Raw genomic sequence first — 72089 nt, forward strand, 5'->3', positions numbered from 1 at the left:
CATGATCCAATCATATTCATGCTCAACGCAAACACTAAATAACATTTATTTTAGGTTTAACACTAATCCCGAATGTATAGGCAGTGTGCGATGATGATCATATCAATCTTGGAACCATTTCCAATACACATCGTCACTTCACCCTTAACTAGTCTCTGTTCATTCTGCAACTCCCGTTTCGAGTTACTATTCTTTAGCAACTGAACTAGTATCAAATACTGAGGGGTTGCTATAAACACTAGTAAAGTACACATCAATAACATGTATATCAAATATACCTATGTTCACTTTGCCATCCTTCTTATCCGCCAATTACTTGGGGTAGTTCCGCTTCCAGTGACCAGTCCCTTTGCAGTAGAAGCACTCAGTTTCAGGCTTAGGTCCAGACTTGGGTTTTTTCACTTGAGCAACAACTTGCTTGCCGTTCTTCTTGAAGTTCCCCTTTCTTCCCTTTGTCCCTTTACTTGAAACTAGTGGTTTTGTTTACCATCAACACTTGATGCTTTTCTTGATTTCTACCTTCGTCGATTTCAGCATCACGAAGAGCTTGGGAATCGTTTCCGTTATCCCTTGCATATTATAGTTCATCACGAAGTTCTACTAACTTGGTGATGGTGAAGAGAATTCTGTCAATCACTATTTTATCTGGAAGATTAACTCCCACTTGATTCAAGCGATTGTAGTACCCAGACAATCTCAGCACATGCTCACTGCTTGAGCTATTCTCCTCCATCTTTTAGCTATAGAACTTGTTGGAGACTTCATATCTCTCAACTTGGGTATTTACTTGAAATATTAACTTCAACTCCTGGAACATCTCATATGGTCCATGACGTTCAAAACGTCTTTGAAGTCCCGATTCTAAGCCGTTTAAGCATGGTGCACTAAACTATCAAGTAGTCATCATATTGAGCTAGCCAATCGTTCATAACATCTGCATCTGCTCCTGCAATAGGTTTGTCACCTAGCAGTGCATCAAGGACATAATTCTTCTATGCAGCAATGAGGATAAACCTCAGATCATGGATCCAATCCGCATCATTGCTACTAACATCTTCAACTTAGTTTTCTCTAGGAACATATCAAAAATAAAACAGGGGAGCTATTGATCTACAACATAGATATGCTAATACTACCATGACTAAGTTCATGATAAATTTAAGTTCAATTAATCATATTACTTAAGAACTCCCACTTAGATAGACATCCCTCTAATCCTCTAAGTGATCATGTGATCCATATCAACTGAACCATGTCCGATCATCACGTGAGATGGAGTAGTTTCAATGGTGAACATCACTATGTTGATCATATCTACTATATGATTCACGCTCGACCTTTCGGTCTCAGTGTTCCGAGGCCATATCTGTTATATGCTAGGCTCGTCAAGTTTAACCTGAGTATTCCGCGTGTGCAACTGTTTTGCACCCGTTGTATTTGAACGTAGAGCCTATCACACCCGATCATCACGTGGTGTCTCAGCACGAAGAACTTTTGCAACGGTGCATACTCAGGGAGAACACTTGTACCTTGATAATTAGTGAGAGATCATCTTATAAAGCTACCATCGAACTAAGCAAAATAAGATGTATAAAAGATAAACATCACATGCAATCAAAATATGTGACATGATATGGCCATCATAATCTTGTGCCTTTGATCTCCATCTCCAAAGCATCGTCATGATTTCCATTGTCACCGGCATGACACCATGATCTCCATCATCTTGATCTATATCAATGTGTCATCACATGGTCGTCTCGCCAACTATTGCTCTTGCAACTATTGCTATCGCATAGCGATAAAGTAAAGCGATTATTTGGCGCTTGCATCTTATGCAATAAAGAGACAACCATAAGGCTTCTGCCAGTTGCCGATAACTTCAACAAAACATGATCATCTTATACAACAACTTATATCTCATCATGTCTTGACCATATCACATCACAACATACCCTGCAAAAACAAGTTAGACGTCCTCTACTTTGTTGTTGCAAGTTTTACGTGGCTGCTACGGGCTGAGCAAGAACCGTTCTTACCTACGCATCAAAACCACAACGATAATTTGTCAAGTTAGTGATGTTTTAACCTTCTCAAGGACCGGGCGTAGCCACACTCGGTTCAACTAAAGTAGGAGAAACTGACACCCGCTAGTCACCTGTGTGCATAGCACGGCGGTAAAACCAGTCTCGCGTAAGCGTACACGTAATGTCGGTCCGGGCCGCTTCATCCAACAATACCGCCGAACCAAAGTGTGACATGCTGGTAAGCAGTATGACTTATATCGCCAACAACTCACTTGTGTTCTACTTGTGCATATTACATCAATGCATAAAACCTGGCTCTGATACCACTGTTGGGGAACGTAGTAATTTCAAAAAATTTCCTACGCACACGCAAGATCATGGTGGTGCATAGCAATGAGAGGGGAGAGTGTGTCCACGTACCCTCATAGAACGAAAGCGGAAGCGTTAGCACAACGCGGTTGATGTAGTCGTACGTCTTCACGATCCGACCAATCCAAGTACCGAACGTACGGCACCTCCGAGTTCAGCACACGTTCAGCTCGATGACGTCCCACGAACTCCGATCCAGCAGAGCTTCGAGTGAGAGTTCCGTCAGCACGACGGCGTGATGACGGTGATGATGATGCTACCGACGCAGGGCTTCGCCTAAGCACCGCTACGATATGATCGAGGTGGATTATGGTGGAGGGGGGCACCGCACACGGCTGGGAGAGATCAACAGATCAACTTGTGTGTCTAGAGGTGCCCCCTGCCCCCGTATATAAAGGAGGGAGGGAGAGGCCGGCCCTAGAGGGGGCGCACCAAGTGTGGGGAGTCCTAGTAGGATTCCCCTTTCCTTTCCGGAGTAGGGAGAGAAGGAAAGAGGGGGAGAGGGAAAAGGAAAAGGGGGCTGCACCCCTTGTCCAATTCGGACCAGAGGGAGGGCGTGCGCCTCCTTCCTTTTGGCCTCTCTCCTCTATTCTTGTATGGCCCAATAAGGCCCAATACTTCTTCCGGTGAATTCCCGTAACTCCCCAGTACTCCAAAAATACCCGAATCACTCGGAACCTTTCCGATGTCCGAATATAGTCGTCCAATATATCGATCTTTATGTCTCGACCATTTCGAGACTCCTAGTCATGTCCCCGATCTCATCTGGGACTCCGAACTACCTTCGGTACATCAAATCACATAAACTCATAATACAATCGTCACCGAAACTTTAAGGGAGCGGACCCTATGGGTTCGAGAACTATGTCGACATGACCGAGACATGTCTCTGGCCAATAACCAATAGCAGAACCTGGATGCTCATATTGGCTCCCACATATTCTACGAAGATCTTTATCAGTCAAACCGCATAACCTACGTTGTTCCCTTTGTCATCGGTATGTTACTTGCCCAAGATTCGATCGTCGGTATCTCAATACCTAGTTCAATCTCGTTACCGGCAAGTATCTTTACTCATTCCGTAACACATCATCCTGCAACTAACTCATTAGTTGCGATGCTTTTTCAAGGCTTATAGTGATGTGCATTACCGAGTGGGCCCAGAGATACCTCTCCGACAATCAGAGTGACAAATCCTAATCTCGAAATACGCCAACCCAACAAGTACCTTCGGAGACACCTATAGAGCACCTTTATAATCACTCAGTTACGTTGTGACGTTTGGTAGCACACAAAGTGTTCCTCCGGTAAACGGGAGTTGCATAATCTCATAGTCATAGGAACATGTATAAGTCATGAAGAAAGCAATAGCAACAAACTAAACGATCAAGTGCTAAGCTAACGGATGGGTCAAGTCAATCACATCATTCTCCTAATGATGTGATCCCGTTAATCAAATGACAACTCATGTCTATGGTTAGGAAACATAACCATCTTTGATCAACGAGCTAGTCAAGTAGAGGAATACTAGTGACACTCTGTTTGTCTATGTATTCACACATGTATTATGTTTCCGGTTAATACAATTCTAGCATGAATAATAAACATTTATCATGATATAAGGAAATAAATAATAACTTTATTATTGTCTCTAGGGCATATTTCCTTCATACACATCCAATCAATGCTCATACAAGGTTTTCCACGCATATGAGAATGACATCTTCTCTGCTACTGAAGCACACATCGATGTCATCCAAATGCACTACCATCGCCCAATATCATCAAGGAAAAGGAGAACTAGGACATAAGACCTCCAACGAATTCATCGATCTTCTTTAGGTTGTGGAAACCACAAACACCTTGTTGTTGAGAAGGAAAGTGTCATATGGTAATGGTTCACCCTTCAAATTGATAGGTGGTTTGTTTGTATATCCTCCTCATAGATGATCATTTGAAGCCTTGAGGCAGCCCAACGTTGTGAAAGAGCTCACTTCCTATGACCTAGGGTCATTTTGGACTTTCAAATATGTGAAGGGGGTGCCATATTGGACTTTGACATGCGATAGTTGCCACCAAAAGGAGTGACATATATGAGGTTAGCCTCTATTGGACAAGAAAAGATAACCAAGAGAGAAAGGGAATGAGAGGAAGGTTGAAGGAAGAAGCTTGCTATCAAGCAAAGGGATCCCATCCATAAGGTTATGAAGTTCAGATCCACCACCTTGTCTCCTTCAAGTTGTGGTTCCACCATCCTTTGTTGACATTATTCCAATCCCTAGCTCTTACAGTCTCAAATCTTGTTGTTCCTATTCAGGATGCAGAAGTTTTCGGTGGCTTCAGCTTGTGGGCCTCTAGTGTATGTATAGAAAATCCTTTCGTATCCTACATCTGATAGTAATACAATACGATTTGGGTGGCTTCAGCTTGTGGTGTTTACCTCAACTTGGGGGTTTTCCATGTAAAAATCGGGTGCCAATGTGTTGATGTTTGATGCTGCAGCTCGGGTTGGTTTTCCTGACCCTAGATATCGCCAATTTCCATCATACATGTTGTTGCATATGTTTTCTTCTGTCCTGAGCAATGACCTTTGAATTAGTACATGATGCTAAAATTACTTTATTTCTGATCGAGTTGTACAATGTAAGTGTGTATTGATTCCTAACGTAGTGGCTTCAAAGCTTTGGTTGCTTAGGTGATTTGATTATCCCCGTTGCTGGATTGTTTTCAGAAGTGTTTCTCACAATGATAATGGAAGAAGGTCGTAACTGAAGGAAATATGCCCTAGAGGCAATAATAAAGTTGTTATTTATATTTCCTTATATCATGATAAATGTTTATTATTCATGCTAGAATTGTATTAACCGGAAACTTAGTACATGTGTGAATACATAGACAAACAGAGTGTCACTAGTTTGTCTCTACTTGACTAGCTCGTTGAATCAATGATGGTTATGTTTCCTAACCATATACATGAGTTGTCATTTGATTAACGGGATCACATCATTAGAGAATGATGTGATTGACTTGACCCATCCATTAGCTTAGCACGTTGATCATTTAGTTTGTTGCTATTGCTTTCTCCATAACTATACATGTTCCTATGACTATGAGATCATGCAACTCCCGAATACCGGAGTAACACTTTGTGTGCTACCAAATGTCACAACGTAACTGGGTGATTATAAAGGTGCTCTACAGGTGTCTCCGATGGTGTTTGTTGAGTTGGCATGGATCAATATTAGGATTTGTCACTCCGAGTGTCGGAGAGGTATCTCTGGGCCCTCTCGGTAATGTACATCACTATAAGCCTTGCAAGCAATGTAGCTAATGAGTTAGTTATGGGATGTAGCTTTACGGAACGAGTAAATAGACTTGCCGGTAACGAGATTGAACTAGGTATTGAGATACCGACGATCGAATCTTGGGAAAGTAACATACCGATGACAAAGGGAACAACGTATATCGCTATGCAGTTTGACCGATAAAGATCTTCGTAGAATATGTAGGAACCAATATGAGCATCCAGGTTCCGCTATTGATTATTGACCGGAGACATGTCTCGGTCATGTCTACATAGTTCTCGAACCCGTAGGGTCCGCATGCTTAACGTTCGGTGACGATCGATATTACGAGTTTATGTGTTTTGATGTACAGAAGGTAGTTCTGAGTCCCGGATATGATCACGGACATGACAAGGAGTCTCAAAATGGTCGAGACGTATAGATCGATATATTGGAAGTCTATGTTTGGACATCAGAATGGTTCCTGGTGAAAACGGGAGTATACCGGAGCACCGAGAGGTTACCGGAACCCCCCAGGAGGTATATGGGCCTTATTGGGCCTTAGTGGAAGAGAGGGGAAAGGAGCAAAGGAGTGGGCGCGCCCCCCAAGCCCAATCCAAATTGGGAAGGCCCTCCCCCCTTTCCTTCCTCCTCCCTCCTCCTTCCTTCTCTCCTAAATCCAACAAGGCAAGGGGGGGGAATCCTACTCCCGGTGGGAGTAGGACTCCCCTTGGGGCGTGCCTAGGAGGCCGGCCCCTCCCCCTCCTCCACTCCTTTATATGCGGGGGAGGGGGCACCCCATAGACACACAAGTTGATCATTGATCTTTAGCCGTGTGCGGTGCCCCTCCTCCATAATCCACCTCGGTAATATCGTAGTGGTGCTTAGGCGAAGCCCTGTTCCGGTAGCAACATCATCACCGTCATCACGCCATCGTGCTGACGAAACTCTCCCTCGAAGCTCTACTGGATCATGAGTTCACGGGACGTCACCGAGCCGAATGTGTGTAGATCGCGAAGGTGCCGTACCTTCGGTGCTAGATCGGTCGATCGTGAAGACGTACGACTACATCAACCGCGTTGTCATAACGCTTCCGCTTACGGTCTACGAGGGTACGTAGACGATACTCTCCCCTCTCGTTGCTATGTGCCACCATGATCTTGCGTGTGCGTAGGATTTTTTTTAAATTACTGCGTTCCCCAACAGTGGTATCCGAGCCAGGTCTACGCGTAGATGGTATATGCATGAGTAGAACACAAAGGAGTTGTGGGCGTGGGTATATACATATTGGTTGCCGTCACTAGTTGATTCTTGATTCAGTGGCATTGTTGGATGAAGCGGCCCAGACCGACATTACGCGTACGCTTACGTGAGACTGGTTCTACCGACGTGCTTCGCACACAGGTGGCTAGTGGGTGTCTGTTTCTCCAACTTTAGTTGAATCAGATTCAATGAACAGGGTTCTTTCTGAAGATCAAAAAGCAATCACTATACCGTGTTGTGGTTTTTGATGCGTAGGTAAGAACGGTTCTTGCTCAGCCCGTAGCAGCCACGCAAAACTTGCAACAACAAAGTAGAGGACGTCAAACTTGTTTTTGCAGGGCATGTTGTGATGTGATATGGTCAAGACATGATGCTAAATTTTATTGTATGAGATGATCATGTTTTGTAACACAGTTATCGGCAACTGGCAGGAGCCATATGGTTGTCGCTTTATTGTATGAAATGCAATCTCCATGTAATTGCTTTACTTTATCACTAAGCGGTAGCGATAGAAGTAGAAGAAATAGTTGGTGAGATGACAATGATGCTTTGATGGAGATCAAGGTGTCAAGACGGTGACGACGGTGATCATGACGGTGCTTTGGAGATGGAGATCAAAGGCACAAGATGATGATGGCCATATCATATCACTTATATTGATTGCATGTGATGTTTATACTTGATGCATCTTATTTTGCTTAGTTCGGCGGTAGCATTATAAGATGATCTCTCACTAAATTTCAAGGTATAAGTGTTCTCCCTGAGTATGCACTGTTGCTACAGTTCGTCGTGCCGAGACACCACGTGATGATCGGGTGTGATAAGCTCTATGTTCACATACAACAGGTGCAAGCCAGTTTTGCACACGCGGAATACTCGGGTTAAACTTGACAAGCCTAGCATATGCAGATATGGCCTCGGAACACTGAAGACCGAAAGGTCGAGCGTGAATCATATAGTAGATATGATCAACATAGTGTTGTTCACCATTGAAAACTACTCCATCCCACGTGATGATCGGACATGGTTTAGTTGATATGGATCACGTGATCACTTAGATGATTATAGAGATGTCTATCTAAGTGGGAGTTCTTAAGTAATTTGATTAATTGAACTTTAATTTATCATGAACTTTGTACATGATAGTATTTTGCATGTCTATGTTGTTGTAGATAGATGGCCCGTGTTGTTGTTCCGTTAAATTTTAATGCATTCCTAGAGAAAGCTAAGTTGAAAGATGATGGTAGCAACTACACGGACTGGGTCCGTAACTTGAGGATTATCCTCATTGTTGCACATAAGAATTACGTCCTGGAAGCACCGCTAGGTAACAAACCTGCTGCAGGAGCAACGCTAGATGTTATGAACACCTGGCAGAGCAAAGCTGATGACTACTCGATAGTTTAGTGTGCCATGCTTTACGGCTTAGAACCGGGACTTCAACGACGTTTTGAACGTCATGGAGCATATGAGATGTTCCAAGAGTTGAAGTTAATATTTCAAGCAAATGCCTGGATTGAGAGATATGAAGTCTCCAATAAGTTCTACAGCTGCAAGATGGAGGAGAATAGTTCTGCCAGTGAACATATACTCAAAATGTCTGGGTACCACAACCACTTGACTCAACTGGGAGTTAATCTTCCTGATGATAGTGTCATTGAGAGAGTTCTTCAATCACTGCCACCAAGCTACAAGAGCTTCGTGATGAACTATAATATGCAAGGGATGGATAAGACGATTCCTGAGCTCTTCGCAATGCTAAATGCTGTGGAGGTAGAAATCAAGAAAGAGTATCAAGTGTTGATGGTCAACAAGGCCACCAGTTTCAAGAAAAAGGGTAAAGGGAAGAAGGGGAACTTCAAGAAGAACAACAAGCCAGTTGCTGCTCAAGTGAAGAAACCCAAGTCTGGACCTAAGCCTGAGACTGAGTGCTTCTACTGCAAAGGAACTGGTCACTGGAAGCGGAACCGCCCCAAGTATTTGGCGGAGAAGAAGGATGGCAAAGTGAAAGGTATATTTGATATACATGTTATTGATGTGTACCTTGCTAATGCCCGCAGTAGTGCCTGGGTATTTGATGCTGGTTCAGTTCCTAACATTTGCAACTCGAAACAGGGGCTATGGATTAAGCGAAGATTGTCTAAGGACGAGGTGACGATGTGCGTGGAAAATGGTTCTGAAGTCGATGTGATTGCTGCTACGTCTCGAGCTAGCGTTGGTTTTCCCCGAAGAGGAGGGGGTGATGCAGCACAGTAGCGTAAGTATTTCCCTCAGTTTTTGAGAACCAAGGTATCAATCCAGTAGGAGGTCACGCGCAAGTCCCTCGTAACTGCACAAAACGGTAGCAACTCGCAACCAACGCTCAGGGGTTGTCAATCCCTTCACGGTCACTTACGAGAGTGAGATCTGATAGAGATAATATTTTTGGTATTTTTGGTATAAAGATGCAAAGTAAAAAGTAAAAGCAAAACAAGTAAAATAAAGTAATGGAGATTGATATGATGAGAATAGACCGGGGGCCATAGGTTTCACTAGTGGCTTCTCTCAAGAGCATAGATATTCTACGATGGGTGAACAAATTACTGTTGAGCAATTGATAGAATTGAGCATAGTTATGAGGTTATCTAGGTATGATCATGTATATAGGCATCATGTCCATGACAAGTGGACCGACTCCTGCCTGCATCTACTACTATTACTCCACTCATCGACCGCTATCCAGCATGCATCTAGAGTATTAAGTTAAAAACAGAGTAACGCCTTAAGCAAGATGACATGATGTAGAGGAATAAATTCATGCAATATGATAAATACCCCATCTTGTTATCCTCGATGGCAACAATACAATACGTGCCTTGCAACTCTTTCTGTCATTGAGTAAGGACACCGCAAGATTGAACCCAAAGCTAAGCACTTCTCCCATTGCAAGAACTACCAATCTAGTTGGCCAAACCAAACGGATAATTCGAAGAGACTTGCAAAGATAACTCAATCATACATAAAAGAATTCAGAGAAGATTCAAATATTATTCATAGATAAGTTGGATCATAAACCCACAATTCATCGGTCTCAACAAACACACCGCAAAAAGAAGATTACATCGAATAGATATCCACGAGAGAGGGGGAGAACATTGTATTGAGATCCAAAAAGAGAGAAGAAGCCATCTAGCTACTAGCTATGGACCCGAAGGTCTGAAGTAAACTACTCACACTTCATCGGAAGGGCTATGGTGTTGATGTAGAAGCCCTCCGTGATGGATGATGCCCTCTCCGGCGGAGCTCCAGAACAGGCCCCAAGATGGGATCTCGTGGATACAGGAAGTTGCGGCGGTGGAATTAGGTTTTTGGCTCCCTCTTTGGTCTAATGGGGGTACGCAGGTATATAGAGGAGGAAGGAGCACGTCGGTGGAGCTCAGAGGGGCCCACGAGGCAGGGGGCGCGCCTAGGGGCGCCCTCCACCCTCGTGACCTCCCCGGAAACTTCTTGGAGTAGGGTCCAAGTCTCCTGGATCACGTTCGGTGAGAAGATCACGTTCCCGAAGGTTTCATTCCGTTTGGACTCCGTTTGATATTCTGTTTCCTCGAAATACTGAAATAGGCAAAAAACAGCAATTCTGGGCTGGGCCTCCGGTTAATAGGTTAGTCCCAAAAATATAATAAAAGTGGAAAATAAAGCCCAATATAGTCCAAAACAGTAGATAAAGTAGCATGGAGCAATCAAAAATTATAGATACACGTTGGAGACGTATCAGGCATCCCCAAGCTTAATTCCTGCTCATCCTCGAGTAGGTAAATGATAAAAAGAGAATTTTTGATGCAGAGTGATACTTTGGCATAATTTCAATGTAAATCTTCTTAATCATGGTATGAATATTCAGATCCGAAAGGTTCAAGACAAAAGTTCATATTGACATAAAAATGATAATACTTCAAGCATACTAATCAAACAATTATGTCATCTCAAAATAACATGGCCAAAGGAAGTTCATCCCTACAAAATCATATAGTTAGGCTATGCTTCATTTTCGTCACACAAAGATGTTCCCAACTTCTATACCCCCAATGACAAGCCAAGCAATTGTTTCATACTCAAATAATCTCAAACTTTTTCAACCTTCACGCAATACATGAGCGCGAGCCATGGACATAGCACTATGGGTGGTATAGAATATGATGATGGGGATTGTGTGGAGAAGACAAAAAAGGAGAAAGTCTCACATCAACGAGGCTAATAAATGAGCTATGGAGATGCCCATCAATTGATGTTAATGCAAGGAGTAGGGATTGCCATGCAACGGATGCACTAGAGCTAAGAATGCTCAACAAAAGAAAACTAGTGGGTGTGCATCCAACTTGCTTGCTCATGAAGACCTAGGGCATTTTGAGGAAGCCCATCGTTGGAATATACAAGCCAAGTTCTATAATGAAAAATCCCACTAGTATGAACAAGACAACTTATGAGACTCACTATATGAAAATCATGGTGCTACTTTGAAGCACAATATATGAGACTCACTACATGAAGAACAAGGTGCTACTTTGAAGCACAAGTGTGGAAAAAGAGATAGTAGCATTGCCCTTTTTATTTTCTCTTTTTTTGGGCCTTTCTTTTTTTCTTTTTGGCCTTTCTCTCTCTTTTTTTTTGATTGGGCAATGCTCTAATAATGATGATCATCACACTTCTATTGATTACGACATAATGATTACAACTCGATACTAGAACAAGATATGACTCTATATGAATGCCTCCGGCGGTGTACCGGGATGGTGCAATGAATCAAGAGTGACATGTATGAAAAATAATGCATGGTGGCTTTGCCACAAATACGATGTCAACTACAAGATCATGCAATGGCAATATGACAAAAGTAAAGCATGTCATGATGATGATGATGATGATGATGGAAGTTGCATGGCAATATATCTCGGAATGGCTATGGAAATGCCATGATAGGTAGGTATGGTGGCTGTTTTGAGGAAGATATAGGGAGGTTTATGTGTGAAAGAGCGTATCATATCACGGGGTTTGGATGCAGCGACGAAGTTTGCACCAACTCTCAATGTGAGAAAGGGCAATGCACGGTACCGAAGAGGCTAGCAAATGGCGGAAAGGTAAAAGTGTGTATAATCCATGGACTCAACATTAGTCAAAAGAACTCATATACTTATTGCAAAAATTTAGAAGTCATCAAAAATCAAGTACTACGCGCATGCTCCTAGGGGGATAGATTGGTAGGAAAAGACCATCGCTCGTCCCCGACCGCCACTCATAAGGATGCACAAGCCAGGTACACTTCATGCTTCAAATTTGTTACACAAATTTAACCATACGTGCATGCTACGGGACTTGCTAACTTCAAAACAAGTATTTCTCAAATTCACAACTACTGAACTAGCACGACTATGATATTATCACCTCCATATCTCAAAACAATTATCAAGCATCAAACTTATCTTAGTATTCAACCCACTAAAAAGAAAGTTTCACATATCTTGAATACCAAGTATATTAACATTAAGCAAATTACCATGCTATTAACGACTCTCAAAATAATCTAAGTGAAGCATGAGAGATCAAGTTTCTTTAAAACAAACCACCACCGTGCTCTAAAAGATCTAAGTGAAGCACTAGAGCAAAAATTATCACGCTCAAAAAGATATAAGTGAAGCACATAGAGTAAACTATCAAGCTCAAAAGATATAAGTGAAGCACATAGAGTATTCTAACAAATTTTAATTCATGCAAGGCTCTCTCAAAAGGTGTGTACAGCAAGGATGATTGTGGTAGACTAACAAGCAAAGACACAAATAATACAAGACTCTCCAAGCAAAACACATATCATGTGGTGAATAAAAATATAGCTCCAAGTAAATTACCGATGGAAGTGGACGAAAGAGGGGATGCCTTCCGGGGCATCCCCAAGCTTTGACTTTTTGGTGTACTTGGATTATCTTGGGGGTGCCATGGGCATCCCCAAGCTTAGGCTCTTGCCACTCCTTGTTCCATAATCCATCAAAAGAATTCACCCAAAACTTGAAAACTTCACAACACAAAACTCAATAGAAATCTCGTGAGCTCCGTTAGAGAAAGAAAACAAAAGACTACTTTAAGGTACTGTAGTGAACTTGTTCTTTATTTGTATTGGTGTTAAACCTACTGTATTCCAACTTCTCTATGGTTTATAAACTATTTTACTAGCCATAGATTCATCAAAATAAGCAAACAACACACGCAAAATAGAATCTGTCAAAAACAGAACAGTCTGTAGTAATCTGTTACTAACACAAACTTATGGAACCCAAAAAATTCTACCAAAATTAGACGACCTGGGTAATTTGTTTATTGATAAGAATCAATTGGAATCACTATTTTATCACGTTCTGGTGATTTTTGAAAATTCGGGCACTGAGCGCAAAGATTCTGGAAATTACAGCAAGATCAAATAACTATCTTCCAAGAAGATCTAATGGGTTTAACTTGGCACAAACACTAATTAAAAGATAAAACCACATCTAAACAGAATCTAGATGGATTATTTATTCCTAAACATAACCAAAAACAAAAAACACAAAATAAAATTGGGTTGCCTCCCAACAAGCGCTATCGTTTAACGCCCCTAGCTAGGCATAAAAGCAAGGATAGATCTAGGTATTGCCATCTTTGGTAGGCAATTCTTCAATGAGGCATCCACCTCCTTTAGAATTTTCTTTATTTCTAGTGATTATCAAACTTTTAGGCATAAGATCGAAAAATTCATTCGTGGCAAATGGTTCCTTAATGATTGTAAAAAGATCGGGGTGAATACTTATAGATTTAAGATCCGCATTTTCCTTACTAGATGATTCACCCTTATTTTTAGGAACATACATAAACTTGGCAATTTTAGTGGGAGGACTAGGAGTACTTTTTACGAAAGAAAAAGCAGTTCCCAAGTTGTTAATGATACCCTCAAGTTTATCGATTCGAGTAGAGTCTAGATTTATTTTTTCATTAACCATGGGTTCCTTCTCCTTAATATTTTTCAAAGTCATTCCTACCTTAGATCCATATTGAGTAATTTGATTATGAATCTTTTTATCTAGATTTTCAATGGATTCAATGGTAGCAACTTTGTTTTCAACAATTTCAAGCCTTTGCAACATAGTTCCATTAACCAAAAGGGGAGGTGAGCCAAATAAATCTATTAAAACATTATAGGAATCAAAAGTATGGCTACCCAAAAAATTCCCTCCGGTAATGGTATCAAGGATATATCTATACCAAGGATTAGCACCTACATAAAAATTGCGAAGAAGGACTGAAGTAGATTGCTTTCTGGTAGATCTATTTTGAGCATTGCAAATTCTATACCAAGCATCTTTTATATTTTCTCCCTCCCTTTGTTTAAAATTTAGCACTTCATTCTCGGGAGATAACGGAGAAGATAAGGAATTCGACATAGCGACAGGTAAGCAAACTAACACACGAGCAAACAAAAGGCAAGGGGAAAAAGAGGAGGGCGAATAAAACGGCAAGGGTGAAGTGGGGAGAGGAAAACTAGAGGCAAAGGCAAATAATGTAATGCGAGAGATAGAGATTGTGATGGGTACTTGGTATGTTGACTTTTGCGTAGGCTTCCCCAGCAACGGTGCCAAAAATGGCTCGTTGACGGGAGAGTAAATCTTGACTTGACTTGGCGTAGGCCTCCCCGGCAACGGCGCCAGAAATGGCTCATTGACGGGAGAGTAAATCTTGACTTGACTTGGCGTAGGCCTCCCCGGCAACGGCGCCAGAAATCCTTCTTGCTACGTCTCGAGCTAGCGTTGGTTTTCCCCGAAGAGGAGGGGGTGATGCAGCATAGTAGCGTAAGTATTTCCCTCAGTTTTTGAGAACCAAGGTATCAATCCAGTAGGAGGTCACGCGCAAGTCCCTCGTACCTGCACAAAACGGTAGCAACTCGCAACCAACGCTTAGGGGTTGTCAATCCCTTCACGGTCACTTACGAGAGTGAGATCTGATAGAGATAATATTTTTGGTATTTTTGGTATAAAGATGCAAAGTAAAAAGTAAAAGCAAAACAAGTAAAATAAAGTAATGGAGATTGATATGATGAGAATAGACCCGGGGGCCATAGGTTTCACTAGTGGCTTCTCTCAAGAGCATAGATATTCTACGGTGGGTGAACAAATTACTGTTGAGCAATTGATAGAATTGAGCATAGTTATGAGGTTATCTAGGTATGATCATGTATATAGGAATCACGTCCATGACAAGTAGACCGACTCCTGCCTGCATCTACTACTATTACTCCACTCATCGACCGCTATCCAGCATGCATCTAGAGTATTAAGTTAAAAAACAGAGTAACGCCTTAAGCAAGATGACATGATGTAGAGGAATAAATTCATGCAATATGATAAATACCCCATCTTGTTATCCTCGATGGCAACAATACAATACGTGCCTTGCAACTCTTTCTGTCACTGAGTAAGGACACCGCAAGATTGAACCCAAAGCTAACACTTCTCCCATTGCAAGAACTACCAATCTAGTTGGCCAAACCAAACGGATAATTCGAAGAGACTTGCAAAGATAACTCAATCATACATAAAAGAATTCAGAGAAGATTCAAATATTATTCATAGATAAGTTGGATCATAAACCCACAATTCATCGGTCTCAACAAACACACCGCAAAAAGAAGATTACATCGAATAGATCTCCACGAGAGAGGGGGAGAATGTATTGAGATCCAAAAAGAGAGAAGAAGCCATCTAGCTACTACTATGGACCCGAAGGTCTGAAGTAAACTACTCACACTTCATCGGAAGGCTATGGTGTTGATGTAGAAGCCCTCCGTGATGGATGCCCTCTCCGGCGGAGCTCCGGAACAGGCCCCAAGATGGGATCTCGTGGATACAGGAAGTTGCGGCGGTGGAATTAGGTTTTTGGCTCCCCCTCTGGTCTAATGGGGGTACGTAGGTATATATAGGAGGAAGGAGCACGTCGGTGGAGCTCCGAGGGGCCCACGAGGCAGGGGGCGCGCCCAGGGGGGGCGCCCTCCACCCTCGTGACCTCCCCGGAAACTTCTTGGAGTAGGGTCCAAGTCTCCTGGATCACGTTCGGTGAGAAGATCACGTTCCCGAAGGTTTCATTCCGTTTGGACTCCGTTTGATATTCTTTCTTCGAAACACTGAAATAGGCAAAAAACAGCAATTCTGGGCTGGGCCTCCGGTTAATAGGTTAGTCCCAAAAATAATATAAAAGTGGAAAATAAAGCCCAATATAGTCCAAAACAGTAGATAATATAGCATGGAGCAATCAAAAATTATAGATACGTTGGAGACGTATCATGCCCGCATCACCTTGGGATTTATTTAGACCTAAATAATTGTTATTGGTGCCAGCGTTGAGCATGACATTATATCTGGATCTTGTTTGATTGCGAGACGGTTATTCATTTAAATCAGAGAATAATGGTTGTTCTATTTATATGAGTAATATCTTTTATGGTCATGCACCCTGATGAGTGGTCTATTTTTACTAAATCTTGATAGTAGTGATACACATGTTCATAGTATTGAAGCCAAAAGATGCAGAGTTGATAATGATAGTGCAACTTATTTGTGGCACTGCCGTTTAGGTCATATTGGTGTAAAGCGCATGAAGAAACTCCATTCTGATGGACTTTTGGAATCACTTGATTTTGAATCACTTGGTACTTGCGAACCATGTCTCATGGGCAAGATGACTAAAACTCCGTTCTCCGGAACAATGGAGCGAGCAACAGAGTTATTGGAAATCATACATACTGATGTATGTGGTCCAATGAACACTGAAGCTCACGGCGGATATCGTTATTTTCTCACCTTCACAGATGATTTGAGCAGATATGGGTATATCTACTTAATGAAACATAAATCTGAAACATTTGAAAAGTTCAAAGAATTTCAGAGTGAAGTGGAAAATCATCGTAACAAGAAAATCAAGTTTCTACGATCTGACGTGGAGGCGAATATTTGAGTTATGAGTTTGGACTTCATTTGAAACAATGCGGAATAGTTTCGCAACTCATGCCACCTGGAACACCAAAGCGTAATGGTGTGTCCAAACGTCGTAATCGTACTTTACTAGATATGGTGTGATCTATGATGTCTCTCACTGATTTACCGCTATCGTTTTGGGGTTATGCTTTAGAGACAGCTGCATTCACGTTAAATAGGGCACCATCTAAATCCGTTGAGACGACACCTTATGAACTGTGGTTTGGCAAGAAACCCAAGTTGTCGTTTCTTAAAGTTTGGGGCTGCGATACTTATGTGAAAAAGCTTCAACCTGATAAGCTCGAACCCAAATCGGAGAAATGTGTCTTCATAGGATACCCAAAGGAGACCATTGGGTACACCTTCTATCACAGATCCGAAGGCAAGATATTCGTTGCTAAGAATGGATCCTTTCTAGAGAAGGAGTTTCTCTCGAAAGAAGTGAGTGGGAGGAAAGTAGAACTTGACGAGGTAATTGTACCTTCTCACTTATTGGAAAGTAGTTCATCACTGAAATCAGTTCCAGTGATTCCTACACCAGTAAGTGAGGAAGCTAATGATGATGATCATGAAACTTCTAATCAAGTTACTACCGAACCTCGTAGGTCAACCAAAGTAAGATCCGCACCAGAGTGGTACGGTAATCCTGTTCTGGAAGTCATGTTACTTGACCATGACGAACCTACGAACTATGAGGAAGTGATGATGAGCCCAAATTCCGCAAAATGGCTTGAAGCCATGAAATCTGAGATGGGATCCATGTATCAGAACAAAGTGTGGACTTTGGTTGACTTGCCTGATGATCCATAGGCCATAGAGAATAAATGGATTTTCAAGAAGAAGACTGACGCTGACGGTAATGTTACTGTCTACAAAGCTCGACTTGTTGCAAAAGGTTTTCGACAAGTTCAAGGAGTTGACTACGATGAGACCTTCTCACCTGTAGCGATGCTTAAGTCCGTCCGAATCATGTTAGCAATTGCCGCATTTTATGATTTTGAAATTTGGCAAATGGATGTCAAAACTGCATTCCTTAATGGATACCTTAAAGAAGAGTTGTATATGATGCAACCAGAAGGTTTTGTCGATCCAAAAGTTGCTAACAAAGTATGCAAGCTCTAGCGATCCATTTATGGACTGGTGCAAGCCTCTCGGAGTTGGAATGTACGCTTTGATAGTGTGATCAAAGCATATGGTTTTATACAGACTTTTGGAGAAGCCTGTATTTACAAGAAAGTGAGTGGGAGCTCCGTAGCATTTCTGATCTTATATGTAGATGACATATTGTTGATCGAAAATGATACTGAATTTCTAAATAGCATAAAAGGATACTTGAATAAGAATTTTTCAATGAAAGACCTCAGTGAAGCTTCTTATATATTGGGCATCAAGATCTATAGAGATAGATCAAGACGCTTCATTGGACTTTCACAAAGCACATACCTTGATAAAGTTTTGAAGAAGTTCAAAATGGATCAGGCAAAGAAAGGGTTCTTGGTTGTATTACAAGGTGTGAAGTTGAGTCAGACTCAATACCCGACCACTTTAGATGATAGAGAGAAAATGAAAGGTGTTCCCTATGCTTAAGCCATAGGCTCTATCATGTATGCAATGTTGTGTACCAGACCTGATATGTGCCTTGCTATAAGTTTAGCAGGGAGGTACCAAAGTAATCCAGGAGTGGATCACTGGACAACGGTCAAGAACATCCTGAAATACCTGAAAAGGACTAAGGATATGTTTCTCGTATATGGAGGTGACAAAGAGCTTGTCGTAAACGGTTACGTCGATGCAAGCTTTGACACTGATCCGGATGACTCTAAGTCACAAACCGGATACATGTTTTTATTAAACGGTGGAGCTGTCAGTTGGTGCGGTTCCAAGCAGAGCGTCATGGCGGGATCTACGTGTGAAGCGGGATACATAGCTGCTTCGGAAGCATCAAATGAAGGAGTCTGGATGAAGGAGTTCATATCCGATCTAGGTGTCATACCTAGTGCAACCGGTCCAATGAAAATCTTTTGCGACAATACTCGTGCAATTGCCTTGGCAATGGAATCCAGATTTCACAAAAGAACCAAGCACATCAAGAGACGTTCAATTTCATCCGTGATCAAGTCAAGGAGGGAGACATAGAGATTTGCAAGATACATACGGATCTGAATGTTGCTGACCCGTTGACTAAGCCTCTCTCATGAGCAAAACATGATCATCACCAAGACTCCATGGGTGTTAGAATCATTACAATGTAATCTAGATTATTGACTCTAGTGCAAGTGGGAGACTGAAGGAAATATGCCCTAGAGGCACTAATAAAGTTGTTATTTATATTTGATTATATCATGATAAATGTTTATTATTCATGCTAGAATTGTATTAACCGGAAACTTAGTACATGTGTGAATACATAGACAAAAAGAGTGTCACTAGTTTGCCTCTACTTGACTAGCTCGTTGAATCAATGATGGTTACGTTTCCTAACCATAGACATGAGTTGTCATTTGATTAACGGGATCACATCATTAGAGAATGATGTGATTGACTTGACCCATCCGTTAGCTTAACAAGTTGATCGTTTAGTTTGTTGCTATTGCTTTCTCCATAACTATACATGTTCCTATGACTATGAGATCATGCAACTCCCGAATACCGGAGGAACACTTTGTGTGCTACCAAACGTCACAACATAACTGGGTGATTATAAAGGTGCTCTACAGGTGTCTCCGATGGTGTTTGTTGAGTTGGCATGGATCAAGATTAGGATTTGTCACTCCGATTGTCGGAGAGGTATCTCTGGGTCCTCTCGGTAATGTACATCACTATACGCCTTGCAAACAATGTAGCTAATGAGTTAGTACGGGATGTAGCATTACGGAACGAGTAAAGAGACTTGCCGGTAACGAGATTGAACTAGGTATTGATATACCGATGATCGAATCTTGGGCAAGTAACATACCGATGACAAAGGCAACAACGTATATTGTTATGTGGTTTGACCGATAAAGATCTTCGTAGAATATGTAGGAACCAATATGAGCATCCAGGTTCCACTATTGGTTATTGACCGGAGACATGTCTCGGTCATGTCTACATAGTTGTCAAATCCGTAGGGTCCGCACGCTTAACCTTCGATGACGATTGTTATTACGAGTTTATGTGTTTTGATGTACCAAAGGTAGTTCGCAGTCCCGGATTTGATCACGGACATGACGAGGAGTCTCGAAATGGTCGAGACGTAAAGATCATATATTGGAAGCCTATGTTTGGACATCGAAATGGTTCCGGATGAAAACGGGAGTATACTGGAGCACCGAGAGGTTACCGGAACCCCCCGGGAGGTATATGGGCCTTATTGAGCCTTAGTGGGAGAGAGGGGAAAGGAGCAAAGGAGGGGGCGCCCCCCAAGCCCAATCCAAATTGGGAAGGTCCCCCCTTTCCTTCCTCCTCCCTCCTCCTTCCTTCTCTCCTAAACCCAACAAGGCAAGGGGGGAATCCTACTCCCGGTGGGAGTAGGACTCCCCTTGGGGCGCGCCAAGGAGGTCGGCCCCTCCCCCTCCTCCACTCCTTTATATACGGGGGAGGGGGCACCCCATAGACACACAAGTTGATCATTGATCTTTAGCCGTGTGCGGTGCCCCCCCTCCACCATAATTCACCTCGGTAATATCATAGAGATGCTTAGGCGAAGCCCTGTTCCGGTAGCAACATCATCACCGTCATCACGCCGTCGTGCTGATGAAACTCTCCCTCGAAGCTATACTGGATCGTGAGTTCGTGGGACGTCACCGAGCCGAACGTGTGCAGATCGCGGAGGTGCCATACCTACGGTGCTAGATCGGTCGATCGTGAAGACGTATGACTACATGAACCGCATTGTCATAACGCTTCCGCTTACGGTGTACGAGGGTACGTAGACAATACTCTCCCCTCTCGTTGCTATGCATCACCATGATCTTGCGTGTGCGTAGGAATTTTTTTTGACATTACTGCGTTCCCCAACAATAACGCCCGGGCAAACCCATCGGTTCCTGGATGTCGGTTCCTATGATCTAGACTGGCTCCATAGACTGACACTAGTATTTCGTGCGCACTTTGTCTGAGGTTCCTTTCGATGGGCTCCTGGAAAAGAAGGTGCACCTTGTTGTATGAGTAGTCTATCATTTCTATTAATTCGGATCTTTGCATACACCCCCACTCAATGGAACCGACGTCATCATCAGCCCAATAGGAACGTTTCCTCTTGGCACACGTATGTGCATCCAATTCGACACATGTATCATGTCGTGGCGTGCCACGACAGGCCACACACACCATGCGCTAGATGCCCACGCACCTAACCTGCATACGCCCGTGTAACCATGAGGGTTGGCTCCTATACCAATTGTAACGTCCCTGCCAAACCCACCAGTTCCTGGTCATTGAGTTTGGCTACCACTTATGATCTAGACTGGCCCACAGACCAACACTAGTCTTTTCTACACACTTTGTCCTCACTCCTGTGCACCTGAGATCAAGTTCACAGTCAGCAACCCATCTTCAAATTTCTCCAAGCCAAGCATGCTTAACTTTGAGGTTTCTTTCGGATGGGCTCCCAGAAAAGAAGATGCATCTTGTTGATATGAGTAGTCTATCATTCCTATTAAATCGGGATGTCACAAAGGCGCTACAACAAGTGGCATGATAAAACTTGTTTCTTCCTGTTACTCCAAAAGAAAGCCCATGATAGAAGACATCCTTTATTGCAAGGGTTTTATGAGCCAATTGTGAAAGACAAGATACCTTACTAGTGTCATGGAAGATGAATGGGGAGTGATGCACACAAAGGGAGTAGTTGTGATTCATATGTACACCAACCACAATATATTTCACCATGTTGAAATGACACAAATGTGTATGAGATGTGGCGAAAATTGCAATCTATGTATGAGAGGAAGACATCGATGAACTAAGTCCTGGTAATCAGAAGACTAGCAAAGCTTAAGTACCCGAGATGGTAGCAATGTGACTCGGCACTTGAATGTCTTCCGATGTTATATAAATCAATTCTCATCTATGAACAATGATGAGTGTATTTCTGCACTCACTTTCACCCGTGTTTAAATTGAATAATCCCATATTTTCTAAGATGATCACTTTGATTTGATTTACTAAAGACTAATTAATGCAAAATTTCAAATATCTTTGTCTATTTTGTTCCCCGCAAGAATGAGTCATTTTAGGTGCAGAATCAAGCTATAAATGGAAGATAATAAGCACAACGATCAATCCCACCAACATAAGACGCACGACACAGTCCAGATGAGAAGACATCGTCTATTACAATTGTGAGCACTCATGCCAACGGTCGTACTAGGTGCCACCACCTCTGTGACGTCATCCCTGACGACTTTCGTGCTGACACATAGGGTCAATTCACATAAGAGGCTCACTGAGACCCTATTCTGCCCGCTTAAAACATATAAAGAAGTGAAAACCCCTATGGCAAGAGGAGTCGCTCACCCATCAAGTCAACCCTTCAGAGCCGCCTCTGTCATTCCCATCTACAACAACCATCATCATCTCCATGGTCCCCACCTTCATAGCCATTACACTTGTAATCGATAGAACATCACAATATGAAAATATTTTAAGACTATAATCATCTATCTTCAAGTATCAATCTCTACAATGTCTTGCATTTGTGATTCATTTGCGATGTGCGAGTATCCCCTCGGGCAAAGGGTTGAGGCCTAGCCTCGCAGCCCTATGTATGAATTCTAAGGGATTGTATGTTTACTTTAATATCAATGTTATTCGATGGGTTACGCAAGATTAATTGTCTCGATAATGCTTCTTCCATCCTGGTATTGGTATATCGTGATGAACCTTTGTTTGTTGGATGCTTCGTTGCGCTGACTTTATTTATAAAATCGGGCTTAAACATTTTCTCTTAAAAAAAGTCTAGGTGCACCATCTCTCGAACTTGTAAGCATCCAACAAATAAAGGTTGCTTGCATATTGTGGTTGATGTATTGACGTTGTACATCAAACAAAGAATGGGGAGTGCTGCAGGTAGGTACTTGGGGCTCCACGAGTTGCTTGCATGTCAACACTGATTCGTACAATTCACAAGACCTTTTCCTTTTTGATTTATCAGTTGTCACATCGCCTTTTGGCTTTATGTGTACTTGGGTTCATGATCATGACCATACAACACAAATCATATGCAAGAATGATGTTTCAATCCTGGATCCAAACACTCCTGCTCATCGTCAACAGTATTCTGTTTGGTTACAAGGTTTGCTAGCCGATCTAATAATGCAATTCCTTTTCAAAAAAAATATCTAAGAGCAACTCCAATGAGACGACCCATTTCGTCCGCCGCCGTCCGTTTGGGTCTGTGCCGACAGAAAAGTCGGCCCAACGCGTCGATCCAAACGGACACGCGTCCGCTTTTCGTCCACGAGCGACCCATTCCCGACCCATTTTTGAGCCGGATTTGCGTCGACGCAGACACAAGATGGACGCGTGCGCGCTCGCCCTCTCTCCTCCCCGGGCCCGCTGGTCGGTGGCACATTGGCCTTTTCACATTCAACAGCACACCCTCGCCCGCCTCCTTCCTCGCCGACGTCGCCGGCTATTTTTTCCGATAGAAAAATTATACATAGATAGTTCTAGCGTACACAGATAAAAGAAAAGAACAACTACTTGTCGCTTTCCGACTCCGACTCGGTAATGTCCTCCTCCGACGCCTGAATATATGCGTCAGCATACCGCTCGTCCTCGAAGTCCCACCCCGATGTTTCTCGTAGCTTCAGTTTCAATTGAGCGGCCTGCTTCCACGCACGCTTGTCCTCCCGATAGGCGGCTCGCTCCGTCCTCCTCGCGTCCCTCTCCGTCCTCCTTTGCTTGTACAACCGGCGCTCGTCGACGATGTCCTGCGGGAAGCGTTCGCACCACACCATCATGGCTTCCACGTACATCTCGGCGATGGCGAGGCGACGCCGCCGCCTCCGGTGGACATGACAATCCTCATTGGTGAAAAGCCGCGGGAGAGGCGCGAGATCCTGTGCCCGCTGGCTCGACACGTCGGGAAAATTCATCTCCCGACGAGGCCTTAGGAGGCGCCACGCCGTCGCGTCGTGCGCGCGAGCCGCCTCCTCTGCGGTGTCGAAAGTACCGAGGATGAGGCGTTTCTCGCCAAACCAGATCTCAGAGGAGAAGGCACCGGAGCGGCGCTTGCGGACTCCGCAAAAATTCGAAGCGCTCAGGCGACACATCGACATGGTGGCGCAGAGGGCGGCTAGGCTAGTGAGAGGGGCGAGACGAGTGGGCGGCGGATAGAGTGTGGAGGAAGCGCCTTCTTATAACGAGCGCCGGCCTCGACGCGCCAAAACCAGCGCGCGCTAGGCCGATTTTCTCCCGCGCGTGCGAACCTTTCCCGCGCGCTGGAGCGCCAAAATCAGGATGACAACATGGCCGCTGGCATGATCTAAAGCGCGCGCGGTCATGAAATGGGTCAACGCGTTAGGCGCACTGTCGACCCAAATTAAAAAAAAAAGACAGACGCCGGGCGGGCGGCCGACCATCCATTTGGGTCGGCCCGTTGGAGTTGCTCTAATCTAATAATGCAACTAATTAGATATGCGTATACATATATCACCGATCAGAGACTGGAGAACTCTCAGAGAGCCGACTGGTTCTCGTGTCATGGAGTATTTAACCAAAAACTACCACATTTGCCGGAGACGTGACGAAAAACTACCACTCTATGATTTTGTGCGAAAAACTACCAAATTTTTCCTAAACCGTGGCAAAAAACTACCAACTCGCGAAAGGGCTCGCTTCGCCCGCACTAACCCCGTTTCTGACCGGTTGGGCCCACGAATAGTTGCCACGCTGGCTAACGGACGGCCGGCGCGCGTTGACGGTCGTTAACAGCCCGTCCGCTGTCGGGACATCGGCTGTCAGTCGGGTGCGGTGCGGGTCAAGATCTGATTTGTTCCCCTCTCGCTGCACTCTCTCCGTCCTCTCCCTCTCTCTGAACTAGGTGGCGGCGGCGACGACGACGCTGGCGGCGGTGGTTCCGGAGTGGGGCGTCGGCGATATGGGTGGTGGCGGCGGCGACGACGCTGGCGGCGGTGGCACAAGTTTGGACGCTGCGGGCTCAGTCGACAATTGGTTGGGGAGCAGCAGTTTCTCGACGCAGGCCGGCTCGCAGCAGCAGGAGGCACAGCTCGCCCAGTCATCGCCAATGGGTTGCAGGTATGGAAATATCATCTGCTAGGTTAGCTGCTTCAATCTGTCAAATTGGTTAGCTGCTCATGAATTGGTTAGCTGCTTCAATCTGGCAAATTAGTAAGATGTGTTTGTTAGAGATTGTTGTGTAGTAAACTGTATTACACTTGTAGCTCTGTCATTTTCAATTCACTTCATGATCACCTATTTCTGTAGTTTTGCTGACAAGAAGTGGGAGATATGGTTTCATTTAGAAGGAAGAAACCCTGTGAAAAGGGGTATATATGAGTCAGATATATCTTTTGTTACTCTACAATCACTCATTGCTAGTGAAGGGTATGGGCAGAGTGATTACATGTACTATGTGAAGGAGGAGGAAATTGGATCTGAAAAAGTAAAGTATTTAGGTAATGAAGCTAGTGTTCATGAAATATTGGAGTTTTTTAATCATGTCAATGTTGTGAACATAAAGGTTGTGAGAGATGTTGAACCTGGAATAAGCACACAGGCTATTCAGAATTACATGAACACTCAAAAGAGTTGTTGTGTGCAAAAGGTTGTGGAGCAATCTGAGCTTCAGAATGAGATAGATGATAGGAAGGCTCAGCTTGAGAGGAGCAGGATTCAAAGAGAGACAGATTTGAACCACTTTGAAGGAGACACTGAAGTGTCTGAATTTTGTTCTGATGATTCAGTTCATTCAGATGGGAGTGCTGAAGCTGTTTAACAAATGAAAATAGAGTGTGCCTCTAAAGAGGAAACAACATTGCAAAGTACTGCTATTGTGAAACATGTGAAGAACCCTGGGCCGACTAGCAGATGTCACAATGAGGTAGAGAAAAAACGTTTTGAAGATTGGTTTCCTGGATCATATGAGTTTTGTTTTGCTGGTGATGCAGGCATAAGTGATGAGGAAGAAGATGATGAAGTTGAACTGCCATACCTCATGAAGAAGCCAAAGACAAAGAGTAGTAATAAAAAGATGAAGGAAAGGGTATATTTTGACCCTTCAATTCCCAATTCACATTTACTCTTGTGCAAGAGTTTGTGTTTTGATTCTGTTTACCAGTTCAGAGAAGCATTAAGAGATTTTCATATAAGGACTTTGAGGTCTTTTCACTACCACAGGAACGCTCCAACAAGAATTATTGTTTGGTGTTCACAGAGAGAGCATGGATGTGAATTTTACATGTGTGCCTCCAGGATAGCTCATGAAAGAACATTTTGCATTAAGATGTGTAACATGGAGCACACTTGTCCAGCATCAGCAGAGAATACAAAGGTTACTACTAAGTGGCTTTCCAAAGCAGTTGAGCCTTCTCTTAGAGCAGATCCTAGAGCACCTGTGGATTCACTTATTAAAAACAACAAAGTCAAGTTTTCAGTTAATGTATCAAAGAGTGTGGCCTATAGGGCAAGGAGGAAGGCTATTAAGGTTGTACAAGGTGACCAGAAGGAGCAGTACTATAGACTGAGGGACTACCTACAAGCAGTTCTTGACACAAACCCTGGTAGCACATGTGTAGTTACAACATTTGAGGACCCAGAAAACCCTGCCCCAACTCCTAGATTTAAGTACATGTTCTACTGCTTGCATGCATCAAAGCAAGGATTTCTTAATGGTTGCAGGCCCTTTATAGGTAAATCTATAACTGCATTTTGTTTAAAATATCTTGTTGTAATTTTTTGGTAGCTAATTTGGGTATGGATGCAGGGCTTGATGGTTGCTTCATCAAGCTAACCACTGGACAGCAAATTCTTGCAGCCACAGGAAGAGATGGCAACAACAACATCTACCCCATAGCCTTTGGTGTGGTTGATAAGGAAGATTCAGAGAGTTGGACATGGTTCTTAACCCAGCTAAGATGTTGCATTGAAAGTGGAAGCAAATTTGGAACCTACACCATTATTTCTGACATGCAAAAGGTATGCAACCTATCATAGCCAGTAGTTCAGATAAATGTAGTTATTACTGGCTTTATTTCTTTTTGTTCATGACTATGGTTATTAATTTACAATAAGGGTCTTCTTAAGGCTATAAATGAGTGTTCCCTAATTCCCCTCAGAGATACTGCCTCAGGCACATCTATGCAAATTTTCAGTCGGCTGGTTTTAGAGGAGCAGAACTAAAAAAGCTAGTAGATAAGGCTAGCTACTCATTCACCAAACATGACCATGAATTAGCAATGGCGGAGCTTAAAGCAGAGTGTGAGAATGCCTGAAAGTGGCTTACAAAAATTCCAAAGGAGACTTGGTGTAGGTCTTCAATGGATTACAATTGCAAAACTGATCTTGTTGTGAACAACCTTAGTGAGGTTTTCAACAAAATGATCCTTGATGTTAGGGCCAAACCAATTAGGACTATGTTTGAAGGAATAAGGACTAAGAAGATGATCAAAAGGCAGAAGACTAGGAAAAAACAGAGAACAACAGGTGGATGATCACACCCAACTATTCAGAGAAACTAGAGGAGAATAAGAAGTATGCCAAATTTTGTGAGGCACATAAGGCTGGTCCTGACATTTGGCAAGTGTCTAGTAAGGAAAATCAATACTGTGTCAACCTAGCTACTAACTCATGTGACTGCAGGAGGTGGGACATGACAGGTGTGACATGTAGTCATGCAATAGCAGCAATGAGCAAGATTCACATGCACCCAGAGGACTATGTGCATGAATTTTTCAAAAAACCACTACATATTGAAGCATACAAAGACATAGTGTACCCTGTCCCTGGTCCTGGATTCTGGCCTGACACCAATACTCAGGATATTGAGCCACCAGTGTTCAAAGAAAAAGTAGGGAAGAAACAAACAACTAGGAGAAAGGGCCAGTTTGAGGTGCCTGCACCAAAAGACACAAGCAGGATGGGAACAATTACATGCAGCAATTGTGGTCTACAGGGCCATAGATTTACTTACTGTGGGAAAGCTCTAAACCCAAGTCTTCAGATGAGAAAGAACTTACACCAGGTCATTTAAAAATGTTGCATTCTTTGTTTAGTTAATAGTTGTTTAATTATTTTAGGTCTGCAGCAATTGTACTAACTATCTTAATTCTGTCATGCAGGAGAATAGAGAAATTTTTAGGGGTTCCTCTAGTGCTAGTCACCCACCTCCAGAACCACCACATCAACACCAAACTTCATAGATGCCAGCCTCATCTGCTCCACCTCCTAAAGCAGTGAGGAACATAAAAACAGCAGCAGATAAGAGAGCTTTGGCATCAACTGTTTCTGCAGGAGCAGCCAGGTCTTCACCAGCACCTCCAACAGGATCAGCGTCAACAAGAGCTCCAAGAGGATCAGCATCAACAAGAACATTCAATGCACCAAGAGCATCCACTACAGAACCAGGGATATTAGCAGGCAAGAGGAAGAGGAAACCCCCTAGCAAGTTTGCACTATATTTTAGTGCTAATGGAAACCATTGAAACTCTGTTACTAAGTTTGTGTTCTGCTACTTAGTTTGATTATATGATACTAAGTGTGTGCTCTGCTACTAAATGTGTGTTGTGCTACTAGACTGCTTAAATTCAGACATGTGAACTTGTGTACAATGTTGAATGTATGGTTGCTACTTATTTGTGCCCAATACCAATGGGCTAAGTGCTAGTGATTTGTTTTATTTGTTTTACTTTGCCATTTGTACAGTTTAGGTGCATGTTTTAATTGTTTTATTTTTTTGTTTTACTTTGCCATTTCTACAGTTCAGAAGTGACTGCCAAATTCATTTTATAAAAAAATATGCACACAAAAATGTCTGGCCTGGGGCTCAAACCCAGGACCAGTTGGTTGTAACCATGTGTTCAATACCAGTGGGCTAGTGCTAGTGATTTGTTTGACTAGCATCGGCCAAACTTATTATATGTTGTCCACCACGTCGTCTGTTCAGCGTGCGTTGCAGCTGGCATCATGGTGAGCGTGCGTTGAGTAAACCCAGCCATTTCGTTTCTATGACTTTATTACATGTCCACCCACCATGCTCTCCGCTCACTCGCCCACTCGCCGCTCGCACCGCCCACTCCACTTCCCCCTCTCTCCTGTCGAAATCGCCGCTGACAACCACCGCCACCACCGTCGCCATGGACTGGCAGCTGGCCATCGAAGCTCTCGCCGGCAACAACCAGGAGATGCGCGCGCAGTACAGGGAGATCGCGCGCTAGTTCCCCAATATGGCGATGCTAAGGAACCACGCCCGCGGCCTCGTCAAGGTGATGACAGCTGCTGAAAAGCAGCACACCTTCCCTGCCGGCCGCACCATCCCGCCGCCGACCATTCTGCTGTGGGCGATGCGCGAGGTGCAGCGCTCCCCTGACCCCAGGCAGCGCGCCTGATGGTGGATGTACCGCTCATCCACCACGCCGCCGGCCGCCGCGGACCACTTCACCGACGCCGTCCTCGCGCTCCCAGCCCCAATCAACAACGCCTACTAGGAGAGGCGCAATCCATGGGTCCTTGGGCCCTCTGATGACTCTGACGGCGAGTCTTCAGACGATGAGTCCAGTGAAGATGATGATGAGGAGGAGTCTGACGAATCTGACGACGAGGTGGATGAGGTCGTCGTCCTCTCTGACGACGAGCCTGAAGTGCAGCTGCTGGCTCCCGTCCTCGACACCGTGGAGGGGGACATGAACCTCCCAATCCACGTGGATGCGCTGCCGGAGGTCGATCTCCCAGATGGCATCGTCGTGAAGCAAGAACAAGATGGCGGCGAGGAAGATGTGGTGGAGCCGGCGCCGGGCAAGAAGAAGAGGGCGGCCGTGACTGCAGTGCGCCGCTCCCAGCGCCTGAAGATGCTGAAGAAGGAGGAGTGAAGTGCTGCCTTCAGTTACTTCAGTGCAAAAAAATTCAGTTTCGTCAGTCCTAAACTTTCGTAAGTTCAGTAAGTTCCTAGATTCAGTTTCGTCAGGCACTATCTACTAATAGTTGCTATCTATGTCAGGCACTATCTACTACTAGTTGCTTTCTATGTCAGACTATGAATGGCAGTACTATCTATCTATGTCAGACTATCTATATATATTACTTGCTACTTGCTACATATGTTAAGTTATTTGTCACACTATCTAAGCTACTTGCTACATATGTTAAGTTATTTGTCACTACTGTCAGTTATCCACACATGATATATGCAGAGTAAAGCAGCCTCATCATAGATAAAACATTCTTACTTACTTAACTTAGCATGAGTACTCACTTAACATAGTAGGTCTTAACATAATAGTCATTACATCATAGATAAAACCAACTAGTTCTTAAACCATAACAGTACCTTCCTCCCTCATACCATTCTGAAAGCACATGAAACTTTCCCAAAATATACACCTAACATGCATGACATTCCAAGGCCAGCTATATATAGGCCTACTAATTACTTAACCCACACACCAAGCCCTTCACTCATTCATAATTGCCTTGATCCTCTCCAGCTTATCTTTGCTGGCATGCCCAGCATTGACCAGATCAGCAATCAGATACTCCAGCTTCTTCTTCTCTTACATAAGTAGGTCCCTGTCCCCCTCCACTTCCTTCATGGCCTTCCTCATGTTCTGAATGATATCTGCTTGGCTTTGAAGAATGCACCTTTGCTCCTTGGCAAGCTTCATCTTTTCCATACTTATCTCAATCTTTGCTTGATCCTCAAGTTGTTTCTTCTTTGCATTTAGATCATTGATTGCCTGACTGGTATAGTCCATGTCATGAGACATCTTGCCATATTGATAGTCAAAAAGCTTGGATACATCTTCCACCAACTAGCTGTAGTTGTTTGACAGGAAATCAATTTCCTTCTGTAGCTTGGCCACCTCTTTCTCATGGGCTTCTTTGTCCTTCACCCTCCCCAAGTTCTGCTCATGGTACATGTCCCAAATCCTTGTTAGGCACCTTTGTAGAATCTCTGGCCAAGGACCATCCACCCACTTCACAACCCCACAGTTCACACCTACATCCTACAGAAGCAATTATTTATAATTAAGCACAAATCACTTAGTAACAAACTTAGTACAGATAACCAAAGTTCACACCTACATCAATATGCTCTCTGAATTATGCAAACATAATTCTTTCATGGTAAGCACACAACACCTGACTTAGCATCAGAGATAAATTCAGTTAATAGCTATATTAAGCAGTAAATATAAATTCATTTAACTCTGTTCTTTTTCAGTTAACAACTATATTCAGTAAACACCTAACTAATACATTCAGTTCACAGTACACTAAAGATCTCTGCATGTAGGTGTTCTCAGGTTCAGTCATGTATTGAATTCAGTTAACTAAAGATCTACTTTCACATATAGCTTCCATATGTATGGCACTTTCAAGTTTCAGTTCTAAACTACAGCACACATCTCTGCACATCACACATCTTTGCACCATATGCTGCACCACACATCTCCATCAGCAAAACACATCACACATCTCCACCAGCAAAACAAGTTAGCGTTCAAGATTTTATACCTGCTGCACAGGACAACCCAGGAATCGCCTCCCAGTCAAAGCACCTTCAAAAGCTACCATCTTCTTCGGCCTCTGATGATGCATCATGCACGTCGGCTCAGATTCAATGTAAGAACCACAGAAAAATGGTTCCACCACACTGTCAGGGGTTTCCTGCAAAAGAAACTTCGAATCAAACCAAAAGCAACTTGGAATCTCCAACTTGGATGAACTAACCCTAACCCTAACTCTGTTCCACCATTATGCACTTACAAAGAGTTGAGGATCCATTAAAACCATGTTGATGTCCTTGTCCGAGCTCTCCTCATCATTCTAGGATGGCATCCTCAACTTCTACCGGCAGCAATGGCCGCGGCGGCGATGGCGATAGGCTGACCTAGCTCACAGCACCAGGGAGAGGGGAGAGGATGAGGATGAGTGAGAGCGAGCGAGGAGGAAGAGAATGAGCGAGTGGCTGAGCTCGCTCGCTCTCACTTATTGGTCGACCGACAGCCGACGTCCCGACAGCGGACGGGCCGTTAACGGCCGTCAACGCGCGCCGGCCATCCGTTAGCCAGTGTGGCAACTGTTCGCGGGCCCAACCGGTCAGAAACGGGGTTAGCGCAGGCGAAGCGAGTGCTTTCGCGAGTTGGTAGTTTTTTGCCACGGTTTAGGAAAAATTTGGTAGTTTTTCGCACAAAATCATAGAGTGGTAGTTTTTCGTCACGTTTCCAACAAATGTGGTAGTTTTTGGTTAAATACTCCGTGTCATGCTTCCGCGGAGAGAGACCCGTCGTCCTCCCCGCGAATGGCATTGATCATCCCGGCAACCTCCCTCATGGTCGGCGAAACCTTGCCGCGAGGCGTCGATGCCCCTAATAGCGACCTGCAGCAGCCGCGCCATCCGTGCTCGCTGACGCCGTCACGGTAGAACACCCCGGCGGTCCATTCCCTCCTGATCACCGAGTCATCTGCTCCAGCTCCGCGCCGTCACCCTGCCCTGTCATGGCCTTCCCGGTGAGTAGTTCTAGCAGAAACACGCTGAAGGCGCACACGTGTTCCACTCGCTTTTAACAAAACATATGTGGAATAAAATATTCTAGTCGCTACATGGAAAAGCCGACTGTAATTTTCATCGGATGATTCAAATGATACAAATCCGAGTGAACGATCCAGTCGGGTGTAAGACCTGAGTTAGGTAGACTCGGAGAGATGCTCAAAGATATAGAAACGCGGACACAGACCATATAGAAGATAATCAACAAGGTCACCATGCTCCAATCGGTGGGAGCTGCACTTGTCTGAGGCAGTGGCGGAGGCAGGAAAATAGTATCAATAGGGCCGAATGATGTAAAAACTGCTTGGGAAAGGCTAAGCCAATGGAAAACATGCTTTTGACAGAAAATAATCACTAATTTTAGCACTATTCATCAGCAAATAAGCACTACATCTCTGCTGTTAGGGGGGGCCAGGGCCCCTGCTGGTCCCCCTGTCTCCGCCACTGGTCTAAGGCACAAGTATTACACTCGGATTTTATGAGTTTGGACCCCTTGCAGAGAGGTAACAACCCTACGTCTCGAGTCTTGAGGCTATGTTCGCTGGTGCCTGATGATTACTATTGGAAATATGCCCTAGAGGCAATAATAAATTGGTTATTATTATATTTCCTTGTTCATGATAATCGTTTATTATCCATGCTAGAATTGTATTGATAGGAAACTCAGATACATGTGTGGATACATAGACAACACCATGTCCCTAGTAAGCCTCTAGTTGACTAGCTCGTTGATCAATAAGATGGCTACGGTTTCCTGACCATGGACATTGGATGTCGTTGATAACGGGATCACATCATTAGGAGAATGATGTGATGGACAAGACCCAATCCTAAGCCTAGCACAAGATCGTGTAGTTCGTTTGCTAAAGCTTTTCTAATGTCAAGTATCATTTCCTTAGACCATGAGATTGTGCAACTCCCGGATACCGTAGGAGTGCTTTGGGTGTGCCAAATGTCACAACGTAACTGGGTGGCTATAAAGGTACACTACAGGTATCTCCGAAAGTGTCTGTTGGGTTGGCACGAATCGAGACTGGGATTTGTCACTCCGTGTAAACGGAGAGGTATCTCTGGGCCCACTCGATAGGACATCATCATAATGTGCATAATGTGACCAAGGAGTTGATCACGGGATGATGTGTTACGGAACGAGTAAAGAGACTTGCCGGTAACGAGATTGAACAAGGTATCGGATACCGACGATCGAATCTCGGGCAAGTACAATACCGCTGGACAAAGGGAATTGTATACGGGATTGATTGAATCCTCGACATCGTGGTTCATCCGATGAGATCATCGTGGAACATGTGGGAGCCAACATGGGTATCCAGATCCCGCTATTGGTTATTGGCCGGAGAGTTGTCCCGGTCATGTCTGCATGGTTCCCGAACCCGTAGGGTCTACACACTTAAGGTTCGGTGACGCTAGAGTTGTTATGGGAAATAGTATGTGGTTACCGAAGGTTGTTCGGAGTCCCGGATGAGATCCCGTACATGACGAGGAGCTCCGGAATGGTCCGGAGGTGAAGATCGGTATATTGGACGAAGGGTATTGGAGTCCGGAATTGTTCCGGGGGTACCAGGTGATGATTAGCGTGTCCGAAAGGGGTTTCGGAGGCCCCGGCAAGCGTTGGTGGGCCTTATGGGCCAAGGGGAGAGGGCACATCAGCCCACTAAGGGGCTGAGCGCCCCTCCCACCCCATCTCACGTAACCAGGAGAGGTGGGGGCGCCACCCCTAGGGCAGCCGCCCCTCCCGGCTTGGGGGGCAAGTTTCCTAGGGGGTGGGGGCGCCCAAACCCATCTAGGGTTTCCCCTGTGGCCGCCGCCCCTCCCCTAGGGAACCCTAGGGCGCCTCCCCCTCCTCCCTTCCCCCTATATATAGTGAGGGAGAGAGAGGGCAGACGCACCCTTCCCCTGGCGCAGCCCTCTTCCTCCTCCAACACCTCATCCTCCTCCGTAGTGCTTGGCGAAGCCCTGCCGGAGAACCACGAGCTCCATCACCACCACGCCGCCGTGTTGTCGGAGTTTTCCCTCAACTTCTCCTCTCACCTTGCTGGATCAAGAAGGAGGAGACGTCTCCCAACCGTACGTGTGTTGAACGCGGAGGTGCCGTCCGTTCGGCGCTAGGATCATCGGTGATTTGGATCACGACGAGTACGACTCCATCAACCGGTTCACTTGAACGCTTTCGCTTAGCGATCTACAAGGGTATGTAGATGCACTCTCCTTCCCCTCGTTGTTAGATTACTTCATAGATTGATCTTGGTGATGCGTAGAAAATTTTAAATTTCTGCTACGATCCCCAACAATTACAGTAGATGCAAACCCTTGTTCTAGCGCTACGGGGCACTTATGTAGAGTCCGCCGCCCCTCGTTATAATTGCGTTACAAGGGATGAAAGATGGAGTTTTATTACAGGCGTTACTGGTAACTGATGCTTTAACTATACTTAACGTCGGGCGTCGTGCTCCTCGGACATGCTTGGACGAATAGTGAAATTGTAAAAAATATAAAAATTATTCTGGTTCTTTTGTGCAAAACGTTGACAAATGTTCTAAGTGCTCGCAAAATTTCATCATGAAATCACATTCGTGGATGTCGTGGCAAAAAAGCAAAATCAATGCTCCAAAAATATCATCTTCAAAAGCATTTTGGAGTGCCGATTTTTCTGCCACGAGTGTCATTTCAAAATGAAAATTTGCAAGCTCCAAAAGCATTTGTTAAAGTTTACCTGAATTTTTTTCTCACTTTTCTGAATTTACTCTTTATGGCAAACTCATTTGAGCTCGCGAGCAATTGGGGACTTTCCTCTTCTCTAGCTTCTACTACTCAACTATATATGTCTGTATTTCATACACGAAAATGATATATGTCGCTGTTTGCTTTTTTTTACTCTAAACACACTCCACTTTATTTGATTATAAAAGTTCATAAGGATACAATGTAAATCTGAGGGATCAGCGAGCGTGTGGCATCTTAATTTCTCTTCCTTCGAAGATGAAGGAACAACGAAAAAATTGTTGAGATGTAAGATTGATCTCCTTAATAATGCTAGAGTGTAGCCCACTCATATTTCCATGGATATATTTGATCACATCTTGATAGTCTGAAGCTATCTGTAAGTTTGCAAGTGATAAGTCAAGGAAAAGTGAGAGTGAGTGCTTCTCAAGAAGCCAATGTCTCCAATGATGTTGGGTCAATCACACCTTGACATTTTATCGCCGAAGAGCCTAGTTATTTTTCAGTGGGATCCTTGCAAATTGCGCTGTAAGTCTCTTCCATTGCATCGCGTGACACGACACCATCAACACAAATTGCGCTGTAGGTGGCAGGATCCATCTGTGATGTTGTCTCGAAGGTGTTTGAACTACCGCATGTTGCTCAAAGGTTTGCAAATCTGAAGCCCCCTTACATAATTCTTGACAAACTGATTAGTAGCTAACGGCCCTGAAATACATGCTTATGGATAGCCTTTCTCCGAGCATTGCCAAATCGCCCATAGTGTTACAAGTATCTTGATGAAATCCTCGTGCGGTATAGACTCCATATGTCCCTATTTGCTAGCTGAGTGTTGCGATACATATCGGTGCAATCGTCCACGGGCGTTGTTACGTGTGTCGGCCCGTTAAAGAACCAAGGCGCCCTAAACCGATTAGCTATGAGCAGTTTTAGGAAGCTTGTCAGCCAGTTTCAGGAAGATTCTGGGCCTGTATTTTCTTTTCTTTTTTTTCAATTTTCCACTGCTGGTTTTCTATTTTATAGTTGTATATTTGGTTTTCGTTTTTGTTTATTTTTGTGTTCTGTTTTCTTTGTTTTATGTTTTCCTTTCTATTTATTCATTTTCTTCTTTTTTTGAAGAATTCATGAATATTTTAAAATTTTCTAAATTTATTTGAAATCATGATAACTTTTCAAATTCATGAATATTATTTGAATTCAAGTATATTTTTAAAATCTATGAATATTTTTAAAATTCATGAATAATTTTTTGGATTCATGAACATTTTACAAATTCAGAAATATTGTTCAAATTCGCAAACATCTTTTAAAATCTCGTTTTTCTTCAAACTATATTTTTTTGAAATTCACGTAAATGTTCAAATTTGTGATTATTTTTCAAATTCATGGATATGTTTTCAAATTCACGATCACCTTTTCCAATTGGCGGTTTTATTGAAATTTATGATCAATTTTAAAATTCATGAACATTTTTGAATTTAAATAAAATCAAACAAAATAAAAATTTCATGTGCATTTGTCGCTGATCTCGAATAGAACTCTAACGGTAGAGGGGTGGAGCCTGGATACCATTATTCGGCCAAACTTTTCCCATGAGTGGTGTGTTATGTGTGCTCCTGGAAGCGGAAGGACCCAGATGTCCAAGAGAGATGGGAGCTGTTGGGATTGGAATTTAAGAACGAACTTGCTAAAACAGATTCCACGAGACCTAAATCACCATTCAAGTGGCTCCTAAGTATAAAAAAGGACAGACTCAACTCATGAAATATCAAATGACGGCAAACAACAAGCACCACTCAACTCAGCACATATTAGGGTCCTGGAAGCTGAAGAGTATAATTGCAGTATTAGTCACAGAATCTAATCAGAGTCATCGCAAACTACAACTATTATGAAGCTTCAAATTAAAATGATGCTAGAGTAGCCATTGGGAAACACACATACAGTATTTCGTTATTATGAACACATGTATAAAACAACGGAACACAGTACCGTACAACTAAAATATAATACCCTGAGCTGAAAAGTACTCCCTCTGTTCACAAATATAAAAGATGTTCTAATTTTTTTTCTCACGTTTTAGTGTGTTTGTCCACTCATTTCAGTCCGTATATGGTCCATACTGAAATATCCAAAACATCTTATACTCCTTCCGTATCATAATATACGACGTTTTTTGAGTAACAAATATGAAAGCCAGACAGCTACAATCCAGAACAGAAAACAAGTTTTGAGGATACAAATACCTAAATGTGCAACATACATAACATACTGCATTTCATACGAACGATCAAAGAGAAGCACAGAACTCAAAACATACAAATGCCTATCCTAAACAGTACAGGTGCTTATTCGCAAAAGAAAAAAGCAGTACAGGTGCTTAACTGCATAAGTACTCGACTGCAGTTAGCTTTCGTAGCACAACTGTCACTTCTACACATGCTAACCGCAACTTAACAGTCTTTCGGTATAAAAAGTAAATCCCAACTAACATAAGGCTATGCTACGTTGGTCACGCAATGGTACGTACAAAATTATGGATGTACTACCATGTAACAAAATTGCCCTTCCTACAGTGCCATTCATAGAAAATTCCCACGAAGGGCATATGTTCCTACATTCCTTTTGAACAGTAATGTCTCAAACGATTCATTAGCACCCTTGCTGACAGGAAAAAGCCATGGCCAGCCACAGCATAAGAGACTAGTACTAGATTGAATGATACTACAACTATACAAGGTCAGAACAGGTGAAATCGCATTATGTTCAAATTCACAATATCTGGTCATCTACTGCCATTTGCTCTCCACAAGGGAATTTTTGAATGCTGGCCTCTTTATGCTCTTGCCAGAGGTACCTTTAGATGTCCCAAGTTTCTTGACTGGACTTCTTAATGATGTTGTACAGTTTTGTGAATTTTGCTCTCTAATATTCCTTGTAGGCATTATTTCATCAAGAGCCTTGCACAGTGCCTCTTTAGCAATTTTATAGCGCTCGGTGGATGTTGAGCCCTCTTTTGCACATTTGTTTGCATCATAGCAAAGATCATTGTACCTTGAAGTCGAAGGGTCCTCACAGTATCCCCTTAGTTCAATGTAGTTATCCAGGGTGACAGTACTTTTTGCATGCTTTGTCCAGCGTTTCAAGACATAGGCCTTTGGAAGGAAACGCACTCCTTCGATGATGAAAACTCGAAGAGCATGCCTGCACAAGATTCCACAGCTCTCGAATAAGCAACAACTACAGCACACTGTACTTTGATCTGGACTGAAAGAGACGATATGTGCCTCCTCGTCACCATCATCTACTGTCAGGCGGTACTTGTGTAGCATCCTATCCTCGAGCCTCTCTGCATGGTACCCAAAGGACTCCGCAAATTGTTCCTGAAATATATCAAACACTTTCCTAGAAAATACTAAACCTGCTTGTTTCTCCACTGGTGAAGCAGTCCTCAGTGCTGGTGGTTGAAACATTGTCAGATAATCCACCTGGGCTTCTTTCGCATGGAAATTACAAATAGCTTGTTCAAGTTGCTGCACAGCCACCACTAACTGGGTCTTGGACGAGAAGTATGTATCTATAATCTTTTCAAGATTTTGACAGCTTTGTGCAAGCAGGTTTCTGGCATGAAATGATTGCTTTGTGTATGCAGGGGCCCATCGTTCACGAATATCATAAAGAGACTGTAAATGTTCATTATTTCTAAAGCCATGTTTTATGAGAACTGATTCCCAACATGATTCAAATGATTCTTCTATTCTGCATCCATCAATGCACTTTCTCAGATCAGTTATGAAATGGTCTAGTCCTGGATAAATACTATGCAACTCCTCCTTGACAGTACCTAATATATGCTTTTCACAGAAAATATGACAGGTGTCAGGTAATACCTTGGCAGCTGCAGCTGCCATCTCTTGGTTCAGCTCTGTTACGAAAGAAACAGGAGGCCTCACATGCATTGCTTCAAGCCATTTTTCAAATAACCATACAAATGATTCTTCAGATTCATCAACAAGTAGTGCACAGCCAAAAATAACAGGCTGCACATGATGATTGACACCTGAAAATATGACAATGGGTATATGCTCCTTGTTGCTCCTGTATGCTGTCTCAAACCTAACAGCGTCACCAAAATGGTAATAAGCCATCCTAGCGCTCGCATCAGCCCAGAAGATATTGACCGTGTCCTCATGCTTGTCAAGCTGCACAGCATAGAAAAATGCAGGGTCCTCAGCCTGTACCTTTTTAAGATATTCAAGTAGGCTTTGAGCATCCTCTGGCCCTAGATCATTGTACCGGATCTCTCTATGAGGCTGAGAATCTTGGCCATTCAATAGAAGATTCCGTGTGTCAGCAAAGTTCTTTGCAATGACAAGTACCTCACCTTGTGAGCGGACACAACAAACGCTGCTTGCTGGTGCAGGGTTCAGCTCATGACTGTGCTCTAGGATGAGTTTGGAGACCCTCCAGACACCTTTGTCCTTCCGAATTATCTCAAACAGTGCATTACAACCGTCTCTGGAGGGATCTCTCTTGGTATCGTCTCCATTGTTCTCCCGTCCTGAATGGTAGCGGTGCCTTGAGCACACAAGCTTCAGCATCTTGAGTGACTCATCTTGTGATTTCCGAGACTGGCGCACGCGAACTTCAAATCCTGCACGGATAGCATACGAGTAGTAGAATGTCTTGGCAGACTCAAGGGATTCAAACTCCATGTCAATGTATGGGTCAACCATAGTATCGCTCTCAGTGGCTATATAGTGCACTGTGCTGGGCATCCCAACCTCATGGTTATGCTCCTTAACAAGCTTGGTGGCAACCCACTTGTTGTCGCCTCTGCGGAGAACCTCAAGCATGGCATTGCAGCCTTCCCTGATGGAGGCTAGCCTCTTCCTTGTCTTCTTCCCTTCAACAACACGCTTCTCCTTGCTGAACCCTTCCTTTGAGCAAACAAACCTTAGCATGATGATGGACTCACTACACTTGGACTTACGGGACCGAGCGATGCGGACCGAAAACCCAACACGGCCAGCATAAGCAATATAGAAGGTCTTGGCAGCCTCGCCCGACTCGAATTCCATCCCCACCCGGGGCTCAAGGCAGGGGTCGGCTTCAACAGGGAACAACTCCTTACAGACAGACTCTGGGTGTGAGACCACTGCCGGTGGCAGCGATTGTCCTTGGTGGTCAAGAATGTGCACACTGTGGAGCGCCATCTGGTCGACGCCATGGACATGGGTGCTCACGCCGAGGGAGGCCCAGAAATTGATGCTGTCATCCTCGAGTTCCACTCCCTGGGGCTCCATCATCGCCTACCCCCCGACCTCCATTACCCTTGCCCTCAATACCCTCCCTTGTATTCTTAGCCCTTCCCTCCACCACAGAAGCAAATCAAGAACCAAGAAACCAACCAACAGCTGCCACTCTCTGATGCCCAATCCAAAAACCAGAAAACTACTCCAGGTCTCTCTCCCTCTGGCTCTACGATGCCTCTGCACCTTCTGTGGGGAAGCAACAAACCCGATGCTTCAATAACTTCACCGAGAAACAGTAAGCAAGTAACTCCGGTTGCGGCAATCGAGAGCAAGAACCCTAGTAATTTGACCCAGTGAGACCTTGGTTTCCAACAGAACTGCAGGGAAAGGAGGCTGATTCAGTGAGTAAAGAGGAAAGGCGGTACCTTCAGGTTGCTCGGCTGCATGGGAACCGCTAGGGATCAGACTAGCAAACTAGCATGGGAACCGCTAGGGATCAGACTACGGAAGCAGGAACCATGAAAGCAAACTAGCAAACTACCTACACAGTAGAAGTAATATATAGTTAGCTTTCCAAGCATGGAATAAACACACTATAGAAGCTTATGCAAGAAATAAAATGGTCTGTAGCAACTACTAATTTGGCAACCTGACTGTACCAATGGAAACAAAGAAATCTGAAAGGTGTGAACTTGCATTATATGCAATATATATACACGTATGAAATGTAGGAAGCATGATGAGAGTATTTAAATACAAAATATGGTCTTACAGTGTAACAAGTACAGAAAAAAGTAGAAGCATATTCTATTGCAGCAAACTATCTGCAGTGAACAACAAACTCAATAAATTCAGAAGCATGGATACACAAAACATCAATTTCATGCTATCTTAACATACCCATGCCTAGCGTAAGCATAACATTTTGAAACTGAAATTAGCAATGCCTAGCGGCAACTTGTGTGTGCATCCTTTTTGTGATGAACAAACCAATTTTGTCAATTTCAATTGGTAATTTTGTTAGCCTACACACACTGAAATAAGGGGGGAAATCATGATTTATCAACATATACAATTAGAATAAAATAGAATCTACCGGTAGCAGGATGGTACCTCAAAATAAGAAGATAAATTGGCTGCATTTTACATATCTGAATTTCGAAATTTTTGTAAAAGTAGGAATATGGAAGTAATCTATGGACACCAAAGAAGTACAATTTAGAAGACCCGTGAGTAGGAAGCATGAAAATGTGCTATGCCGATATGACTCATTTCAATTGAAGCATAGAAAAGTTAACTAAGATTCTCACGAACATGGAGATGCAATTTTTAACACCTACACTCCAAATTTGCGAAAATGGTTGAACTATGGAAGCAAAACTATGTGGACCGAAGCATACATAGTAAGTAGTATAATTTGGAAGCTCCATAAGTAGGAAGCATAAGAACAGTGATGCCTGAACTAACTCATCTTTGTTGGGAGGATGGAAATCTGAAAAAACGACTGAAGTATGATTGCCGCCGCCAACATGGGTATGTAAGGGTGTGTTTGGTTTCTGTCACGAAGTGGGACGGTACGGGTCGGTTCCGTTCCCAGAACTCATTCTCGCGTTCGGATTGTCGAAGGAACCAGAATCAATCGATTCCAGAGAATGGCATGTTCCCTGTTTATACCATTCCGAGTGGTCTTTCCAAATCGGGCGGACCACGCAGAACCGCTCGCCTCTCGCCTCTCCGTCACATCCTTCGCGCGCCTGCCTACTCCCGTTCAGCTGCCGACCATCACCGGCGACCTCCGCCGCTCCGCCGAGCTCCTTCCCCACCCTCGCAGCCCTTTCCTCCTCCTCAGCCTCCTATCCGGACAAGCCCCTTCCTCACCGAACTCTAGAAGCTCCGCGCCAGGGACGCCGCATCCGAAGCCGACGGGATAGAGGTCCCATCCGCCGTCTCCGCCGCAGTTGTCCGGGGCGGCTCCTCTTCTCCCCGTACCTGACTTCCTGCATCACCCGCTCGAGCCAGCGAGGAGCGGCCAGGGCTGGGATGCCTCCCAGGCGGGGAGTGGCCGTGGCGGGGATGCCTCCCAGGCGGAGCCCAAGGATGTCCCGCGGGATCGCTCGCGACCCTCTCCCTAGATCGCCACCATCTCCCTAGATCGATTGGAGTTCTTGCTCAAGTCCGGTATCTATCAATTTTTGGCATTCTGTCCCAAGGAACCTTTCCATCCGACCTCGTTCTCTTCTTGCCGAACATCAAGATGTTACATGACATTCCACTTGGTTTTAGAACCAAACACACCCTAAGTTCGTGTAATCCAAAATCCAAATACACCTAAATTGGTTGATGGTTTAGTGTTCTATAATACACAACGAACAGTTCGATTTCACAGCCAACAACATTCCATATTCAATAGGATATGAGTATATCTAGCATTGAATACTGGGCACATTAGAAACCAACTTGCTTTGCAGAAATTAAAAACTGGAGGACCGAAGAAAAGGAGCGGCCACTGTTCTTACTCCAGTAGCCGGCAAGCGGTTGATCCTCCGGGCAGCCTGGCGAGGCAAGAAACGGGGTGGTGATGGTGGCTGCGGCCACCCTAATTCCCGGGTGACGCACCGGCGAACTGGACCCGGGGCGGCATCGGGTGGGTCGCTGCAGGGGGGTGCACCTGGGCGGCGTTGTCGTAGATAACAGGGAGGTGTGAGGGATGGTTAGCTCGTCGGTGAGGTGGGGCGCAGAGGGTCGAATCTGGGCTGCGCCGGCGGAGAGAACATGGCGGCGCTGTGGTTCCTGAGCTAGGAGGCGAGGGGGAAAAAATCTACGAGAATGGGTCTAACTCTCCAACTGGTTAGATCCGCTCGGATGCACGACACGTGGACATCACAATCTCAAAGCATCAAGCCCATTCCCACTAGTACGTGTACTCTCTCAAGGCTTGCTCGCCCTTGTCCATGGCGGCCGCTCTAAATGACGTCGCCGCCGGCAGCCACCCAACAGTCGACTTCTCGCCGGTGGCCTTGCGGCAGAAGTGTACAACATACTCTCGTCCATGGCGGCGAAAGTATGGTTAGTCCTACATGTCGAGGTAGCACTGGCTCACGACGGCAGATGGCAGGCCACCGACTAGAGCCGGGTTGATCCTACATGCTCACGTAGCATGCCTTCTCGTGCATCAAATTCGTGTTGCAGATAAAGAAGTTTGTCGATTTTTCCAACGTATTAAAGACAGTACAAGTAATACTGTTTGAATGGTGGTTTTGATGAATAAACATGAATGTTTATATCGTGGTTACGGGAACGCAAATAGATGCGAAATATTTTCCTCCCCCAACCGGCCTAGAAACCCTAGCCGCCATCAGCGGAGTCCAACGTTCCGGTGCCGTTTTTCGGCGGCTCCTCTCCGCCAACAATCTTTAGGATCGTGTAGCTTTAGGTTTTACGACCTAGTAGCTTAGGTTTTAGACGTCTTGGCTTTGGCGGTAGCAACGACGATGCCAAATAAAGAAGCTCTAGATACTTTCCCGACGAGGTAATCGGCTTTATGGTCGGTGATGGATTTGAGAACTAGTCTTTTTAAGAGAAGATGTCACGGGGATGACATAATGGGCTTTTATGGCGACTGCTCTAAATGGCATCACCGCCGGCAGTCACCCAGCAGTCGACTTCTCGTCGATGGCCTCGCGACAGAAGCGTACAACACTCTCGTCCATTGCGGCGAAAGCCTGGTCGGTCCTACATGCCCAGGTAGCATTGGCTCACGACGTTGGATGGCAGGCCACCGACTAGAGCCAGGTTGATCCTACATGCCCATGTATCATGCCTTCTCGTGCATCAAATTCATGTTGCAGATAAAGAAGTTTGTCGATTTTCCCAATGTATTAGAGACAATATAAGTAATACTGTCTTAATGGTGGCTTTGATGAATAAACATGAATGTTCATATCATGGTTACGGGAACACAAATAGATGTGAAAAGTTTTCCTCCCCCAACCGGCCTAGAAACCCTAGCCGCCACCAGCGGAGTCCAATGTTCCGGTGTCGTTTTCCAGCGGCTCCTCTCCGCCAACGGTCTTTAGGATCATGTAGCTTTAGGTTTTACGGCCTAGTAGCTTAGGTTTTAGACGTCTTGGCTTCGGCGGCAGCACGACGACACCAAATAAAGAAGCTCTGGATGTTTTCCCGACAAGGTAATCGACTTTATGGTCGATGATGAATTTGAGAACTAGTCTTTTTAAGAGGAGATGTCACGGCGATGACGTAATGGGCTTTTATGGTCCATCGATGGATTTGAGAATTAGTCTTTTTAAGAGGAGATGTCACGGCGATGATGTAATCGGCTTTATAGTTGGTGATGGATGATACGTCCATTTTGCATCATGTTTACGCACTGTTATTTATAATGTTTTATGCATAATAATGCTTTTTGGAGTAATTCTAATGTTTTTTCTCTCATAATTTGTAAGGTACACACAAAGAGGGAGAATTCCGGCAGCTGGAAATCTGGACCTGAAAAAGCTACGTCAAGCTACCTATTCTGCACAACTCCAAATGAGCTGAAACTTCACGAGGAATTTTTATGGAATAAATAAGAAATATTGGAGCAAATAACTACCGGAGGGGGGCCACCTGGTGAGCACAAGACACCAGGGCGCGCCTGGGCCCCAAGCGCGCACTGGTGGGTTATGCTCAGCCCAGCCCACCTCCGGTGCCCATCTTCTGGTATATAAGTCATTTTGACCTAGAAAAAAAATAAGGGAAGGACTTTCGGGATGAAGCGCCGCCGTCTCGAGGCGGAACTTGGGCAAGAGCACTTTTGCCCTCTGGCGGAGCGATTCCGCCGGGGGAACTTCCCTCCCGGAGAAGGAAATCATCATCATCATCATCACCAATAACTCTCCCATCTTGGGGAGGGCAATCTCCATCAACATCTTCAATAGCATCATCTCCTCTCAAATCCTAGTTCATCTCTTGTGTTCAATCTTTGTACCGGAACTATAGGTTGGTACTTGTGGGTGACTAGTAGTGTTGATTACATCTTGTAGTTGAGTACTATATGGTTTATTTGGTGGAAGATTATATGTTCAGATCCAATATGCTTTTTAATACCCCTCTGATATTTTGAGCATGATTATCATTTGTGAGTAGTTACTTTTTTTCTTGAGGTCATGGGAGAAATCTTGTTGCAAGTAATCATGTGAACTTGATATATGTTTGATATTTTGATGGTATGTATGTTGTGATTCCCTTAGTGGTGTCATGTGAACGTAGACTACATGACACTTCACCATATTTGGGCCTAAGGGAATGCATTGTGGAGTAGTTATTAGATGATGGGTTGCGAGAGTGACAGAAGCTTAAACCCTAGTTTATGCGCTATTCCGTAAGGAACCGATTGGATCCAAAAGTTTAATGCTATGGTTAGATTTTATTCTTAATACTTTTCTCATAGTTGCGGATGCTTGCGAGGGGGTTAATCATAAGTAGGAGGTTTGTTTAAGTAAGAACGACACCTAAGCACTGATCCACCCACATATCAAATTATCAAAGTAGTGAACACAAATCAAACCAACATGATGAAAGTGACTAGATGAAATTCCCGTGTACCCTCAAGAACACTTTGCTTATCATAAGAGACCGTTTTGGCATGTCTTTTGCCTCAAAAGGATTGGGCTACATTTCTGCACTTTTGTTACTATTATCGTTACTTGCTCGTTACAAATTATCTTGCTATCAAACTACTCTTTACTTATAATTTCAGTGCTTGCAGAGAATACCTTGCTGAAAACCATTTGTCATTTCCTTCTGCTCCTTGTTGGGTTTGAGACTCTTACTTATCGAAAGGACTACGATTGATCCCCTATACTTGTGGGTCATCAAGGCTCTTTTCTGGTGCCGTTGCCGGGGAGTGAAGCGCTCTTGGTTAGTGGAAATTGGTAAGGAAAAATTATTACTACGTGCTAAAATTTATTGTTACTTGTTACTATGGAAAACAATCCTTTGAGGGGTTTGTTCGGTGTATCTTCACCTCGACCGGAACCACAATTAATCACCCCTCAACCTACTGCACCTACTAAAAATATTGAATATAAAATTCCTTCGGGTATGATAGAACAACTGGTAGCTAATCCTTATGCAGGAGATGGAACAGAACATCCCGATATGCACTTGATATATGTGGAAGAAATTTGTGGATTGTTTAAACTTGCAGGTTTACCTAGAGATGAAGTTAAGAAGAAGTTTTTCCTTTTATCTTTGAAGGGAAAATCATTGGCATGGTATAGGCTATGCGATAATATTGGATCTTGGAATTGGAATCGATTGAAATTGGAGTTTCAGCAAAAAAAAATCCTATGCATCTAGTTCATCGTGGTCGGAATTATATATATAAATTTTGGCCTCGTGAAGGAAAAAGTATCGCTCTAGCTTGGGGGAGGCTTAAGTCAATGTTATATTCATGCCCTAATTATGAGCTCTCGAAGGAAATTATCATTCAGAATTTTTATGCTCGGCTTTTTCATGATGATCGATCCATGCTTGGTACTTCTTGTACTGGTTCCTTTATGAAGAAAATTATTGAATTCCGGTGGGATCTTTTGGAAAGAATTAAGTGCAACTCTGAAGATTGGGAACTCGACGAAGGTAAAGAGTCAGGTATTAAGCTTAAGTTTGATTGTGTTAAATCTTTTATGAATATCGATGCTTTTCAAAAGTTTAGCACTAAATATGGACTTGACTCTGAGATAGTAGCCTCCTTTTGTGAATCCTTTGCTACTCATGTTGATCTCCCTAAAGAGAAGTGGTTCAAATATCACCCACATATTAAACAAGAAATTAAAGAACCAGTAATAGCCAAAGAGGAAACTATAATCTATAATGTTGATATAGTTGTTCCTACTGTTTATATTGAAAAAACACCTTTTCCTATTAGGATACAGGAACATGCTAAAGTTTCAACTGTGGTCAATAAAAGTTATATTAGAACACCTAAACCAGCTAAACAAATCAACGTAGAGCCTAGTGTTGCTATGGTTAAGGATCTCCTGGTTGAAGATATAGCTGGGCATGTTATTTACTTCTGTGATGAAGATGCTAGAATTGCCAAACCCGATGAAAAAGATAAACACATACATGTTGTTGGCATGCCTGTTGTCTCAGTTAAAATAGGAGATCACTGTTATCATGGTTTATGTGACATAGGTGCTAGCGTGAGTGCTATTCCTTTTACCTTATATCAAGAAATTATGAATGATATAACACTTGCTGAAATAGAAGACATATATAGATGTTACTATTAAACTTGCTAATAGAGACACCATCACAACACTTGGGATTGTTAGGGATGTTGAAGTCTTGTGTGGGACAATAAAATACCCTACTAATTTTCTTGTTCTTGGTTCCCCACAAGATGACTTTTGTCCCGTTATCTTTGGTAGGCCTTTCTTGAACACCGTTAATGCTAAAATAGATTGTGAGAAACAAACTGTCGGTGTTAGCTTTGGTGATGAGTCTCATGAATTTAATTTTTCCAAGTTTAGTAGAAAACCTCATAAAAAATTACCTAGTAAGGATGAAATTATTGGTCTTGCTTCTATTGCTATGCCTCCTACTGATCCTTTAGAACAATATTTGCTAGACCATGAAAATGATATGCATATGCATGAAAGAAATGAAATAGATAAGATTTTCTTTGAACAACGTCCTCTGCTTAAACACAATTTGCCTATTGAAACTCTAGGAGGTCCTCGGTGATCTTGTGTTTGAATTAAAACAATTTCCAGACACTTTTGAAGTATGCTTATCTTGACAAAAAGAAGATATATCCTATTATTATTAGTGCTAACCTTTCAGAACATGAAGAAGAAAGATTATTGAAAGTTCTAAGGAAGCAGCGAGCTGCTATTGGATATAATCTTGATGATCTTAAGGGCATTAGTCCCACTCTATGTTAGCACAAGATTAATATGGAACTTGAAGCTAAACCTGTTGTTGATCACCAACGTCGGTTAAATCCGAAAATGAAAGAAGTGGTAAGAACGGAAATATTGGAACTTCCGGAAGCAGGTATAATGTATCCTATAGCTGATAGTAGATGGGTAAGTCATGTTCATTGTGTCCCTAAGAAGGGAGGTATTACTGTTGTTCCTAATGATAAGAATGAACTTATTCCATAAAGAATTGTTACTGGCTATAGGATGGTAATTGATTTTAGAAAATTAAACAAAGCAACTAGAAAAGATCATTACCCTCTACCATTTATTGATCAAATGCTATAAATATTATCTAAGCACACACATTTTTTGCTTCCTTGATGGATATTCTGGTTTTTTCACAAATACTTGTTTCTCAACGTGATCAAGAAAAGACCATTTTTACTTGCCCTTTTGGAACTTATGCTTATAGACATATGCCTTTTGGTTTATGCAATGCTAATACGTCTCCAACGTATCTACTTTTCCTAATGCTTTTCCTCTTGTTTTGGACTCTAATTAGCATGATTTGAATGAAACTAACCCCAGACCGACACTGTTTTCAGCAGAACTACCATGGTGTTGTTTTCGTGCAGAAATAAAAGTTCTCAGAATGGAACGAAACTTTGCAAGGATTTTTTATATCAATAAAGAGAATTTCTGGAGCCAAGATCCACTGGAGGGGGCACCTGGATGGGCACAACCCACCTGGGCGCGAGGCGCGCCCAGGTGGGTTGTGCCCACCTGGTGGCCCCATAGACCCTGAAACCGATGCTGTAAAATCCTATTTTTCCAAAAAATCAGGGAGAAAGAATTATCGTGATCCATGAGACGGAGCCATCGTCACCTCTTGTTCTTCATCGGGAGGCCAGATCCGGAGTCCGTTTGGGGGCTCCAGAGAGAGGGGGTCTTCGTTCTTCGTCATCACCAACCCTTCTTCATTGCCAATTCCATGATGCTCCCCACCGGGAGTGAGTAATTCCTTCGTAGGTTCGCTGGTCGGTGAGGAGTTGGATGAGATTCATCATGTAATCTAGTTAGTTTTGTTAGGGCTTGATCCCTAGTATCCACTATGTTATGAGATTGATGTTGCTATGACTTTGCCATGCTTAATGCTTATCACTTTGGGCTTGGGTGCCATGATGTAACGCCCTCGATGCGGCTATATCTCCCACGTGTCGAGGCACGACTTAGAGGCATAACTGCATTGAAAGCAATGTCGCAAGTTAGGCAATCATCACAACATCCCATGTAATATATAGATAATAAAAGGGGAGATAACATAGTTGGCTTACACTCGCCATGTCAATCAAGTACATAAATAACATTACATCATTCAAGCACTCATGGCCCGACTACGGCGCCAAAATAAAAGATAACCCAACATGCGACACGGTCCCGATCACCCCCAACTGGGCACCACTACTGATCATCAGGAAAGGAAACATAGTATCGTTGAGAGTCCTCGTCGAATTCCCACTTGAGCTCAAGCGCGCCACCTGGAGCGGAAACATCAGGCCCTGCATCTGGTGTAATAGTAATCTGTGAGCCACAGGGACTCAGCAATCTCGCACCCTCGCGATCAAGACTATTTAAGCTTATAGGTAAGGCAAGGTAAAATATGGTGGAGCTGCAGCAAGCGACTAGCATATATGGTGGCTAACCTGTTCGCAAGAGAGAGCGAGAAGAGGAGGCAAAGCGCGAGCGAGAAAACTAGAGAGCAACCTGCGCAAGCATTACTCCAACACCGTGTCCACGTCCCGGACTCCGCCGAGAAGAGGCCATCACGGTAACACACTCAGTTGATTCATTTTAATTAATTTAAGGTTCAAGTTATCTACAACCGGACATTAACAAATTCCCATCTGCCCATAACCGCGGGCACGGCTTTCGAAAGTTCAAATCCCCGCAGGGGAGTCCCAACTTAGCCCATGACAAGCTCTCACGGTCAACGAAGGAATAGACCTCCTCCCGAGACGTTCCGATCAGACTCGGTACCTCGGTTCTTCAAGACACTTCGACAGGTTAAAACAAATCCAGCAACACCGCCCGAATGTGCCAACAAATCCCGATAGGAGCTGCACATATCTCTTTCTCAGGGCACACTCAGATTGTCCTAGGTACGGGTAGGCCAGCCCAGAGTTGCCCTTGGTGGCCACCGGCAGCTGACAGGTGGACCAACACTCAGAGGAGCACTGGCCCGGGGGGGGTTTAAAATAAGATGACCCTCGGGCTCCGGAAACCCAAGGGAAAAAGAGGCTAGGTGGCAAATGGTAAAACCAAGGTTGGGCATTGCTGGAAAAGCTTTAATCAAGGAGAACTATCAAGGGGTTCCCATTATAACCCAACCGCGTAAGGAACGCAAAATCCGGGAACATAACACCGATATGACGGAAACTAGGGCGGCAAGAGTGGAACAAAACACTAGGCGAGAGGCCGAGCCTTCCACCCTTTACCAAGTATATAGATGCATTAAGATAACAATATAATATAATGATATCCCAACAAGTAAATAAATGTTCCAACAAGGAACGGTCTCCAATCTTCACCTGCAACTAGCAACGCTATAAGAGGGGCTGAGCAAAGCGGTAACATAGCCAATCAACGGTTTGCTAGGACATGGTGGGTTAGAGGTTTGACATGGCAATTTGGGAGGCTTTAAAACAAGTGGTAGGCATCGTAGCATTGGCATAGCAAAAGAGCGAGCATCTAGCAAAGCAAAGATAGTAGTGATTTCGAGGGTATGATCATCTTGCCTGCAAAGTGGTTAGAGTTGACTGGATCCTCGAAAGCAAACTCAACGGGCTCCTCGTTAGCGAACTCGTCTCCCAGATCTACCCAAACAAGACAAACAAGCAACAAGGACACAATCAAGCACGTGCAAGGATCAAACAATATGATGCAAGGATGGTATGCTATGCGGGATGCGATGCGGGATGCATATGCAAGATTTGACAAGGGATGCATGAACCTGGACTCAACTTGGGAATCCAAGTGTGCCACTGGAAAGATGAGATGAAATCGCTTGAAAACGATATAAAGAACGCCGGAATCGGAGTTACGGTTGTGGAAATGGCAAGCAATTCAAATATGATCACATTCTGCGATTTACAGCAAGTAGCCATATAAATGCAATGAGATGAACAAGCTACAACACCCAAACATGACAACAAAATACATGGCAGGAATGCATTCATGATGCTTAACAAAAGTCTAGCACTGAGCTACGGCCAATTCATCCATTAACAGGTTCAAACAAGCATGGCAAAAATGCATATGGCAAACAGATTTCAGACTTAGTGAAATTAACACTTGTCTGGAATTTCAGATCAGGTAGCACACTTCGGAGCAACAAAACTATATGCTATAGGACCTGAACATGGCAAAGTAAAGCATGGCATGGAGCTACTCAAAGAGCTTAACAAAAGTCCCTTAGTGACCTTGAGCCAAAAGGGATCAGAAAATACAATTGCAAGCATGTGAACATGGCAAAAATATAAACAGATCACAGACTTTGTGAAAACTGGAGCATGCTGAAACATATATCAAGTAGGCATGTTTACGAGCTCGATGCACTCACTACGGGGCAAGTCATGGCAAAATAAGCATACATCCATCAAGAATACACAAAATACAAGCTAGACATGGCAAGAACAATAGGATAGCATGCATGGATCAACTACAACATCCTTGGCAAAATCGCTAACAAGTAGACAATCTGCCCAGATTCACGAAGTAGCAAAAGTAGAGCTCGATTGACTCAAGCTAGGTTGCTCCATAATTGCAAACAAAGACATGGATGGATAGAGCACTATAAGATTAACAAAACATCCTTACTGATCATCCTTAAAAGAGGCACGGATCACTAGGAAACAACATGAACATATGGCCATATGAGATAAACAGGTCAAGGACTTAGTGGAAATGCTAAGTCCCTGAAATCAGAATTTCCATGTGCCTCACTTTGCAAGCTTGTGCTAGTCACCACACACATCACAAAAATACATGGGTTGCACCTCTAGAAAGATGGAAAATCCCTTAGCAAAACATATGCAGAGCTCATGGGCATATCATGCACACATTAATCATGGCAAAAATGACAAATAACTAAATGGAGCAGCAGATCTGACAATTATCTCAAGTAGCACTCTTCTACCAGCATTTCGGGCATCAAGATGAACTCAAATGAAAATGATGCAATGGAATGAAATGATGTGCTCTCTGAGAGGAACAATTTGATATGCTATATGCCCAAAACGGAGCTACGGATGCAAAGTTATAGCACAATGAACAGGGCAACATGAACTAGGGTTTCGGGAGAAAGTCAACCCGAGTTTGAATCTAGATCTGAGATCTGCACGGTTCCCGATGCAGATCGCCGGAGTATTGTTCACCGGCGGGGAGGAAGCTCGCCGGAGCACGACGGGGAGGCGGGGGCCGGTGTGGGCGCGGCCGGCGACGAGGCTGGGGAGGCGCGGCGGCGGCGGTGCTGCTCCGGTGGCGGAGCTCCGCAAGGGCGGCGGTGCGGCTCCGGGTGGCGGAGCTCACCGGACGGGAGGCCGGCGCGGCGGCGCGGCGATCCAGCGTCGAAGGAGACTGCCGACTCGGGCGGGGAAGGGCAGGCGCGGGCGGCGTGGAGGGCAACGGGCCCGTGGGCCGGACGCGGGCTCCCCGGGCCGCGGCGAGTGGCGGCGGCGAGGCGACACTTCGCGCCGCCGCCCCGGTCCACTAGCTGCGCGCCACGTGTCGCCTCGCCGCCGCCACCCGCCGTGGCCCAGAGAGCCCGCGTCCGGCCCCCGGGCCCGTTGCCCTCCGCGCCGCCCGCGCCTGCCCTTCCCCGCCCGAGACGGCAGTCTCCTTCGACGCCGGATCGCCGCGCCGTTGCGCCGGCCTCCCGTTCGGTGAGCTCCGCCACCCGGAGCCGCACCGCCGCCCACGCGGAGCTCCGCCACCGGAGCCGCACCGCCGCCGCCGCGCCTCCCCAGCCTCGTCGCCGACCGCGCCCACACCGGCCCCCGCCTCCCCGCCGTGCTCCGGCGAGCTTCCTCCCCGCCGGTGAACAGTACTCCGGCGAGCCGCATCGGGAACCGTGCAGATCTCAGATCTAGATTCAAACTCGGGTTGACTCTCTCCCGAAACCCTAGTTCATATTGCCCTGTTCATCGTGTTATAACTTTGCATCTGTAGCTTCGTTTTGGGCATATAGCATATCAAATTGTTCGCCTCAGAGAGCACATCATTTCATTCCATTGCATCATTTTCATTTGAGTTCATCTTGATGCCCGAAATGCTGGTAGAAGAGTGCTACTTGAGATAATTGTCAGATCTGCTGCTCCATTTAGTTATTTGTCATTTTTGCCATGATTAATGTGTGCATGATATGCCCATGAGCTCTGCATATGTTTTGCTAAGGGATTTTCCATCTTTCCATAGGTGCAACCCATGTATTTTTGTGATGTGTGTGGTGACTAGCACAAGCTTGCAAAGTGAGGCACTTGGAAATTCTGATTTCAGGGACTTAGCATTTCCACTAAGTCCTTGACATGTTTATCTCATATGGCCATATGTTCATGTTGTTTCCTAGTGATCCGTGCCTCTTTTAAGGATGATCAGTAAGGATGTTTTGTTAATCTTGTAGTGCTCTATCCATCCATGTCTTTGTTTGCAATTATGGAGCAACCTATCTTGAGTCAATCGAGCTCTACTTTTGCTACTTTGTGAATCTGGGCAGATTGTCTACTTGTTAGCGATTTTGCTAAGGATGTTGCAGTTGATCCGTGCATGCTATGCTATTGTTCTTGCCATTTCTAGCTTGCATTTTGTGTATTCTTGATGGATGTATGCTTAGCTTTCCATGACTTGCCCCGTAGTGAGTGCATCGAGCTCGTAAACATGCCTACTTGATATCTGTTTCAGCATGCTCCAGTTTTCACTAAGTCTGTGATCTGTTTATGTTTTTGCCATGTTCACATGCTTGCAATTGTATTTTCTGATCCCTTTTGGCTCAAGGTCACTAAGGGACTTTTGTTAAGCTCTTTGAGTAGCTCCATGCCATGCTTTACTTTGCCATGTTCAGGTCCTGTAGCATATAGTTTTGTTGCTCCGAAGTGTGCTACCTGATCTGAAATTCTAGACAAGTGTTAATTTCACTAAGTCTGAAATCTGTTTGCCATATGCATTTTTGCCATGCTTGTTTGAACCTGTTAATGGATGAATTAGCCGTAGCTCAGTGCTAGACTTTTGTTAAGCATCATGAATGCATTCCTGCCATGTATTTTGTTGTCATGTTTGGGTGTTGCAACTTGTTCATCTCATTGCATTTAGATGGCTACTTGCTGTAAATCGCAGAACGTGATCATATTTGAATTGCTTGCCATTTCCAAACCGTAACTCCGATTCCGGCGTTCTTTATATCGTTTTCAAGCGATTTCATCTCATCTTTCCAGTGGCACACTTGGATTCCCAAGTTGAGGCCAGGTTCATGCATCCCTTGTCAAATCTTGCATATGCATCCCGCGTCGCATCCCGCATAGCATACCATCCTTGCATCATATTGTTTGATCCTTGCACGTGCTTGATTGTGTCCTTGTTGCTTGTTTGTCTTGTTTGGGTAGAGCCCGGGAGGCGAGTTCGCTAACGAGGAGCCCGTTGAGTTTGCTTTCGAGGATCCAGTCAACTCTGACCACTTTGCAGGCAAGATGATCATACCCTCGAAATCACTACTATCTTTGCTTTGCTAGATGCTCGCTCTTTTGCTATGCCAATGCTACGATGCCTACCACTTGTTTTAAAGCCTCCCAAATTGCCATGTCAAACCTCTAACCCACCATGTCCTAGCAAACCGTTGATTGGCTATGTTACCGCTTTGCTCAGCCCCTCTTATAGCGTTGCTAGTTGCAGGTGAAGATTGGAGACCGTTCCTTGTTGGAACATTTATTTACTTGTTGGGATATCATTATATTATATTGTTATCTTAATGCATCTATATACTTGGTAAAGGGTGGAAGGCTCGGCCTCTCGCCTAGTGTTTTGTTCCACTCTTGCCGCCCTAGTTTCCGTCATATCGGTGTTATGTTCCCGGATTTTGCGTTCCTTACGCGGTTGGGTTATAATGGGAACCCCTTGATAGTTCTCCTTGATTAAAGCTTTTCCAGCAATGTTTTACCATTTGCCACCTAGCCTCTTTTTCCCTTGGGTTTCCGGAGCCCGAGGGTCATCTTATTTTAAACCCCCCCGGGCCAGTGCTCCTCTGAGTGTTGGTCCACCTGTCAGCTGCCGGTGGCCTCCAGGGGCAACTCTGGGCTGGCCTACCCGTACCTAGGACAATCTGAGTGTGCCTTGAGAAAGAGATATGTGCAGCTCCTATCGGGATTTGTTGGCACATTCGGGCGGTGTTGCTGGATTTGTTTTAACCTGTCGAAGTGTCTTGAAGAACCGAGGTACCAAGTCTGATCGGAACGTCTCGGGAGGAGGTCTATTCCTTCATTGACCGTGAGAGCTTGTCATGGGCTAAGTTGGGACTCCCCTGCAGGGATTTGAACTTTCGAAAGCCGTGCCCGCGGTTATGGGCAGATGGGAATTTGTTAATGTCCGGTTGTAGATAACTTGAACCTTAAATTAATTAAAATGAATCAACTGAGTGTGTTACCGTGATGGCCTCTTCTCGGCGGAGTCCGGGAAGTGGACACGGTGTTGGAGCAATGCTTGCGTAGGTTGCTCTCTAGTTTTCTCGCTCGCGCTCTGCCTCCTCTTCTCGCTCTCTCTTGCGAACAGGTTAGCCACCGTGAGAGCTTGTCATGGGCTAAGTTGGGACTCCCCTGCAGGGATTTGAACTTTCGAAAGCCGTGCCCGCTGTTATGGGCAGATGGGAATTTGTTAATGTCCGGTTGTAGATAACTTGAACCTTAAATTAATTAAAATGAATCAACTGAGTGTGTTACCGTGATGGCCTCTTCTCGGCGGAGTCCGGGAAGTGGACACGGTGTTGGAGCAATGCTTGCGTAGGTTGCTCTCTAGTTTTCTCGCTCGCGCTCTGCCTCCTCTTCTCGCTCTCTCTTGCGAACAGGTTAGCCACCGTGAGAGCTTGTCATGGGCTAAGTTGGGACTCCCCTGCAGGGATTTGAACTTTCGAAAGCCGTGCCCGCTGTTATGGGCAGATGGGAATTTGTTAATGTCCGGTTGTAGATAACTTGAACCTTAAATTAATTAAAATGAATCAACTGAGTGTGTTACCGTGATGGCCTCTTCTCGGCGGAGTCCGGGAAGTGGACACGGTGTTGGAGCAATGCTTGCGTAGGTTGCTCTCTAGTTTTCTCGCTCGCGCTTTGCCTCCTCTTCTCGCTCTCTCTTGCGAACAGGTTAGCCACCATATATGCTAGTCGCTTGCTGCAGCTCCACCATATTTTACCTTGCCTTACCTATAAGCTTAAATAGTCTTGATCGCGAGGGTGCGAGATTGCTGAGTCCCTGTGGCTCACAGATTACTATTACACCAGATGCAGGGCCTGATGTTTCCGCTCTAGGTGACGCGCTTGAGATCAAGTGGGAGTTCGACGAGGACTCTCAACGATACTATGTTACCTTTCCTGATGATCAGTAGTGGTGCCCAGTTGGGGGTGATTGGGACCGTGTCGCATGTTGGGTTATCTTTTATTTTGGCGCCGTAGTCGGGCCATGAGTGCTTGAATGATGTAATGTTATTTATGTACTTGATTGACATGGCGAGTGTAAGCCAACTATGTTATCTCCCCTTTTATTATCTATATATTACATGGGATGTTGTGATGATTGCCTAACTTGCGACATTGCTTTCAATGCGGTTATGCCTCTAAGTCGTGCCTCGACACGTGGGAGATATAGCTGCATCGAGGGCGTTACACATGATTTCATATCTGAATCGTTTATGTTATCACCATTATATCCATGTTCTAGATCCGATCTTGCAAGTTATAGTCACCTACTACGTGTTATGATCTGGCAACCCCGGAGTGACAATAGCCGAGACCACTCCTGGTGATGACTGTAGTTTGAGGACTTCATGTATTCACCGTGTGTTAATGCTTTGTTCCGGTTCTCTATTAAAAGGAGACCTTAATATCCCTTAGTTTCCAATTGGACCCCGCTGCCACGGGAGGGTAGGACAAAAGATGGCATGCAAGTTCTTTCCATAAGCATGTATGACTATTTACGGAATACATGCATATATTATATTTATGAACTGGAGCTAGTGCCGTATTGCCCTAGGTTATGACTGTCACATGATGAATATCATCCAACAAATTACTGATCCAATGCCTACGAATTTATCTTATATTGTTCTTGCTAAGTTATTACTGCTATCATTACTGTCATATTTGCTACAAAGCTACTGCTATCAGTGTTACCGTTACTATTACTGTTGTCACTATTACCAAAACTATCATATTACTTTGCTACTAATACATCTCCAATGTATATATAATTTATGAAGTATTCATGCCGTTATATGATCATTCTTGGATGTTTTACAATCATTTTATAGCAACTTTATATCACTTTTTGGGACTAACCTATTGACCCAGTGCCTAGTGTCAGTTGCTGTTTTTTGCTTGTTTTTACATCGCAGGGAATCAATATCAAATAGAGTCCAGACGCCATGAAACTTTTTGGAGATTTTTTATGGACCAGAACACCCAGGATGGGCCAGAGAAGCACCTGGGGGGTGCCCCGAGTGGGGCACAACCCACCAGGGCGCGCCTGGAGGCCCAGGCGCGCCCAGGTGGGTTGTGCCCACCTCGGTGGCCTCTCGCACCCCCTCTTTACCCTAGATCAGAAGTTCCGCCGCCGCTAGGCTCTCTAGCCACCGAAAACCAATCTAGACCCATTCCGTCACCTTGCCTGAGGGGGGAAATCATCTCCGGTGGCCATCTTCATCATCTCAGCGGCCACCACGATGAGGAGGGAGTAGTCCACCCTCGGGGCTGAGGGTTTGTACCAGTATCTATGTGTTTAATCTCTCTCTCTCTCTCGTGTTCTTGAGATGTCACGATCTTGATGTATCGTGGGCTTTGTTAATATAGTCGGATCATATGGTGTCTTCCCCTCTCTATCTTGTTGTGATGAATTGAGTTTTTCCCTTTGAGATTTCGTTGTTATTGGATTGAATACTTTTATGGATTTGAGAACACTTGATATATGTCTTGCAATTGAATACTCGTGGTGACAATGGGTTATCGTATTGATTCACTTGATATATGTGTTGGCACTCAACTTGCGGATTCCCGAGGTGACATTGGGATAATCTATGCATAGGGGTTGATGCACGTTCTTGTCTTTGTTTCTCTGGTAGAAATCTTAGGGAACACTTTGAAGTTCTTTGTGTTGGATTGAATATTATGAATCTGAATTTGCTTTGGTGTTATTTTAGTACGAACTCTTGGTTAGATCGATTAGAAAGAATAGCTTCGTGTTATTTTAGTACGAACTCTAGGATAGATTGACCGGAAAGAATAGCTTTGAGGTGGTTTCGTACCCTACAAAAAATTCCGTCTTATGTTCTCCGCTAGATAGGAACTTTGGACTGATTCTTCATTGCACATTGAGGGATGGTTATATGATCCAATTATATTAGCATTATTGAGAGATTGCACTAGCAAAAGTACGGACCCTAGGCCTCATTTTCAAGCATTGTAATACCATTTTGTGCTTGTTTACTATTTGCTACCTTGCTGTTTTTATTTATTCAGATTATAAAAATATATTTCTACCATCAGTATTACACTTTTATCGCCATCTCTTCGTCGAACTATTTCCGTTCTCATTAAAGGGTGATGCTAAAGCTTGGTACAATACTCTTGCTCCTGGTTGTGTGCGTAGTCCCTAGGATATGATTTATTACTTCTCTGAAAAATATTTCCCTGCTCGTAAGAAACAAGCTGCATTACAGGAAATATTTAACTTTGTGCAAATGAAAGAAGAGAATCTCCCACAAGCTTGGGGAAGCTTTGCCAGTTACTTAATGCTTTGCGTGATCATCCTCTTAAGAAAAATGAAATACTTGATATCTTCTATAATGGACTAACTGATGCTTCTAGGAATTTTCAAGATAATTGTGCTGGTTGTGTTTTCAGGTAACAAACTATTGGTCAAGCTGAAGAATTATTGAATAACATATTGAAAAACTATGATGATTGGACTCTTCCTGAACCACTGCCTAAACCCACTCTAAAGAATAGAGGTATATTATATCTCAATCCTGAAGATATGCAAGAGGCAAAGAAATCTATGAAGGAAAAATGTATTAAAGCTGAGGTTGTCAAGAATTTACCTTCTATTGAAGAAATACATGGGCTTGATACACCACCACTGCCTAGTGCCTAAGGTGGTAGGGGTAAATTCTCTAATGAAGTTCAGTGATAATGACAATCCTCACAATATGCACCCTATCCAATGCCTTTATGAGTTTGAAAACTACATTAGAAAACAAGATCACTTCAATGCAAATGTTATGAAACAATTGAAATACAATTCTGATATGATTGCTCGCTTGAGTGACTTGTTATTTAGAATCTCAAATGATGTTAGAGGTGTTGGAAGGCATGCTTCTATGGTTCAAACCCAGTTAGAACAAGTTGCTAAATCTCAAAGAGAGTTGCTAGATGAAATGAACAATAACATACATGACTTTGCTGTTAGAGTAGCAACTAGAGGAGGTAAAATGACTCAGGAACCATTTTATCCTGAAGGACACCCAAAAACAATTGAACAAGACTCTCAAAGAGCTAACACTGATGCACCTAGTCCTTCTAAAAATAAAAAGAAGAAGAAAAATAATAGGACTTCACATGCTTCTAGTGAACCTGAAGTAGAAAAACCTCCTGATAATGATAATGAAATTTCTATCTCTGATGCTGAAACTGAACCTGGTAGTGAACACTCACCTTCTGATAATGAAAAAGATAATGATGATGTTCATGAAGACACTCAACCAAATAATGAAGAACCATACAATGATGTTGAGATAGAACCTAAAGTTGATCTTGAAGGAAATATGTGTAACATCCCAAATTTTCAATTTGGAATGTTATACACTAGATCATATGCATATCATATTTTCTTGCATTTTGGTTGATCCTAGAAATTTCACGCAACTCAAGGACCCTCGGAGAGAGTTGGAGATTTCGTTATTTTCATATTTGAGAGTTTTCTCGAATTTTGAAAATAGGATCATTTGATTTATTTATTTTATCTTCAATAATTTTTCCGGTGTCAAAATATATGAGAGAGGGAATAATATGACTTTCCCAAATTTAGGAAAAAATGAAGATATAATAAATAGATCAATTTTTGTTTTCCGGTGTTTATTTGCAGTTTATTTGGATAGGGAAAAATGCGCGTTTTCGAAAATTGCATTTTAGGTCCGGAGAAAAGTTCATTTTGTTCGGCTCATTTTTAGGAGTCGGGGAAAATTTACTTTAAATTTTTCGTAGTTCGTTTAGATCTCTTTTTTTTTCTGCGCGAGAACCAGTTAAAAAAAATCAAAGTCCAGCGCCTTGGGACAAAGGCCCAGCCGGCCAAGGCCACCGCCCCCAGGGAGCCACGCGCGCCTAGCGCTGGCGCAGGAGGCCGCCGCCTCGCCTCTTGCTCTAAACCGAATCCTAGTAGGACTTTTGTCCTACTTCCGTATATTCCTTTTCTATTTCTAGATCTTTTCCTTTCCTTTTTTTCTATTCCTATTCCTAGTCTAATTCTTGTCCCCTACCCCAAGTAAACCTCCTCCTCACCCATATAAATACTCAAGCACCCCCCCCCTCTAAATCATCAAACCAAAGCCTAGAGCTACACCCCGCCCCGCGCCGCGCCGCCCTAAGCCGCCGCCCTAAGCCGCCGCCGCCACGCCCACGCCGCCGCCCACGCCCACGCCGCCGGAGCCCCTCGCCGGAGACCTCGCCGGAGGTAGCCCCGCACTACATCTATTCTTTTTCTCGGATCGTTTTCTTCTAATCGTTCTGATTCTTTTCTTCTCTAAACCGTTCCGGTTTTCTAGATCGTTTTTTCGTTCGGTTTTCTTCTCCGAAACCCTAGATCGGATTCGTTTTCTTCTCCGATTTAGTTGCCTTTGGACCGTTCGCCGGACCGTTCGTCCTAACGAACGTGATCACCGGATTCTTCTAGGTTAACGACGTCCGTTCGTTTAACCGTTCTTCTTTTTCTTTTCGTCGGATTTATTCCGCGATCGCGATCTCAGATCCGATCTTCTTTCTAGTCTTTCTTTTCGCTCGTTTATCGGAATCAGGTGATTCAAGCGCTTGGAGTTTCGTCTCGAAACCGCCGTTCCGTCTAATCAACTTGAACAAGCTTTTGCTACAGTAAAATTTTGACCTAGATTCAACTTGCTAGAACCGAGTTGTTTTCTTCCGCCGTTTGTTTTCCGCCGTTTGTTCGGTTCGTTCTTTCTTTGCAACCGGAGTTCTTAAGTTGAACTATCTGGTTCGATCTCTTGTTCGAGTTTTACCTGTGCATTAGATGAGTACTTATTGTATGCTTGTTGTTTGTCTGCGATAGATTACTCGGATTGCGCCGCCTGTTACTTCGAAACCCTAGGACTCGCAGATCATCAGCAAGGCAAGTAACACTTTGATCATACCTTTTCTACAACCCATGTTTTATTGCATTAGATCAATCCTCACACATTGCATGATTAGGATCTAATTAAATTGTGGGATGGGAAGTAGATGAGGTAGTACCTATTACCTGTATTATTATGAAACCTTTGGGAGTTATTCTACGTTTGCTTATATTGCCATGCTATGCTAGTAGACGTGGATTGGGTGAGTGATATCCATGACAGATGTGAGATTGATAATTTTAATGGTTTATCTAAGGTGGCAACTTAAACACACATCTGGGTGGATTGAGGCACCTGATGTCTATCAGGACTTGCCTGTTTTCTTTTGGACCGCCACCCAGGCTCAAAGGGATCATAAGATCTTTCATGCTAGAAACTTCCGTGTGCAGCCACATGCTACTATGGGCTCTGGTATAGTTGACTAAGTTGTGCGAACTCTTACGGGGTGGACTAGCTGTAAGGGCATATTTATCCCTACGGTGTTTTGGTGATTGATGACAATGCATTTGCGGACTAATCGGGTGCTTTGGTTTCTTTCAGATATTCATCCTTTGGCACGCAATGATTTTTTCCCCTCGGCGCTCTACTCAAGACGGTGTAGCTTCCTTCGTGACTTTGTTGGTGGACTAAGTTTCGTAGTAGTCACCGTACTATCAAGAGGGGATCTGCTTCGGTATGGTTTGGGTGGAATCAACACGTACACGTTCTTCTCTCTCCCACCGTTTTCTCTCTCCGTTCTCTCGTCCTATCATGTTAACGGTGCCCTGATCTATGGAGCTTTCTCTACTTCTCCCTTTCGTGGGTTTCCTGGATATCACGTCCACCAGCCCCTCTGATTGAGCACCGGGCACGATCATGTAAATATAGAAAGCTACCGGCCACCCAGCGCCGGCGAACACGTTCCAAAAGATAAAATAGCAAAACAAACACATGACTACAGACCCACACGAACTCGAACAATACAGAAACCTCAGAGCGCTGCGGTCTTCCCAGTACCTGCTGAGGCTCACTAAGCATCTGCTCGTTGGTAATAGATATTTATACTGCGTTCCCTTCTTGCCCTAAGGAATGTGCAGCTCATGCTTACGGCCACCGGCCTGGGGGGGCACGGCCCCGTTCGTGGAACGATGGCGCGACGGTTTTCGTCCTGCGAACGTGTGGTGCCGTTTGGTAGGTTCCGACGGGGCAGTTAGCCGACTCCTAGCGAAGCCCGGTAACTCCAGTACCGCTTTCATATGGCCCTCAGCTCTAGTTGAAGTTAAAGTACCGTCGGCTCCTGTCCTACCGCCTCGACTCCGAACGTTGCGGCATTTTCTCTATCAGCTTTCAGCGCAGTACCATTCTCCTCGGGCAATCCTTTTTAATTTAACAGTTTATGTAACGGTTTTTTACGCACTAGCAGCAGTCTACCCAAAAAGCAAACACGATCAATTACTATCTAAAATCAGAATCCACAAACTTCTCATAACATAAAAAAACACAATATCCAGCCACACCGGGTAGTAAACGCCGCTGAGAAGCTCAGCAAGCCGTCAAAGACCAACAAAAGCTATTAAACAAAAAACACAACCCGCTACCACTACACCACAGAGCAATAGCAACACCCTACACCAACCAATCAACACTCACGATCAACACACAACAACCAAAAAACTTACCCGGCATGGTGGTCTGGCCAAACTACCCTCGCCGCAGATTACCAACAATCATGTGGGGCTCCGTGGTTGCTGCAACTTCATAATGTTCCATACCGCCTCGGGAACTCTAATGCGCATTTTCTCGTGTCGGGTTTTACGGTACTAGCTGCAGTAGTAGTGGCGGTAGTGCTGCTTGCGAGCGGTAGTACCGCCCTGCCTCCGTAGTAGTACCGCTCTGGGGTCCCAGCCCCAAGCCCCTTCTCCTGTAGCGCGGCGCAGTACCGCTGAGGTGGAGCTGTAGTACCGCCTTTGGAGCGGTAGGACCGCCCTGCCCCCGCGGTAGTTACCGCTCTCTGCGGGGGCTGAGTGGGGTAACGGGTGGATTGTTCTCCACTATAAAAGGGATGTCTTCTTCCCCCCTTGACCTTACCTCCTTCCACCATTAAAGCTCCATTATTGCTCCAAGCTCCTTTTTCGCCCGATCTCACTCCTAGCAACCAAACTTGTGATTGCTCAGAGTGGCTGAGAAGGCCCCGATCTACACCTTCCACAAAGAGATTTTTGATTCCCCCACTCATCCTTAGTGGATCTTGTTACTCTTGGGTGTTTGAGCACCCTAGACGGTTGAGGTCACCTCGGAGCCATATTCCATTGTGGTGAAGCTTCGTGGTCTTGTTGGGAGCCTCCGATAAAGTTGTGGAGTTTGCCCCAACCTTGTTTGTAAAGGTTCGGTCGCCGCCTTCAAGGGCACCAATAGTGGAATCACGGCATCTCGCATTGTGTGAGGGCGTGAGGAGAATACGATGGCCCTAACGGCTTCTTGGGGAGCATTGTGCCTCCACACCACTCCAACGGAGACGTACTTCCCTTCAAAAGGAAGGAACTTCGGTAACACATCCTCGTCTTCACCGGATCCACTCTTGGTTATCTCTTACCTTCACTTGTGCATGCTCTTTAGTGTTTGTTCCCTTGCTTGCTTGTGTGCTTGTTGTTGTTGCATCATATAGGTTGCTCACCTAGCTGCACATCTAGATAACCTTCTTTGATGCAAAGTTTAATTTGATAAAGAAAAGCTAAAAATTGGTAGTTGCCTATTCACCCCCCTCTAGTCAACCATATCGATCCTTTCAATTGGTATCAGAGCCTCGTCTCTTTATTAAGGACTTCACCGTCCAAAGAGTATGGTTAATACCGTAGACGGAGCGGAGGAACACTCCGGTGTGAATCCTATCTCGTCTACGGGTGATGGGGGAACTTTGGTCTCTCGTGAGGAGTTCAATGTAGCCTTGGAGACATTGAAAACCTCCATGACGACCGAAGTTGAAAACATGTTTACTAAATTTCTTGAGGGGCTCAAACTATCCACCGCACCATTGAAAGTGGGGGATCCCACCAACAAGGTGTCGGATGCTATCCCCGACAAGGGGGAAGCTAGTAGTGAAAAGGCTCCTTCTTCTAGTGGCAAGAATGGCACCGACATCTTTGCCCATGTGGAACCACCACTTGTGTATGGTAGACCGGTTCCTTCTACTCATTTGAATCATGCCGGTCCTCCTCCTAAGATTGTGAAAAATGAGGATTTTGATTCTTGGGTTTACCGCTTTAAACGTCATTTAAATCATGTGAACACTAACCTTTGGAGAATCATTGAAGAAGGTTTCTACCCACATGATCCAAGCAACTTCACTCCTCGAGAAGCCGCGGACAATCAATTCAATGAGAATGCTCTCTTCATCATTCAAGATGCAATTCCACCCGAAGACCTACCTCATCTTCGTCCCTTCGCCTTGGCCAAAGATGCATGGCATTGTGTCGTGTCTCTCTACCGGGGAAGCGCAAGCATTCAATGCTCCAACTATGAAGTGGTACAAGATGAGGCCGATGAGTTTGCAATGAAGGAAGATGAAGAACCTCGTGAGCTTTATCGGAGAGTCACCAAACTCGCGGTCTCACTACGAGATCACGGTAGCAAGGACACGGATGACAATTGGATCAAGCGCAAATTCCTCATGGCAATGATGCCCTACCACAAGGCCATGTCCTCCGTCATCCGCCAAAGACCGGACTTCCACACTTTGACCTCAAGCGAGGTGTTGGATGAGTTTGTGGCCATGAACATTTTGGACAAGACCGCCGACAATGCGGTGCTCCGTTCTCAACGGGGAAAGAAGTCTAACCTTGCTTTAAAGGCCAAGCTCACCGTGGAAGAAGAAGAAGAGGAAGAGGAGGAGAGCAACCCTGAAGATACAAAGTATGCATATCATGAACACATGGCACTTGCTTCAAGGCAATTTTGGAGCAAGAAAAACTCGAGGAACAACTTTAGCAAAAACACCTCGAGTGGCACGAGGGGCAAGCAACGTGTAAGGACTTGCTACAATTGCGGCAACGTGAGTCATTTCGTTGCGGAATGCCCGTATGAGAAGAGGGAAGACAATGGTGGCAAACTCATTCGAAAGGACAAGGCCAAGTCGTTCCCCAATAAGAACAAGTTCACCAAGAAGACTCCTCCCAAGGCCTTGGTTGTGCAAGAAGAGTACAATGAGGATGATGACGATGATGAAGATGATGAGTCGGTTGCCATGGCCTCCGTCGCCATTGCCACAAGGTCACGAGTGTCTCTCTTCGACTCACCCAACGAGAGCATCAACGCCAAGTGCCTCATGGCGAAAGCCACCAACAAGGTAACCTCCAACATCAAAACTACCATCATTAATCATCCTTCCCCATCGGAGAGCATTAATGAAGTTGAGGGAGTTAATGTGGAGGCTAACGAGTTTGAGGCCTTTATGGGCAAACTCAAGGGAAAATCCAAGAAGCACTTTGTTGCTCTCTTGGAACAACTTGGCGAGGCCAATGACATGATCGAGGCCCACGAAGACACCATCTCAAAGATGGAAGGGCATAGTCGTGACTATGCCGATGAGATTTCGGACCTTTCCAATGCTCTTGAGGAAGAGCGTGGTCTTCGTTTGGCTCTTGAGGAGTCATACAACGTTGATCATGCTAAGTTAGAGAAAGATTATGATCATGCCCTCGTTGTTTCTCGTGTGCTAAATTCCGAGAAGGCCAAACTCGGAGTTGATCTTGCTAGACTCAAAGAGGAGTTTGATATACTTGACAAGGCCCACAAGGCCTTGAAGGGTATTCACGCTAGTCTCAAGGAGTCTCATGATCAACTCCAAGTGAAGCTAACTAAGGAGAAAGCAACTTTTCCTCATATGGTTTTAATTGATAATGCAAATGCTACTAACCCGTGTTGTGAGCATATACATCTTGTTGAGGAAAATGCTAAGTTGAAGGAGCAACTTGAGAGAGGCCTTGCGACTTGCATACAAGGCAAGAAGAACCTCAATGATCTCTTGATCAACCAAAAGGGAGGTGTGGCGAAGGAAGGGGTTGGGTACGTCTCCGACTCCAAAAACAAGAAGAAGAATGACAAGACCAAACGACCTCCTCCCCTCATGCAAACCTTTGTGAGGGTGGGAGAAAGTGTCCCCGAGGAGAAGAAGAGGAACAAAGTCAAGAAGGGCAATGTCACCACACCCAACAAAGCCGGCGATTTTAATCCTTCTTATGTGTTGTGCCGTGCTAGTGATGGGCATGTTTATGCCAAATTTGTTGGTTCTCTTCATGAGCACGTTGAATGGTCTATTTGGGTTCCTAAGACCCTTGTTACTAACATCAAAGGACCCATTACAAAATGGGTACCTAAAACCAAGCATTGATCTCTTGCAGGTGTTTGCTTCCGGTGGTGGATCATGGTTGCTCGATAGCGGAGCTACAAATCATATGACCGGAAGCAAGGACTTGGTGGTGGACGTGCACAAGGTTCCATCTATGCCCACCAATGTCGAGTGGGGTGACGCCTCATTTTCTAAGGTATTGGGACTTGGCAAGGTGGTCATCTCTCATGATCTCACGATCGAGAAGGTCATGCTTGTTGAGTCCCTTGCATACAATTTACTTTCCGTTCGTCAGCTTGCAATCATGGGCTTTGCCACTTTCTTTGATATCGATACCGTGGCCCTCTTGTGGAGCAAGACTCTTAAAGTAGCCTTTTTTGGGCATGTCGAGAACGGTCTATATGTGATTAACTTTTCGGAGCGACTCACTAAGACCGCGACATGCCTAATGGCTAAAGTTGATGTGGGATGGCTTTGGCATCGCCGTCTAGCCCATGTCAATATGAGATCTTTGCAAAGTATCCTAAAGGGGGACCATGTCCGTGGACTAACGAATGTTAGTTTTGCTAAAGATCGTGCTTGCAGTGCCTGTATCAAAGGAAAGCTACATGAGAAGGCTCACCCTCCCACGACTATCATTTATTCAAAGAGGCCTTTGGAGCTCCTTCACATGGATCTCTTTGGGCCTCCATCCTTCGATAGTCTTGGAGGTAGAAAGTATTGCTTGGTGATTGTGGATGACTACTCAAGGTACACGTGGGTGTATTTCTTCAAGAGGAAGAGCGAGACCCAACAAACCGTCATTGACTTCGCCAATGAAGCACAACGTCAACACAATGCAAAGATCTTGACAATAAGAAGTGACAACGGCACCGAGTTCAAGAACTACACCTTGGATGAGTTTCTTAGTGATGAGGGAATCAAGCATCAATATTCCGCACCATACACCCCTCAACAAAACGGTGTTGCGGAGAGGAAGAACCGGACGTTGATGGATGCGGCAAGGACCATGATGGCGGAGTTCAAGTCTCCGTACAACTTTTGGGCCGAAGCCATCAACACCGCGTGTCATGCATCAAATCGGCTCTACCTCCACAAGGGTTTGAACAAGACTCCTTATGAGATACTCACCGGTAACAAGCCCAACCTCAAGTACTTCCGGGTATTCGGGTGTAAGTGTTTCATTCTCAAGAAAGGTGTTCGGTTGTCTAAATTTGAGGCTAGAGCGTATGAGGGCATATTTGTTGGTTATGCTACAAACTCTCATGCTTACCATGTCCTCAATAAATCCACGGGACTTATTGAGGAGACGTGTAACGTGGAGTTTGATGAGAATAACGGCTCCCAAGTGGAGCAAAGTGGCACTTGTGATGTAGGTGATGAAATTCCTCCTCAAGCCATAAGAAGAATGGGTGTTGGTTTCATCCTACCCATTGAGGAACCCCTTGTGGCCGAAGGAGAAGGACAATGCCCCACTCAAGTGGAGCCATCACCAACCCAAGGCCCACACACTTCCGAAGAACAAAGTGAAGGCCCTCAACCTCATGAACAAGACCTAGGGAAAGATCATACTCAAGACGGTGTTGACACACCAAGTGATGCCCAAGGTCAAGTCCTCTCCCTCGAGCAAGTTCAAGACCAAGAGCAAGTTCATGACGATGCTCAAGATGATCAAGTAACCGCTCCTCAACTCACCGACGAGGAGGAATTAGAGCGTCGTGCCGCCAAAGTTGCTTCCAAGCTCTCCACCAAGGATCATCTCATGACGAACGTGCTTGGAAGCTTAAGAAAGGGGGTAAGCACTCGTAGACAATTAGCAAATTATTGTGAGCATCACGCGTTTGTCTCTTGTGTGGAACCTCACAAGGTCTATGAGGCGCTCGAAGATCCGGATTGGCTCAATGCCATGCATGAAGAACTCAACAACTTCGAGCGCAACAAAGTGTGGAGATTGGTGCCAAGGCCAACGGGGAACCACAATGTCATTGGAACCAAGTGGATATTCAAGAACAAGCAAGATGACCATGGGATTATCATTCGCAACAAGGCTCGTTTGGTAGCACAAGGCTACTCCCAAGTTGAGGGTATCAACTACGGTGAAACCTTTGCTCCCGTTGCTCGTCTTGAATCCATTCGCATGTTGATTGCATATGCTTCTCATCATAACTTTAAGTTACATCAAATGGATGTGAAGAGTGCTTTTCTTAATGGTCCCATTAATGAATTAGTGTACGTCAAGCAACCCCCCGGGTTCGAGGATCCCTACTTTCCCGATCATGTGTATCAACTCGATAAGGCACTCTATGGCCTTAAACAAGCCCCACGTGCGTGGTATGACCACCTTACCGAGTTGTTACAAGACCGTGGGTTTGAAGTTGGGATAATCGACCCCACTCTTTTTACTAAGAAGGTCAAAGGGGAGTTGTTTGTGTGCCAATTATATGTTGATGATATTATCTTTGGTTCTCCTAACAAAGCTTTCAATGAGGAATTTGCCGCTCTCATGACCTCAAAGTTTGAGATGTCCGCCATGGGGGAGTTGAAGTTCTTTCTAGGGTTTGAAGTGAAGCAAAGAAGAGAAGGAACCTTCATCAATCAATCCAAATACACTCAAGACATGCTCAAGAGATTCAAGCTAAGTGACGTCAAGCCGGCTCCCACCCCAATTCCCACCAAGTGCCAACTTGATCTAGATCCCAATGGTAAAGTGGTGGATCAAAAGGTATACCGCTCCATGATTGGATCCTTGCTTTACCTTTGTGCATCTAGACCGGACATCATGTTGAGTGTGGGAATTTGTGCACGGTTTCAAGCCGCACCTAAGGAAAGTCACTATGTGGCTGTCAAACGAATCTTTCGATATTTGGCTCATACCCCAAACTTTGGCTTATGGTACCCAAGAGGATCAAACTTCAAGATTGTAGGGTACTCGGATTCCGATTGGGCGGGAGACAAAGTGGATAGGAAGTCCACTTCCGGAGGATGTCAATTCCTTGGTTGCTCGTTGGTAAGTTGGTCTTCCAAAAAGCAAAGTTGTGTGTCTCTCTCGTCCACCGAAGCGGAGTATGTTGCGGCCGGTAGTTGTTGTGCACAACTCTTATGGATGAGGCAAACTTTAAAGGATTACGGTGTCACTTGTGTCTAGTTTAGGTGTAGGCATGGACATAGGGGGAGTGTTGTTCTCTCGATGAACTCTCCCTCCCCCCATTATGCATAAATTGATCAAGTCTTTCTCTTTAGCCATTGCTGATGGCACGTGTGCTCAAAAGACGAGTTTTGGTCATGGGCCCAAGGTTAAAATCTTCGCGGCGCCATACCTCTTGACTCAAACATAGGTGGCTTCGGCCAACGCCCTCTCTTGAAGAGAGGTTTCTTGGCCTCTTGCTGATGTGTTCCTTTGCTTTTTGTTGCGGGTTTCTGTTTTTTTTGAGCTAAGCCATGTAGTCTAGTTGCCGCGGTGTGCTGGGCGGTACTGCCGCTGCTGGCGAGCGGTACTACCGCTGATAAGCGGTACTGCTGCTGGTGATGGACGGTACTACCGTGTAAGCGGTACTACCGCCACACCAGAGCGGAACTACCACCTATGAGCGGTACTACCGCGCCCCAGCGCGGTACTACCTCTGCGGGACGGGGGCTGAAGGTTTTTTATCGGGGCAGGGGGAGGGTTCTTCTCCCCCATACCCATTCGCTCGCCCCCTCGTGCCTCTCTCTCTCCAGCACCGTTCCGCCGCGGAAGGGCTCCGGTGGCTCTCCTCCTCCGGGGCGTTCCTCCCCATTTCCTTCGGTGGAGTCAATCCCCACCTCGTCCTCTTGCCATGGATGCCGGTATTTCCCATGTTCCTTCTCTCTTTTGATCTTGCTTTTAGATCTTGTGCTTAGGGGCAATGGTGGTTGCATCTCTAGATTTTTGGCTAAATCTAGGCTTGAGTTGGTTGGAGAAGGCAACTAGATCATCTAGATTGATGTTTGGCGGGAATTTTTTTGAATTTGGTAGGCCGGTAGTGCCGGATCTGTCCACGGTAGTAGGAAACCACTGTCTCACCGCCTCGCGCGTTGAAACTGCTGTGTATCCGCCTCAAGCCGTACTACCGCTCCCCTTGGAGCGGTACTACCGCTTGGCCTAGGGCGGTACTACCGCCCCCTTTTGGGCGGTACTACCGTTTAGGGCGGTACTACCGCGCGCTGATCACGGTACTACCGCTGCATGCCAATTTCCATCATTTTCCTACCTTCCCTTGATCTTTTTGTTGTGTTTGTTGGCTTATGCTCGTTTCTTCTGGTTGTTTTGCCTCCGTTTTGTGTTTGGCTCCAGGTGATGACATACCCGAGCAACAAGGTCGCCGCATCAACCCCGGGCGTGCCACCTCCAAGCGCTACCGGACCTCAGAGCCTGCCGGTGGTTCCTCGAGCACCCAACCGCCTCCAGCAAGTGCTTCTGCAACTGTTTCTCCACCTCCTCAGCACTCGAAGCGAGCCGCCAACAAGCCAAAAGGGAAGCCTGTGACTGAGATGACCAGCA

The 72089-nt window shown here is 44.6% G+C and overlaps 1 protein-coding gene across 3 annotated transcripts; it reads right to left on the minus strand.

Annotated features, from left to right (window-relative positions):
- Positions 1–37972: 37972 nt before the first annotated feature.
- Positions 37973–43535, minus strand: LOC125509228 (protein FAR1-RELATED SEQUENCE 7-like). 3 transcript variants are annotated; one of them, XM_048674152.1, is made up of 4 exons: positions 43191–43535; positions 41100–41215; positions 39310–41011; positions 38880–39178 (listed from the first exon to the last, which is right to left on the minus strand). In XM_048674152.1, the coding sequence occupies exons 3-4, from the start codon at positions 40726–40728 to the stop codon at positions 39161–39163; spliced, it is 1437 nt and encodes a 478-aa protein (XP_048530109.1). In that variant the 5' UTR covers positions 40729–41011; positions 41100–41215; positions 43191–43535; the 3' UTR covers positions 38880–39160. The 3 variants fall into 3 exon arrangements, with proteins under 3 accessions (XP_048530107.1, XP_048530108.1, XP_048530109.1); XM_048674150.1 differs by having other exon boundaries at positions 37973–41011; positions 43191–43534; XM_048674151.1 differs by lacking the exon at positions 41100–41215 and having other exon boundaries at positions 37973–41051; positions 43191–43534.
- Between the last annotated feature and the right edge of the window lie 28554 nt (positions 43536–72089).

This window comes from Triticum urartu, chromosome 5 (genome assembly GCF_003073215.2).
Source record: "Triticum urartu cultivar G1812 chromosome 5, Tu2.1, whole genome shotgun sequence".
Classification (NCBI taxonomy): domain Eukaryota; kingdom Viridiplantae; phylum Streptophyta; class Magnoliopsida; order Poales; family Poaceae; genus Triticum; species Triticum urartu.

Coding starts and splice junctions, on each gene's coding strand:
- LOC125509228 (XM_048674151.1), bottom strand. CDS start 40,728: ATGATGGAGCCCCAGGGAGTGGAACTCGAGGATGACAGCATCAATTTC.